The sequence below is a fragment of the Lactuca sativa genome, chromosome 5, assembly GCF_002870075.4.
Source record: "Lactuca sativa cultivar Salinas chromosome 5, Lsat_Salinas_v11, whole genome shotgun sequence".
Classification (NCBI taxonomy): Eukaryota; Viridiplantae; Streptophyta; class Magnoliopsida; order Asterales; family Asteraceae; genus Lactuca; species Lactuca sativa.
The window spans coordinates 137,026,021-137,098,109 of NC_056627.2; the positions used below are offsets into that span (position 1 = coordinate 137,026,021).

A 72,089-nucleotide genomic window follows, 5' to 3' on the forward strand; every position below is an offset into this window, starting at 1 on the left:
AATTTATCCACAAATGTTTATCTGCTTGGATTTATTTGGATTTATAAAATATAATGAGTAACTACTATAATAATAGTGTAACGTAATAAATAAGTTAATGAAATTAGGTATTACAACCAACAATCAAGTTTGATTGGAATACAAAATAGGACCAATTTTCGTATGAGTTTTTATTTTGTATATAAAAAGAAAATATATTGAATAATCCTTATGTATAGACTAAATAACCGTTTTAGTATTTATTTTTGTTTAGTCAATTAAGTTCCAAACCTAAAAAATATATTTATTCTGACCCTTTTATTGGGTCAACAGGTCATTCAACTTTTAAGAATTATATTTTTAGCCTAGAATTTAATTTTTATTACAAACTTGGTCCAAAATCTACACTTTTGGTCCAAATTTTAAATTTTATTACAAACTTTGTCTAAAATTCACACTTTTGGCCCAAATTTTAAATTTTGTTACAAATTTGATCAAAATTTTACACTTTTGGCTTAGTTTTCAAAATTTTGTTAAAAATTCATCCTAAAAATGTATATAAACATGTTTTCTATTGAAAAAATGAATACAAATACATGTTTTATATAAATATATACAAACACGTTTCTATAAAAAAAATGTATACAAACACGATTTTATAAATTAATGTATACAAACACCTATTTTATAGTAAACATATTTGTATATATTTATGTTTTATATGCACAAATAGGTGTTATATACATTTCTTTTATAAAAACATGTTTAAATACATTTTTTTATAAAAGCGTGTTACTTTAAATTTTTTTTTATAAAATTGTGTTTGTATACAATGTATTTATTATAAAATAGGCGTGCATTAAAAATGTATACAAATACACTTTTATAAAAACAAAATATATATACAAACACTTAATTCTGTGCACATAAATAAATACAACTATTTTTACTATGAAATAGGTGTCTGTATACATATTTTTAATAAAAACGTGTTTGTGTAATTTTTTTATAAAATATGTGTTTGTGTACATTTTTTTTATAAAAACATGTTTGTATACAACTGCATTTATTATAAAATAGGTGTTTGTATAAATATGATTTTATAAAGCAAAAAAAACATATTCGAAACAAAATTTTGGAAAAGAAAATATGTAAAAAGACTAAGTTTAGGATGAATCTATAACAAAATTTTGAAATCTAGGCAAAAAGTATAAGTTTTGGACCAAATTTCTAATAAAATTGAAAATTTAAGTAAAAAATGTAATTTTTCAAAGTTGACTGACCTGTTCACTAGGTAAAATGGTCAAAATGAATATATTTTTCGGTTTTTTTGACTTAATTGACTAAAAAGGAGAATGACAAAATCCGTTATATATGAGGCCTAAAAATAAAGAGTTCTTTGTAGATTTTTCAATATGTTTAGTATTAAGTTTATTTTAGATATTATTTTAAATATAAACAATAAATTGTTTATTTAAAAATATAGAACTACTTACGCGTAATAAGGACTTATCAAAGCTCAAATAAGAATACAATAAAATATATGTTATTAGTTTTTTTTAGAAAATAACTAGAAGGCTGGAAACATCAGCAACATTCAAAGTTTCACCCAAGTTTAACTGCTGCTGTTCCACATGTTTGGATTTTCATTCCCTTACTTTTAAACATCAGGGGGTTGGATTTTGATTCAATTCCATCAATTACTTCATCCTTCAAAGCAAATATTATGAACATATTCCTGTGACAAAATTTCCAACTGGAAAGCTCCATCTCCATCAAACTTGGTTTACAATGTAACCATATTCCGATGACACAAAGATGTTAAATGCTTATTGTTATCAAGAGGGTGTTTGGGATAATTTATTTAATGTGTTTTCTTTACAAAATTGGCTATTAGCATGTGTGGTATCAAAACACAGTTCATGAAAAAAAAAACGTGAGTTAATTATATGGCACCAAGATATAGAATAAATGTAAAGTTGATGACTAACTCCTATTTATGCTCACCTGTTATAATCACACTAGAATAAGTCAGAAGTGAACAATTTCACATGGATTTGGATTCAGGCAATTTATTCAGTTCAAAACAAAACAAAAAAAAAATAGCTTTTATGTATACAATCGTTTAATGAAGGTTTCTCACAGTTCATAATTCATTTGTTACCTCACGTTTCATAAAAATGAAGCATATACAAATTTAGTGGAGTAATATAGCTGTCTAATTAAAGTGTTAATTATCTAATTATCGAACAGAATACGTTCATACAATACCACCATTTATAACCCCATCATAGTATTTAGGAATTAGGATGATGTTTGTGCAAGTGTTGAGGGCCCACAGAGCATTAGATACAAATAATTGGAATGGAATAGGAAGTAAAATTAGGGAAGAAAGTTCAATTATAATTGTAATTATATTTCCATTTCCAAAATGTGATTTACAAAAAAAAATTATAAGTAAATCAATAACAGTCATAAAAAAAATATTATTTTATGTTTATCATGATTCTAAAAAAGAAAGAAACAGGTAAAAGATAGAAATTAGCTGAATTTCTTGATAAATAAAATAGTGAATGTCAAGATTCAAGATTGATGTTTGTGTTGGCATTTATTTAAAAGAAAAATGACTTTTTTTCATTTAGGTCAAAAAATATTTTGGGTCAAAAACATTTAATGCAATAAATAGCAACATATTTTTTTGTATTTAAGTCATGAAATAGCAAGAAATTCTATTTATTTCGTGCATTTAACTTGAAAATTATCCCCGTGGGATGGGTTTTACATGCAAGAAATGGCAACGTATATTGTTTATCTCTTGCATTTAACTAAAATATTTCGGTAAAAAATCATATTGATAATCCAAGTAACTGCCACCAGGCATGTTCATGAATGTCATTTTAGGTTTAAGTTCATAATCTTACTTCCAGTTTGCTCTTTTATTTAACATAACCCAATTATCTATTGTTCTACAATACAACAACACGTCTAATCCCCTATAAAACAATTTATTACCAAAAATCCACAAAAAATCTAACCTTTAACAAAAATATCCAACCCCATGCCTTCAATGTGACTATGAGCTCCTTCAGCTAGTGTCTGCTAGTCTTTTCTGCCAATGAAACTGACACAATCAACATACATAAAGACGATATTAGATGATTTGATCAATGCATAACATAAGGTAATCCTAAGTACAATAGTAATGAAAAGATAATTCAAGATGAGTGTTCTTACAACTCTTGTAATCAAACTGTTAGTGCTAAAACTCCTGCAACATGGAAAATATATAGATTATAAAATTGTAAACAACAAAGAATTAAATAGAAGAAGTTGTTGCTTAATGGCAGAAAGGTAAATAAAGTAGGAGGAAATATACATAGATCTAAGGTTAGTAAGCTATCCTACCTCTAGTGGAACCTGCCCTGATAACGCATTGATGTCGAAACTCCTATGAAAATAAGTCAAAATTCATCTATATATATCTGAAATTAGCCTAAGGAAGTGAATAGTCTCCAGGAACAGACATAGTACGACCTTGTAAAACAATCCCATAGTAAAAGTAGGAGTCTTTATTTAGAAGGGAAAATGACTTAAAAGCCAACGAAGTTTTTCAAAAAACTCCAATCATGTTTTGTCTGTTCAAAAAAACCCAACAAACTTAACATTTTGTCTAAAAAGCCCAACTAAGTTACACTTTCCTGAAAGTCAAATAAGAGAAACAGATGACATGGCTTATTACCGTATCGGAAAAATGACTTGTTAGGCCAAAGAAGTTTCCAAAACGTTTAAAAAACTCCAATCATGTTTTGACTATTCAAAAAAAACCCAATGAACTTAAACAAAACAAAATTGGGATTTTTTGAACGGTTTGGAACTTTGTTGGACTTTTTAGACAAAAAGTTAAGTTCGTTGGGTTTTTTTGAACAGACAAAACATAATTGGAGTTTTTTAAATGGTTTGAAAACTTCGTTCGGCTTTTAAGTCATTTTCCCTTATTTAGAAATAAATATATAACCAAACATGGAGATATTCCTCACGTCAAAGGATAAAAGCAAAATTATAGCACGGTAGTTACTGACACATACGAGTGGAAGCGAAGGCGGAGGTATAGTCGCTTTCCTCTGGAACTGACTAATCGAAATCGCGATGAGGATCTTACGCCTGTAGTGTGAGTTTTGGGAATAATAGTTATGGAGGATTGAGGCAGTGGTAACATCTGATCGGAAGAGCAGACGAAGAAGATAATGAATGGCCAATCCAAGCTGATCGAGAAAAGCTCCTGGAAATCCCACCTGAGAATAAGCATAGCAGATTAGCCGACCCTGTGGATGACGGCCAAATACGACGGAGGTGATGGGTTGGAGGTCGTTAACAGCAGCTGGTGGTGGCCGATGCAGGGGGAGGTACTTGTTGATGTAGGTTAATTAGTTGAAAGCAGAAATGAAATGTGAAGAGATAAAGTGATAGAGATAAGGGTAAGGTGGTGGATCAGTGGATTAACCCGGGTGATGAAAGTTACCCGATGAACAAGGTATTGTTCATAAGGGAAGCATCTTTTAATATATATATATATATAGGTATTGTTCATAAGGGAAGCATCTTTTAATATATATATATATATATATATATATATATATATATATATATATATATATATTAATGTTAGAGATCAAAATATATTTGTGTCAATAAATACTGCATAGATAAGAAAATATGTTATATTGCAATTTTTCACTCGATTTCATGGAATATAAAAATACACCATTGACTAAAGAATGAAATTAAGAAAACTAAAAAAAATCACAATTTCTTCACGGGTTACATTTATCTTAGCAATTTTTTCATTTATGTAGCACCTGGTTCCTGATACGTATTCTGTTATTGAATCTTCATTTATTTTTGCATTTTTAGCCTTGGACTCGGTGAGTCGAAGGACGGACTCGCCGAGTAAAAGCGGGATGAGATGCGGAGTTTAAGTCGCGGACTCGGCGAGTCGGGTCCCGGACTCGGCGAGTAGCCGCTGTCTGGACAAAAACCCTAATCCAGGGGTTTGCACCCTATTTAAACGACCTTATGTAGCCTCCATCCCCCTTTATGCTCCCAAACACTCCACATAGCAAACCCTAACCGTTGTTGTGAAGATCTAAGGCTTTTTGAGTGATTCTTGTGAGTTTTGATCTCAAGAAAGAAGGAAGAGCAAAGAAGGATCAAGAGGGGACTGAAGGACTCAAGTTTGGTTCATCATTTGCAGTCCTTGGAAGGTATAAAGTCGGAACCTTGCTCATTCATTTGTTAGATCCCTCTAAGGGGTGATTTAGGGATTTTATAAGCCATTTTTGGTGGCCAAACATGTTTGCAAACACGGTTGGGGGTTTGGGCTTCTGCAACATGTCATTTTATGAGCCACAAGTCAGATCTAGGTTGCTTTTGCACCATGTAAGACCCCATGCAACAAAAGAACCATTTTAAACCCTTTTAAGCTCTAATGTCCCATGCATGCACATAAAGTTTGTAACTTTACGTGCTAGATCGAGCTTAGGGGCCTGGATCTGTCGTTTGGTTAAGTGTTGTACATCAGAAATCGAAGTTCTTAGTAAGGAATGTGATACACTCGGCGAGTCCATGTGTTTTGTCCCATATCAGTGAGGGTCAAAAGGACCAGATGAGTGGGGAAAGGTTTTGGGATGTCCCGGGGAGTGACCCAACGTTCTGAACTAAGCAAATTGTTTTGAAAATTCATGGTGCTCGGCGAGTGCATGAACGGACTCGGCGAGTCCAAGGCCATCTTCATAGAACTCGACGAGTAGCTCATACAACTCGGCGAGTCAAGGGCAGGACCTGTTTATCAGTTGAAGATGAACTCGACGAGTTGTTCATGCAACTCGACGAGTCGGATGAAGATTCAGTCGATGCTCATTTAAAAGGGAAACTCGTCGAGTCATCTCCTAACTCGACGAGTAGAGACGGGTATAAGGACAAATAGAAGGGTAGGGACTCGGCGAGTTGGTGAGCCAACTCGGCGAGTCACGTCAACTAGAAGTTGACTTTGACTTTGGCTTTGACTTGGTAGGTGTAAAATGGTCATTTTACCCTAGGGACAGTTAGCAGTGTATGACAATGTGTTTTGTGGGAATTATAGCCGCAGGATTTCCGAAGCAGCAACGGCAGCAGTCAGAAGATTCCCACACAGATCAGCAGCTACTACAAGGTGAGTTCCCTTCCAGTAGCGTTGGGTCTACGGCTACAATGTCGGCCCACCAGTAGGAGATGTGTGTTAGATGATTGTCTTTGTGATATTCATCTATGTCACACCCCAAAACCATGAATGGCGGAAACATTCTGGGGTGGAGGACGTCATGTATAGTATCACAAACAATGAATAATAGTAAACAAGCAACAACATCATCCATTGCATTAACAGAATAATTTCATACATGTGTGTTTTGTCAAAGTTATAGACACCAAAAATATACATATCAAAATATAACAGATGAGTCTTGAAGGAACTCCATCTTCTCAAAAGTCTGGCACCTGTACCTGGCTAGTGGTGACCTGAGAATACAAGTTATTTTGAAAGCGAGTATCAGCTTAATGCTGGTGAGATCATAAGTATATTAATGTCTGTCTTTGTATGAAAGCATTTGTAAAATGTTTTGTACAATGTTTTGTAAAATGTTTGAACTCTCCTAGAAAACCCTATGTTTCCTACTAACTGTAGCCTTCTACCAAGGCATCTAGTGTCTATGTGTATGTCTCTTGTTAGAGTGTGCATGTTTTCCCAATTCGGACTATCATTAACCAAAAATATAGTTACTACATTACCGAGCATCGTGTGAATCTTCACGAACTGAATGTAATGGGAAAATATCAAAGTACCGTAGTATTTGTAATAAGTGACTACCGCTGTACTATCTACCTTAAAAACAAAAGGTATTCAAAGAAACATGTGATCGACCTGTATCCTGCTACCGACTCTAGTAAAACGATGATGTAAGACGCCGTAAGAAATGACATTTGGCACCCGTAGACTTGCAAGTCCCACTGTAGCGAGCAGCAAGGTGTAGGATAGTCAATCCAGTATAGATCTATACACAAACTCATACGCTCCCCAATTAAGGAGATTCGGGATACAAAAACGGGCATGGCAGGAAGTGCCATGCCCCGCTTAACGGTTCACATAACTGCATAAATGTACATGTAATGAATGTGCTAACTGAAAGGTGTACTCTTTCTCTGTCTAGCCTGTATGTACTGACATGTTCTGTGTGTGCTAGCTGTAATGTATGTTCTCTTTATCTAGCATGTATAGTAATGTACTGTATGTATTACTCGTACTGACTCATGAATGAACTGACTCATTGTATGTTTCATTGTTCTAGTAATAGTAAATGTATCCTCCTGTGCTACCGCTATGGTAACTTACTAGTGATGTACTGGTACGTATGAACATGGAAGTATAGCCTTGCTACCCAAGGGTATTGAATGTACTGGAAGAACCTTTATGACTATGTATGTACACATGATATATAACTAATGATTAAACGACCTTCGGACGGATACCCGATATCCCACCAGACCACATCTCAAGCGCGAAAAGGAAATAGGGCGGGCAGGTCTTCCTAAGCTTTTTAAACATTGCTTATATAACTATACATACCTAGACATGCAATTGATAATAAGTAAAACAGAGCTTAAGTAAAGGTATTTGATAAGTATAAGAATTTGTAAAACAGTTTGATAAATAGTTTGAACAGTAAGAAAGATCACTGGTTTTGTAGTTATTAATCACATGTGATTGATGTAATAACTATAAGTATTTGACTTGTATCCCTCCCCCCATAAAAGCATTTAAAACATTTAAACCATTGATTAAGGGGTATGAACTCATCTGTAGTGAGTGGTACGGATGTACTGAAGATGTAGGATTGCTAGGTGTCAAGTGAAGTCTTGAACACACGCTATGATCCTAGTTAACATATAATCACACATATGTGTACCCAATTAGCTTTAAACTACTAATTGAAATTGTTTAGACCTCCTAGAACATGTTAAACACTTATAGTAAGTGTTATTAGCCCTAAGGATTACATCTAAGTTGTTATAGGACCCGGCTAGTGAGTTTAGGGTTCCAAAGGACCCCATATATGAGTTTACTCTCCAATAAACCTCACACAAGGAGTTTACGGTCGTAAACCCTTGAGTTTACGGTCGTGAACTCCTAAACTTAATGACATTTGGTGTTTTGAAGTTCTAAATGATCTCTAGAAGCATTCCTACTTGGTGGATTAATCCTTGGAAGGGTTTAGGGCACTAATACACTCCTTTGAGGAGTTTACGGCCCCAAGGCCATTTCCTTTTGAGTTTACTATCGTAAACTCATATGGGAAGGGGTGTTTTTATGTTTTCATGTCCCATACTCATCTAGGATAGGTTTTAGACAATTATCTAAGGCTAATGAAGGCCTTAGGCACACTTTGGTACCCCCTTTTGATGTTCACGGCCCAAAGACCAAAACCATAAAAGATTACAGCCATAATCTCTCTTTGGGATGGGCATTTGATGATTTAAAGTCCCTAAATAACTAGGAGTAAATCTAGGCTATTGTTCCAAGGATTTAGGAGTGATTAAGGCACTCTTTAGCCCTTGAGTTTGGAGTTCACGGTCCAAGAACTTCTTGGGCCATGAACACCTTACTCTTGGTGTTCATGGGTGATTTCTAGTCTTAAAAACACTAACATACAAGCCTAAGGTAGTTACATATCACGGGGGAAGGACTAGGCATCATTTTACCCTTATAAAAGAGTTTACTCCCCAAGGTGTTCTTGGGCGGTAAACTCTCAAATCTTGTGGTTTTGTTATGATTTCTATGTTATCAAGCACTTAACAAGCTATATAATACAACTAGAGAGAGGTACTCACGATTTGGGATGAAAACCCGAAGATCCGTGAGAGAGAAAATGGCTTTTCTCTAGTTGGAAATGTAACTAATGAAATAATTTGGTTAAGAATCATATATTTAGTCCTGGGATTTTTGGCAGAAAATATTTTTATTCAAGAAATGAACTCTAATATCATAGAGTTCTGAAATAATAGAGTTGCACATAACCCTAGTGCACCCTCTCTCCTGATATCTCTTTAAGTGTAAATCCTGAAATACTCAAACTTATACTGAAAAGTCTGAAAATTTACTGCAACTGATATGACTTCTATTGAAGTACTATTGTTTGTACATAATAGAATTTCGGGTTGTCACAATCTAGGTTTGCTACTACCTGATATGTTATATGCTAGTATGGTATGTTATATGTGATAGTAGTAGAGTCCGGTTGTTAGGACCGAAGGGTAGTCAGCACCCCAAAATGGCTTGACATGGGTAGTCAGCACCCCAGAATGGCTTGACACGGGTATGACGGCACCCCAGAATGGCCGCATGGGTAGGTCGGCACCCTAAAATGGTCGTACGGGGTAGGTCGGGCATCCCAGAATTGTCGGGCAATATGTGTGTTATATGATCGTATGGTATGTGGTACAGTGGAGGAACTCACTAAGCTTTGTGCTTACAGTTTATTGTTTTGGTTTCAGGTACCTCTTCAGCAAAGGGGAAGGAGTTGGCTCGGTAACGACACCTCATACACACATCTTGTTTTCCGCACTATGGGATTATTCTTGGATTTGTTCTCTGACCCTATGATTGATTTCATGTTTTGGTCTTCAAACACGTAATATGTTTTAAGAAAGTGATATGATCGAATGTTGTCTATTTTCAAATGTTTTGCAAAGTGTTTAATTAAATGAAATTTTTGGACTTAAAAATTGGGTCGTTACAAGTTTGTATCAAAGCCCTAGTTTGAGGGATTCGGATACACCAATGGGGGTGTCTGAACTCAAATCGAGGGACTAAAAAAAAATTTTAAAAAAATGTTTTCTACAAGTTAAGTTAAGAGTTTTGAAGAAGAACGAAGTTTGAGATGTGCGCAACCGGCCGAGCTCAAGTAATTTTTCCCCAAAGTACCCATACAATGTTATATTATGTTTATCAGATTCAGTAGCACAGCATGCTAGAATAGAACTAAGGATCTAGGAGTGATGCCTTATGTGCCTATTTCATATGCTTCAGCTTATGAGAGTTGCATGCTAGATTTGAGTAGACAGCAGTAGGATAGCCTATTTAGGTTATGCCTAATAGGATGAGCTTAGCATTGTATGCTAGTACAGTTCTGAGGATAGAGTTGCTTGTGATTGTTCCTTTTGTTCGAATGTTGTTTGCTTTGTGCTTTGTGGGCCTTGAGTGATGGGAGTTAGCTGTCAGGTGAATATGTTAAAGTCACATGTGATCAGGGTTGAATAATCTCAGAGTGTTGGATTTGACCCTATGGCGTAGCTCTTGTTTGAGTCTTAACCGTTTTGGGGATGAGTCCCTTACTCGAAGGATTATCCGAGCCTCGTTGCATGTGATTGTATTCAGGTAATGGCTAATTGGCATTACAAAGAGACCTTCAGCAGCTGAGGACCGGTCCGGGTGGAGTCAGAGGTTTCCTAGGATAAGCCTAGGATAAGAGTAGCAGAGATCAGCAGTGGTAAAAAGGGATCTGGTGGAGTCAAGGCAGTCCTTGAGGAAGGTACGGATAGATGTGGAAGGTAGTATGGGCCCGTACGACTGGAAGCAGAGGATCCGTACCCGACTTAGGGAAGGCTAAGACAAGACCGGGGAACTTGTAGTAGACGTGATCCCTTAGAGTTATCAGTATCACTAATGGTTGCCTGTATGTATTGCAGAATGGTGGTACTATGTCAGAGGCCAGCAGGTGGCAGTTCTGGAGAGGGATTGGGTTCGGGATCAGGTTCCGAGCCAGTAGATGAGAGGCTACGCGAGTTCATTGCGTCAGAGATCACCAGAGGCATCCTTGAGTCGACTCCCATCATTTTCAGGTCGATCAAGTAAGGGATAGTCGAGCTGATGGAGGATTGCCTCCGGGCATTCAGGAGCGACATGGCATCTGGCTAAACGGGATCTCGCACACTGTCCTTTAAGGACTTCAGGGGCAGTGGTGCGCCGGATTTTCACGGGGCGAAGGACCCCATAGCTGCCAGACGATGGATTGCAGACATTGAGTCTGCACAGTTGACTAGCTTCTGCCCTGAGGGGTCGAAGGTGAGGTATGCAGCAGGGTGTTTACGAGACCGAGCCAGAGATTGGTGGGAGTCCGTTGGTGACTCGTTGGGAGCCTCGGCTGTCGAGGCTATGACCTGGTCGGACTTTGTGACCAGGTTCAGGGCAGAGTTTGCACCGGGTGTTGAGCTTCAGCAGCTGGCCAGGGAGTTCCTAGATATGAGGCAGACGACGAAGACTGTGGCGGAAATCACCGCCAAGTTCTGAGAGAGGGCGTTGTTGGTGCCCCAATACACGGGTGATGAGGATATGAGGAGGACCCGCTATCATGACATGCTACGAGCTGATATTCGGGAGCATGTCAGTTTTTCAGCTTGCCCTACCCTGGACTCTATGATTGCCAGGGCAAGGGAGAGGGAGATAGATCTGGAGCATATCCGGAAGAGGAAGGCAGAGGAGGGGTAGGTTACTGGAGGGGCTTCGGGGAAGAAGCCCAAGGGATCAGATGGTAGGCCGAAAGGCCAGTCGGGACCGGGCCGCTGCAGGAAATGCGGCAGGCCACATGAGGGGGCATGCAGATTGGGATCTTCGGGCTGCTATAAGTGCGGCAAGGCAGGGCACTTTAGCAGGGGTTGTACTGCCCCTGCCTCGGTTATTCAGACATCTAAGATGCTATGTTTCCACTACAACCAGAGGGGCCAAAAGAAGGCCAACTGCCCCCAGTTAACAACAGCATCAGCGCCAGTGAAGGCGCCAGCTCCAGCGACCTTGTGGATCACTGATGGCCGGCAGGGCAAGGCGGAAGCTCCAGTGGCGAGGAGCCGGGTATTTCAGCTGACTACCGAGGAGGCACGCGCCGCACCCGATGTGGTGACGGGTATGATTCTTTCCCTCTATTTTATTTTATGATGTTATGAGATTGATATGTGCTCTGTGTATATGCGTTAGGCTCGTTCCATGTGAACGATATCCCAGTTCAGGTGTTGTTTGACTTGGGTGCCACCCGATCGTTTGTTTCTCTTGCGCTTAGCAAGAGGTTTACTGAGTCTTTGGGCATGTTGGATTGCCCTTTGAAGGTAGAGATTGTCGATGATCGATCGGTGCGAGCATCATCAGTGTTCAGAGATTCTGTCCTAAGGTTGTTTGAGGAGCGTTACTTGGTGGATTTGGTTCCCATCCCGTTGCGTGGGAACAAGGTGATTATAGGCATGGACTGGTTGAGCCCTAATGGGGTGGTGATAGATTGCGCACAACAGCTGGTGCGGATCAGGACCCCGAGTGGGGGAGAGTTGGTGATTCATGGCGAGAAGCCACAGCATGGACCCACAGTATGTTCAGCAGCGAGTGCTAGGCGCTACCTTCAGCAGGGTTGTGTCGGATATGTTGTGTATGTTATGGATACCCGGGAGTCAGGTAAGGCGATAGTGAGCAAAGTTCAGGTGGTACGAGACTACGCTGATGTGTTCCCAGAGGATCTTCCTGGAATACCTCCGGAACGACAGGTAGAGTTCAGGATCGACCTAGTCCCTGGTGCGGCTCCGATAGCCAAGGCACCATATCGATTGGCTCCTCTCGAGATGCAGGAGTTGTCTACACAACTGCAGGAGCTGTTAGATAAGGGATTCATTAGACCGAGAAGTTCACCCTAGGGAGCCCCGATTCTGTTTGTGAAGAAGAAGGACGGGTCGCATCAGATGTGCATAGATTATCGGGAGCTGAACAAGGTAACGGTGAAGAACCGTTACCCACTCCCGAGGATTGATGATCTCTTTGACCAGTTACAGGGAGCATCTTGGTTCTCCAAGATCGATTTGCGTTCGGGTTATCATTAGATGAGGGTCAGAGAGGAGGATGTGCTGAAGACCGCGTTTCGGAAGCGCTATGGCGATTATGAGTTCGTGGTGATGACGTTTAGGCTCACCAATGCCCCTCCTGCATTCATGGACCTCATGAACCGTGTGTGCAGACCGATGATGGATCGGTCTGTGATAGTTTTCATTGACGACATCTTGGTTTATTCCAAGACGCAGGAGGAGCACGAGGGGCATCTACGAGAGGTGTTGGAGACCCTGAGGATGGAGAGATTATACGCTAAGTTCTCCAAGTGTGAGTTCTGGTTGCGTGAGGTGCAGTTTCTCAGACACCTTGTCAACCACGACGGGATTTCGGTAGATCCGTCCAAGGTGGAGGACGTGATGAGGTGGGAGGTTCAGAAGTCTCCATACGAGATTCGGAGTTTCCTGGGATTAGCAGGCTACTATCGGAGATTCATTCAGCACTTCTCCAAGATAGTCGTACCTCTGACACGGTTAACCAAGAAAGTCGTGGTCTTTCGATGGGGGCCTGAGCAGCAGGCAGCGTTTGAGGTTCTAAGGCAGAGATTGTGTGAGGCGCCAATCTTAGCCCTGCCAGAGGGCGTAGAGGATTTTGTGGTATACTGTGACGCGTCCATTTTAGGTTTGGGCGCGGTATTGCTGCAGAGAGGGCATGTCATTGCTTATGCCTCAAGGCAGCTGAAGCCTCACGAGCCGAATTACCCGACGTACGATTTAGAGTTGGGGGTGGTGGTCTTCGCCCTCAAGATTTGGCGACATTACCTCTATGGGTTTCGGTGTACCATTTACACGGACCACAAGAGCCTAAGGTATCTCATGGACTAGCCGAATCTGAACATGAGGAAGCATCGGTGGCTTGACGTGGTAAAGGATTATGACAGTGAGATCCTTTATCACCCAGGGAAGGCCAATGTGGTGGCCGATGTGCTTAGCCGCAAGGCAACGCCGATCAGAGACGTGTGTATAAGGATGACGGTGGTGACTCCACTGTTAGAGCAGATTCGGGAGGCTCAGCAAGAGGCTATGAAGGAGGAACATCGAAAGAGCGAGCTTATAGTGGGTCAGGTTTCCTCCTTCGATTATGATAGTCAAGGATTATTGACACTACACTGTAGGGTGTGGGTGCCGTATCACGGAGGCGTGCGCCAGGTCATGATGGAGGAGGCGCCCAAATCCCGATTCTCCATTCATCCCGGGGCAACGAGGATGTATAGGGATCTTCGTTTAGACTATTGGTGGCCCTGCATGAAGTGGGATGTTGCTTGGTATGTGGAGCAGTGTTTGACCTACAGGAAGGTCAAGGCCGAGCATCAGAGACCGCACGACAAGGTGCAGCCGTTGGATATCTCGTTGTGGAAATGGGAAGATATTACGATGGATTTTATCACGAAGCTTCCCAGGACCGCGCGAAGAGTGGATTCGATACGGGTCATCGTGGATCAATTGACCAAGAGCGCCCATTTTATTCCGATTCAGGAGAGCATATCGGCCGAAAAGTTGGCCGACATCTATATCAGGGAGATAGTGGCGCGGCACGGGGTGCCAGTATCAGTGATTTCAGACAGAGATGTGTGTTTTACTTCCAGGTTTTGGGAGAAGTTTCATGATGAGTTGGGCACTCGTTTGCATTTTAGCACCGCCTTTCACCCGCAGACGGATGGTCAGAGTGGGTGGACCATCCAGACTCTTGAGGATATGTTGCGGGCATGCGTGCTAGATTTCGGTGGTAATTGGGATACCTATCTTCCTCTAGCCGAGTTCTCGTACAACAACAGCTACCATGCGAGTATTGACCATCCTCCCTTCGAGATGTTGTACGGGCGGAGGTGCAGGACCTCGATATGTTGGGGTGAAGTTGGCCAGAGAGTCATGGGGAGCACCGAAGTGGTGCTCAAGACGACCGAGAGGATTCAGCAGGTTCGGAGCAGGCTTCAGACTGCACAGATTCGGCAGAAAAGTTATGCCGACAAGCGTCGTTCAGACTTGGAATTCCAAGTCGGGGATATGGTTCTTCTAAAGGTATCACCATGGAAAGGCGTCATCCGATTCAGAAAGCGAGGCAAGTTGGGCCCAAGGTATATCAGGCCTTTCAGGGTTGTAGCCCGAGTGGGCAAGGTGGCATATAGGTTAGATCTGACAGCCGAACTCAGCCAGATTCACAGCACTTTACACGTCTCTCAGTTACGGAAGTGTTTGGTAGACGACTCGGCAGTGGTGCCTTTGGAGGATATTCAGGTCGATGACAGCCTGAATTACATCGAGCGGCCTACGGCAATCCTCGACAGGATGTCGAAGGACCTGAGGAACAAGAGGGTAGAACTCGTGAAGGTGCAATGGCAGCATCGGAAAGGATCGGAGTGGACTTGGGAGCCGGTGGAAGAGATGATGGAGCACTACCCCAAGATGTTTCAGGATCGAGCAGCAGACTTCAAGGACAAAGTCTAAAATAAGTGGGGGAGATTTGTAGCACCTGGTTCCTAGTACGTATTCTGTTATTGAATCTTCATTTATTTTTGCATTTTTAGCCTTGGACTCGGCGAGTCGAAGGACGGACTCGCCGAGTAGAAGCGGGATGAGACGCAGAGTTTAAGTCGCGGACTCGAAGAGGCGGGTCCCGGACTCGGCGAGTAGCCGCTGTTAGGACAAAAACCCTAATCCAGGGGTTTGCACCCTATTTAAACGACCTTATGTACCTTCCATTCCCCCTTTATGCTGCCAAACACTCCTCATAGCAAACCCTAACCGTTGTTGTGAAGATTTAAGGCTTTTTGAGTGATTCTTGTGAGTTTTGATCACAACGAAGAAGGAAGAGCATAGAAGGATCAAGAGGGGACTGAAGGATTCGAGTTTGTTTCATCATTTGCAGTCCTTAGAAGGTATAAGGTCGGAACCTTGCTCATTCATTTGTTAGATCCCTCTAAGGGGTGATTTAGGGCTTTTATAAGCCTTTTTTGGTGGCCAGCCATGTTTGCAAACATGGTTGGGTGTTTGGGCTTCTGCAACATGTCATTTTATGAGCCATAAGTCAGATCTAGGTTGCTTTTGCACCAAGGAAGGACCCATGCAACAAAAGAACCATTTTAAAGCCTTTTAAGCTCTAATGTCCCATGCATACACGTAAAGTTTCTAACTTTACGTGCTAGATCGAGCTTAGGGGCCTGGATCTGTAATTTGGTTAAGTGTTGTACATCAGAAATAGAAGTTCTTAGTAAGGAATGTGATAGACTCGGCGAGTCCATTCTTGGACTCGGCTAGTCCAGGGGTTTTGTCCCATATCAATGAGGTTCAAGAGGACCAAATGAGTGGGGAAGGGTTTTGGGAAGTCCCAGTGAGTGACCCAACGTTCTGAACTAAGAAAAATGTTCTGGAAATTCATGGTGCTCAGCGAGTCCAAGGCCATCTTCATAGAACTCGACGAGTTGCTCATACAACTCGGCGAGTCAAGGGCAGGACCTATTTATCAGTTGAAGATGAACTCGACGAGTTGTTCATGCAACTCGGTGAGTCGGATGAAGATTTAGTCGATGTTCATTTAAAAGGGAAACTCGTCGAGTCATCGCCTAACTCGACGAGTAGAGACGGGTATAAGGACAAATGGAAGGGTAGGGACTTGGCGAGTTGGTGAGCCAACTCGGCGAGTCAGGTCAACTGGAAGTTGACTTTGACTTTGACCTTGACTTGGTAGGGGTAAAATGGTCATTTTACCCTAAGGACAGTTAGCAGTGTATGACTAAGTGTTTTGTGGGAATTATAGCCAGAGGATTTTTGAAGCACCAGCGGCAGCAGTCAGAAGATTCCCACACATATCAGCAGCTACTACGAGGTGAGTTACCTTCCAGTAGCGGTGGGTCTACGACCACAATGTCGGTCCACCAGTAGGAGATGTGTGTTAGATGATTGTCTTTGTGATATTCATCTAGGTTTGCTACTACCTGATATGTTATATGCTAGCATGATATGTTATATGTGATAGTAGTAGAGTTCGGTTGTTAGGACCGAAGGGTAGTCAGCACCCCAGAATGGCTTGACATGGGTAGTCAGCACCCCAGAATGGCTTGACACGGGTAGGACGGCACCCCAGAATGGCAGCATGGGTAGGTCGGCACCCCAGAATGGTCGTACCGGGTAGGTCGGGCACCCCAGAATTCCCGGCCAATATGTATGTTATATGATCGTATGGTATGTGGTACAGTGGGGGAACTCACTAAGCTTCGTGCTTACAGTTTATGGTTTTGGTTTCTAGTACCTCTTCAGCAAAGGGGAAGGAGCTGGCTCGGTAGCGGCACATCATGCACACATCTTGTTTTCCGCACTATGGGATTATTCTAGGATTTGTACTCTGACCCTATGATTGATTTCATGTTTTGGTCTTCAGACACGTAATATGTTTTAAGAAAGTGATATGATTGAATGTTGTCTATTTTCAAATGTTTTGCAAAGTGTTTAATTAAATGAAATTTTTTGACTTAAAAAATGGGTCGTTACAATTTAGGGAAAAACTTAGAAAAAAAACCTAATATATTTTCATCAAATACTTAAAAAAAAACCATTATATTATTTTTATGTACGTTAAAACCCTTATGTTTTTTAAAATGTCTAATTTAAGGCTTCAAATTCAGTAATGTCTAGATAGCCAAAAATGCTAGGTAGACGATTCTCAAAGGGTTGATGATAACAATCCATTAGATTAAAAATTTTTAAAAAAATACAGAGGTTTTGATGTACTAAAAAAATGTAATAATTGTTTTCCTAATGCTTAGATGAAAAATAGATAGTGTTTTTCTAAGATAGAAAGTGTTGAATAAGTTTTTCAGAAAAAGTAAAGGTTTTGGATAACTAAAAAATAATATATTAGTTTTTTTTTTCAGAATTAAATGAAAATATATTGGATTTTTATGAGATTTGCACTTTCATTTAATTTGGTTAAGCATACTATCATAGAAATAACCGACCAAGGTTAATTTGGTCCAATTTGTGAAATTGTTCTTAGATGACTAGTAACTTGTACTCCTTTGTCTTGCTTCTTATTAGATAATGTTCTTTTTAGTATATTGTAGTTCTATAAAACAAAATACAATCTCTTTCAATTCTTTTTTCAACTCACATACCAAACACTAGTTAATGACAAAAATGATTGGGATTTGCTAATAATAACATAAAGGTGTCAAAATTTGAATCGTGTTCACCCAAATAAAATAGTTCCACAAGAAAGAAAGAAAAGAAATGAGATACCAATTTCACAAAAATAATTCTCTAAGGATATGTTAGAGAAGAATAGTAACCAGGATACGAGGAAAAATGCGCGATGGTGGAGATATAGTGTCTAAAAATGTGTCCCTATCGTCGTTGTTGTACCATGCATTTGCATCGTTGGCAAGTCGTAAAGACTCGAGTATTGATATTGTTGTGGTTGCTCATCATGTTAGAGATATGTAAACCTTTTATTTTCGTATTAAAGGTTTATATAAGATGTGATTGAAGGAGTGTTACCTCTTCCAACAAGTATATATGCCTTCCTTCTTTTGTTGTTGATTTGAACTTTTATTCTATGCCCTTCCCACTTAATTGAGAGATTCTTGCTTAATTATAATGTTGTTTTTGTTCTATAAAATCCATGGGGTTCTCTTAATATCAACGATATTTTTCTCTTAAGGATGGTCATGTTGTGTTTAAAAAATGGTTAAATGCCCATTTATGAAAGAATATTCCATTTGTGTTTTAATCGGTTCAACAAAGTGGTTTTTATACGAAATATGTGATGCTTTTTTCGAGGGGTCAAAAGGGCCACACCGTTAATGGGTTACGATGTGGTTATATATAAATTTGTGTCAATTATACGGTGGTGAAAAAAACTGAACAATGTAACGCAAATTGGTAAATGATAAAGCATTGTTACATAAATTGATGAAAAAATAAAGCATTATTGCATAAATAAGTGGTTTAATTAATCTATATCTATATCGTATAATAAGATATGGCACAATTGTTTCTGATTACTGTATTGCATTAGTTGCTCCTAAAATTAAAAGTTTTTGAATATTCTGGTAAATAAAACTTAAATTAGTAAAAAATGAAATGTGTATTTAACCCCATAAAAATTTATTACAAGGTTAAGACGGATACATATTTAAAATTGGTTAAAATAGACTCTCCAATATTGTTTTCTTCATATGAATAATTGATATATTAATGCCAATTACAAACACCATCGTTAATACAATAACTAGGTGTGAAACTCGTCTAATACACGGGGTTTTTTTTAAAAATTAATATAAAGTGGTAACTATTACATATTTTTTAGTAATAATTTTACTATGTTTTTTTTAGTTTTCAACAGCAAAAAACACAATAACATCAAACAAAACAGTAACAATAATGGAAATAATTAAAAGTAAGATGTTATTTTACATGAATGATGACATATAAAACTAACATAGGGGTAAAACAGTAAAAAAAATTGTATAACAAACAACACAAGCATTCACTTAAACACATTCAAACAGATTTCATAAAAACATTCAAAACCAATAAAATAAAGACAATAGACAAATTAGATTTCTAACCTTGTGTTTCTCATTTGGGATGCCTTAAAAAAATCAGAAATCAAATAACAAAACATCCAATAACCACTAAAATCGGGACAACAAATAACGTAAGGGTAAAATAGTTAGAAATGTAATTAAGAGTTTACTTTGTGCTGTGTAACTTGTCTCCTTTACTGGTGGATGGTTATTACATGTAAAATGAACATATATATAGTCATTAAATCAAAATCTTTTCGAAAATTCATAATAGAATTGTATATATGTTTGGTATACTAAGTTATCTACTATACTAATCAACAAATAGTTTAATGTATATCAACAAGTATAAAAAAACAAAATAAGAACAATATAAGGAAGTTAAGGAACACAACGCGTTGTTTGTAAATGGCTTAAATAAAAAAAAATAACATCATATATATATATATATATATATATATATATATATATATATATATATATATATATACATACACACACTAGATTATGACCCGCGTTAAACGCGGGGAACGCATAAATAAAATATAAATTTATATAGATATTATAGAATAATTATAAAAAATTAGGGTTATTGATATTATTGAAATGCGTATAAAATACACTGAGGTTGGTAAATATATATAGTCGTTGAAGGACCCCTTTGTAGACAACATTTTTTGTTTTATTAATTGAACGACCTTCATCACCACAAAGTACCTTCAAACCTTTTTTACTTGTGACACCGGAAACAACTACATATAATTAACCATGCGCAAAAACGGGTCTACGCAAGTATAATCCAACGTTTGACAATGTACTTTCAAAATACATTGTTATTTTATGGTTATATTGCGAAATAGAATTGTTTATTCCATGGTAAGTATGTTCCTATAAATTGTAAAAAAAAATCACATAGGTATTGCAGTTTGTAGAAGTTGTTGAGTATCGAGTCCACGTTAATAGGTTAAGAATTTAATATGAAAAATTATACAATTTTGTTTTGTTTGACTTAATCTAGATTGAATGATGTTAATCGATTTCATGTAAGCTGTGACAAAGAATAGCAAAATATATATGAATACGTATATTTGATATGGGAACAAAAAATAATCGAAAAAAATATAAAAAAGCGAAAGAAGGTACTGACCTTCTAGTATACAACAATGAAGGTTTGAAGCAGATAATGATGATGGAAGTCATAAACAATAAGAATGATGTTGTAGGAGAAGGTTTGAAGAAAAGCAACGACCGAAAATAAGTGTGAGCCGCAAATTCAAGGATGAATCGTATATGTATGTGATAATTTGAATCTGATTTTTCGGTATTAATGGTTTCCTAATAAAAATGGATTTTATATTAATGGTTTGCTAATATAAACGGATTTATATTAATGGTTGATATTTAATGCCTTAATTGAAATGGTTTTCGGTAATATGTTTTTAAAGTTGACTATTTTAAAACCTTTATAAACAAAAATTCAAGATTTAAAATAGGGGGGAAATTTATTAAAATTAAATACATTCTATTTCAATGGATTTAAGTTAATTTTGTTTGACAATTGGAAAGCTTTTATTGGAATTAAATACATTCCATTTGGGAAAGATGATGTCACAAATTTAATCTAAGGGTGGAAAACATAAGATTAAAATGCAATCAATGACCCAGATTGTTTCAAATGATATCATAAGATTTTTGTTTTAATATATATTAAAGATAACATAATTATTTATATGCTTATTTAATGAGTTTTTTAAAAAGAAAAAACTAATCAGGTTTAAATTTTGAAGCTAAAAACTATAAATAATGGAATTAAATTATGAACAATATTAATTAAGGTTAATGATGACATAGATTGTCAAAAGATGTCTTGAAGGAGATGCTTGCTTCAGTTTGTAGAGATTTGTGTGAAGCCAAAACAGAGGTGTGATAATTGGAGATGCAAGGAAAAGACAATACACAAATTCTAAGAATACATGAGAAAAAGGAACCACCTTATGGCGCTACATTCTGTTATGAACACACAAAGCATCAATTGAAGCACAACCATTGACATGAGGAAGAAGAGGATTAGGGAATTTTGGTTTAAGATAAAAAATAGAAGAGAAAGATGGGGGCGGTTATTCATGTTTTTGGGCAGATTTATGGAGAAACCGATGTCTCATATATAAATAGAATGATACGCTTTAATTGATAACAAAATTGCTGATTTTAAAGATTCTATAATTAAATGTAATTATGCCCGAATTGTGAAATATATTTTCGAAAGTATGAATAGATTCTATAATTTAATGTAATTGTGTTTGAAATATAATTGGTAAATTTAAAGATTCTATAATTAAACGTTTGAATTCTATTTTGAGAAGATGATGTCATCAATTTGATCTAATGGTGAAAATCATATGATTGAAATACAATCAAGGGCCTTGATTGCTTCATTGGTGAATTAAGGGTTCTCTTTTAATATATATATATATATATATATATATATATATATATATATAGACAGAGAGAGAGAGAGAGAGAGCTAGGTTCAGGTGTTAAAACTAATTATTGTGTTATTGTATGCATAAATATAGGCCAATTAATATTTAAAAAATAAATAAATAATCAAACAAATAAATAAGGATAATTTAGTAATTTGATAAATAATTTCTACAAATACACTCCTATAATTATGGTAAATACTTTGACCTACCTTTATTCCTTTTTAAAACAATAAACAAATTGTATTCTATCCCATTCGTAACCCTAGCTCTAAAACAGAACAAAGATATGATCGCTGCTTCCGATCAATAGCTGCTTCCAATCGGTGGTTTTGCTATTTTCGCGCACACACATACAATCAACATGTAAATAAAATGTGAATCTAATCCCTTTCCTCCATCGGAATGAGATCGCATTCACCATCAGGTAATCGCCTCTTTTTGTCGATTCAACCCGATTCCTATTTTCCACCTCTTTATTGAATTGTCGATGTGAAGTTGTTGATATTTATTACTAAATGTGGTCAAACTTATCAGATGCCATCGTCTCTTCCTTCAAATGGTCACGTTTGGTTTTGTTATTGATAATTTGTGATTGTGCACCAAACCTGCACTCCAGGTATTCGATGAAAAGCCAGACAAAGTAATTATATGTATGTATCATTAGTGTTTGTGTTTTCACATAGTGATGCAATGTAATCTGTGTGAGCTTCATTGTGAATGGAGTATATATATTTTCTGACTTTAATTCTTTATTCAGGGAGAAATAGTCAAAGAAGCCATGGAAAGTTCCTCATTAACATGATTCATGGTGATATTGATTTCGTCATCACTGCTAATTTGTTGTTCTTGGTCGTAATAATTCTCTTCAAATCTTCTGTGATTACTCATTTTGTATTGGTGTGTGCTAGTTGGGATGGAAAGTTCCTCATTAACAATCGTTGTTGGGAAATTGATTTTATTTGGGACTAATATACATATCAGAATGAGCAGTTTTTTGGCTGCATTTTATGAATTGATTCATATTTCAATTTATTTTTTTTTTTTTTTCTGATTTAACACTTCATTTATGTGGACATTGCAGGATCTTGACAAGGTTGAATTCTGAAAAGGTATCAAGTATGTTTTATGTAGATGATTCAATGGATGATATTGGTGAGATTCCAATTCTATTCGAATGGAATCACGAATTTCAATTCTGTTAGAATGGAATCATGAATTCCAATTCTGTTGGAATCACAAAAGTTGATGCTTGAAGAACGGACCACAAAATTGAAATGGGACACATTATTCTTTTAGAATGTATTAGTCGTTATTAAATTTTTGATGTTTTCATTCCGTTTTGAAAGTTTTTTAGTTTTATTCTTTAACAATAAATGTAATTCTTAACAATTGTTACTCGTATTATATAAGAAATAATGTATTTTTTTTACTCTTCAATTGATTGTTCAAGAATTTGTTATTCTACAAGAAGTTTTAAATTCATGATCAAGAAATAGGTTCAAGAATATTTTTTTTTATTTACGGCTCAAGAATATTTTTATTTTTGAATATACTCATAAACATATTCTGTCAGAATGTCCGAATTAAAAACCTTATAATTATTAAAATTCATATTTTTAAAATTAATAGAATCTATGATCCCTTAAAATATGCAAATTTCCTTTATTAAATATGTATTAATTGACTAAAATATCCTTTTAGTTAAATTGGATAGTATTTTTCAATTATTTTTAATTCAATAATATGAGTTAATCACTTTCTTAAAATAAGTAAAATAATTGGCCCATATTTATGCATACAATAACACAATAATTAGTTTTAATAGAATAACCTAAACCTATATATATATATATATATATATATATATATATATATATATATATATATCTTACTATGTTATTATACAAACCTTACTATTTCTAAAAATAGATTAAGACGTCCAAATATTTAAGCTTTAAGTACAACAGTACATTAATATAATAATATTATATTATAAATATTACAAATGATAATGCAATATGTATAAATATATAATGCATAGTCAGTCAATTCTCAAAACCTTATCCCGTATTGACCTGGCTACTCAACTTTCCCAGTATATATCGCCAAATCCTACTTTTTAGCTCAAAATGAACGATTCTTTGGTCAGAGACTTTTTCAAATTTGAGGAATGGAAAAGTCTAAAGAATTCATTTTTCTTTGTGTATATCTCTAGCAATTCAGTTTTCCCCACCACCCCCATCATTCTTATTTTGAATTTGAACCCCAAGTATGTTCCTCTTCATTCTTTATTTCTTTTACCCTCTCTCCTTCTCTCTTACCTAAGTAGTCGTTTGTCATTCACTAAGGTCGGATAGTCACCACCCTTTTTACAAACCTACACTTGCACCACCACTAAGGTCTCTATCCCTCTCTTTCAACCAAAGTTGTCACATATCCATCATTATGACGGAAAACCAACGTCTGCCAACATCTCTCACCACTGACTTCTCTCTTCCTCCACCTCTGTCTCTCTGAGAAACCCCATACCATCGTACGACCGTTCTCACTATGGTCACACATCGTAAAGAGGAAACCTAGGTAGGTCACGATCTCTCCTCTCTATCTCACTCAATCCACACTCTTGGAAGAAGAACTGCAGCACCACCTCTGCTCATCGCTTATTTGTGTATTGACACATCACAAATATCAGGTAAAGAACTTATGTTATACTTAACAAAATGCAACTAAACTGATATGATCAATTGAGGAGTTTGTATGTGTTTCAAAATTGAAGTTTTAGAAGTTGTGTCTGACATTAATTTTGTTTTTATTTTTTGTATCTGGAGTTTTTTGGCTTCAATTTCAAATTTGCATTGATTACTTTGAATGGCAGGTTTCCAGTACTTGGATTTGCTTCAACTTGTTTTATTTATTTATTTTTGTGTTTTGGGGATTATTGTTTGTAAAATAAGAAAAATGATATTGGTTTGAGTTTTCATGAGCTAAAGCCACAAATAATTTCTTCATAAAGTTACTAAAACTTTTGGGGATTTAAATATAGGTGCTACCCACATTGGTGAAACTTTTTGCCTCCAATGAGCAAGCTATTAGAGTGGGTCTCCTTCAACATATCGATCAATTGGGAAATTTTGGCTGCTTGGTTTTAGTGGTTTGGCTTCCCGTCTGAGCAACTCCAAAGAAGACATTATGAAATCAGGGGAAGTTCACACCACATGTCCTGATTTGTAATGCTTTAAGGTGACTTGAATCTTGATTAGTGTATCCATAGAGATAAATTTTGCTCAACATAAGATTCATGATTTTAATAAAATAAAGATTGTGGTAGGTTGAAAATGGACATACGATGATGGTACGTGCAATGGGTCGAGTATTTGGTGACAATGAGCCCAGGTAGATCTTTTTTCTCTTTGATATAAAGTTTTTAGGTTATGTATGTTATATGTGACATAAAAGATGGGAATGCTCTTCACTTAAGCTTATGTGTTTTCCGTATTTACATAGAAATGGAGAATGCATGTCTGCATGTCATGTTCCAAAATAATTATGGTTGTATCCAAGTGCAATTTGGTGGTAATTGTAAGATGGGGCAATCTGATGTAACATCATATGATGGTGGATGGCTGTCTACATATGTTTTTGATAATACAGCTAACACCCATGCCTTGAAAGTTGTATGTTGTAGTGTTTATACCTTTCTTGGTATTTTGGTTCATGATGGTTTTAGTGGATATAATATATTACCTACAGGTATGTTTTAATTTGGTGTGTTCGATGTTTTTGCTGTGTTTTTTCAATTAAGTATTTAAACTGGTGAAATGATAATAACAATATTTTGTACAGATATGGTCAATATTATAACATTTAAAAACAACATATATGTTTAATTTGTATTTAGTATTCAATTTAAGTTATCTTGTTGTTGTAACAATTTACATGGCTAATAACATCTCGCTTGGGAGATACATCTAAAGATCGCGATAGCTGCTGACCAACGGTTTAATGAAATGCCAACTCCTACAGATGATGAAAGTTAAACCTGAAGGTAACAAGTCACGTTGTCATTAGAACAAATATGACAATAGCATTTTTAGCTCATATAGATAATGTACAGGGGTTTTTGCCAGTCAAGTTGGATACCAGTAATGAATCTGGGTTGGTAAATGTCATCTCATAAGGGTGTAACTCCGAAAACTTGTGCTAAATGGCTTTTTCATAAGCCAAGTAAATAATGATTGTTGTTTTAATGGGTAAGATAACGAACTTTATGTGGAAGATTAACAATTTGATTGTTTGGATAGTTTGGGTTTAGTTACTGAGATGTTTTATTTTCAAGGGCATATTTGTCCAAACAATTAAGTGTAGTTATAGAAATAGAGGAAGTGAAGTACTAAAGTTCAAATATTAATTGGTTTGAAATTTTGTGCAGGAGGAAGTGAAGTTCTTACTATCTAAGGTTTCTTGTGGTCTTGAACTTGAAAGTATGGATGAAAGTAGGTCCGAACTCTGCCCGAATGGACCCGAAAACCAGAATTGAAGTTTTAGAGGACCCGAGAACCAGACCAGTATAAACCGCTTCCGATTCAGTTTCGGGTATCAGACCGGGTAAAGTAAAGTGGGTATGTAACCGGAAATTGATAATTGGAACTGGTTTCGGGTTTTAGACCCGGATAGGCATGTATATTTTTTCTAAGGGCCGGATGCAAGAAATAACAATACACTTTTGTTTTTTTTTTTTGTTTATAATAACCTACTTTTGCTATCTTCCCTTGATGGGTGTAGGCTGTAACAGGTATTGATGGAGGAAAACAAGAGAAGATGGTTTGGGTGAAGCTAGAGGTTTCCGGCAATGAACATAGTTGGAAGCGGTGAAGGTGTATGGTGCTGCCAGAAGTGGGTTGAGGTTCATGGTGATAGGTTGCAGCAGGTATGAAGGTTGCTTGGCAAGCGGTTCTGGAAGGTGGCTGGAATGGAGGTGTTCGGCTGGTGAAGACGATGATGCAACATGTATTTTTGGGTATTGATTCGTTTTTTATGAAGATTTGTTTTTGGGTGATGCAACATGTATTTTTCGGTGATGGTGTCGTGGTGGTTTACAGCTTGTGTTTTTGGTACATGGGAGTTTTACTACAAAAAAAAATACTCCTATCTATCCACTCTACTTTATACTACTTTATTTATATTTGTGTGTCGCTCCGTTGCTGCTGAAAATTTGCATGCAATTCTTTTAGTCATTAACTACTCATTGTATTTGATTTTTTTTCTTTCGTTTAGTATTAGACCTCGGAGACAAGGATCGTTTGGAGACAATGATAATGGATGATGTGGTGTAAAGTGCAAAGCTAGTATGTGTTTTGAGAATCGACAACAACAAATTAATCAACCATTCATTAGCATCTTTTGAGTTGTTAGTATGATAATAAATTGGTGGGATTAAAAATATTATATATCTTATTAATGATCTTAACAAAATAAGTTGGGTTTTAAAAATGGTTTAAATTTAAAAGTATATTTATAAGAAATTGGTTTTAGGTAAAACAAAAAAAATATAGAAATTGAAAATGATGGTGGTTTAGGAAAAACGTTTAAATTTGTGATTTTAGATAAAATAAAATTGGTTTAAAATAAAAATCTAAAATTGGTTTAAATAAAAATAAAAATTGGTTTAAAAATACCCCATAAATTAACACAACAGATGCTTCTAAAACATCTGCAATAAAATACATCAACTATTCAACTAGCTTAAAATAACAATAAAATAAGGCCCAACACTTTTAACGTAAATGTCAATTTTTATGATTAAAAACAATCTAAAAAATAAATCTGAGGATAAATATATGTTTTTAAACATCTTTAGTAATTGTAAAATGAGCACTAAACACATCTCTAAACTTAAAATATTGATTGTCCCAGACAATGATCAAAACTTTATACAAATTTATTAAAAATTTTGTGAAAACTCTAGATAAGTACAAATTATCTTTTATATAAAAACTATAAATTGTATGATTAGTTATGTGTTTGCTAATATATTAAAGAATGCATCGTTTGTTGGAAAAAAATTACAGAATTGAAACTAATGCTTAGTATATTATATCTTTCATAAAGCAAACTAATCGCTGAATTAGGGGTGTTCAAAATTGAAGTCCGAATTCTCAGATATCCGAATTTCGAATATCCGAAAAATGTGGATATTGAATATTGATATTCGAATCCCCATCCGAAATTTCGGATACGGATTCGGATATTTGACCGGATATCCGAAAATGTTGCCTCTTCAAAAATCTCTTTTAAAAATATGCTTAGATTTAAAAAAAAAAAAAAAAAAAAAAACATGTTTCAATTACTTTGTTGCTATTTAACAAATACTTTTTAAATGTCATAATTTTTTTTTACAAAAAGCCTTTTCATCATACTAATTAACACAGGAAATGAAATACATTGATATATTGCTTATGATAAGTAATTATGTTAGCAAAAACAGTTAAGAATCATACAAAAAAATATATAATCGATATGTTTAATACATTAAAAGGTAGACACGGTAACATTAATTATTGCATAAGAATATTCACAAATAAACAATTGTTGCTAATACATTAAATTTAAAATAAAAAATTCAAAAAAACATAGAAATGAAAAACAAAATAAAATATAAATAATATTAAATGAAGTATCAAGTTCAAAAACAAAATACAAAATAAAGGATATATTGTTAGATGAAATTGAAGTGGTAGTTATTATCCGAAAAGGTCACTAATTTTCGATCATAGTTATTATTGTATTCATACATCATCCATGTTTATATAACATCAAAGAAATTTATCTAAGAAGACTCATGAAAATGTAAATTTAGCCCATCCTTTGATCATTAACTAAAGAAATAAAAAATAAAAAGTTATACATTTCGGACATCAGATATCCGAACAATACGACAATTTTCAAAATGATTATCCGTAGCCGAAAAAATGCATATCCGAATTTTCGGATAATTTCAGATCAGATATCAGATTTTTCGGATCGGGTTTTTAGATTCAGTTATTTTTTAGCACCCCTATGCTGAATTTCAACTAATCATTGTCTGGTGAAAATAACCTAAAATGTCGAAACAAACCGTTCATCGCCGCAGCTTTGCGCGGGTAACGACTAGTATATATATATATATATATATATATATATATATATATATATATATATATATATATATATATGTTTTAAATTTATTATGCATTATATTATATAAAAACTTTGTATTACATAATCGGTATCACCTTCTTAATCATGTCCATATTCAAGCTGATAAAACAATGTGTTATTTTGAAATCGGACAAAACCTGTTAAAACAATATACCTAAGGAAACAATTAGCATAACAACTTTGGAAAATCAATAAAGACTTGTTTTTCTGTCAAAACTAACTCCATAATATATGAATAAAAGGGATTTAAGTCCAAATTCAAATTTCAACATACAAATTTTATAAAACAACCAAAATTAAATTACATTACTTAATACCAATAAAGTGACTAAACCAGTTAACGTACAACAAACAAAGTAAAGTTAAACTTTTCTATGAATGATTTTTAAGGAATTTTGATAGATTTTCAAATGTAATGTTTTTTGTAAGCACCAAAATACCAACACATAGATTTACATATTTATAAAGACTAAAGTAACAAAAATACTAATAAAGTGAAATTAGCTTTTTACCCTTGCATTAACTCGCACATACAAAATTCCACCGGTCATATGGGATATGTTATATTGAACATCAAAATGATTAAAAAAAACTGAAAAACACCAATTTGATCATCTGATGGAAGATGAATCACACAAATTCACACATTTTGTAACAATACCAATAAGAGAGTGCACAAATACAGAAGAGTTTAGTCCTACAAATGCAGCCTAAAGGCTAAAGTGACCAAATACTAATAAGAGAGTGACCAATCCAATTAATTTACAACAAAAAGAGACAAGTTAAACTTTTTTGTCAATAGGTATCAATGTAGCCAAAAGATAACCAAATAACCAAATCAAATGAAATAATAGTCAGATTAGATTGTTGAACATAAACGCGGAAGCATAAACTTTGGATCTTTAATCTCCAATCTGATTAAAAGAAAACTTATATATTAGAAACTGATTTATACCTGATTTAATTATGATCTTCGGATCCGAAGAACTAGGGTTGGGTTTTCAGTTGATCTCAAGAGCTCTCTGTAAATTCCCTCAGCAAACCCTAAACGAATTTATATGTATATGTCGTGTATCTTGGTCTGCTCCTAATCTCATGTATATATAGATGAAGATATACCCTAATGTGAGAGATGAAAGGGATCTTGAGGATCTTGAGTCAAACCAGGAACTCAACCCACATGGTAAGTAAATATTCTATAAATCGGTCAAACAACAATTTATATTCTTACTATAATAACTGGATTTAATGATAACATTATATATATATATATATATATATATATATATGTATATATATATATATATATATATATATATATATATATATATATGATGTGGTCTCATAACTATCTACTATCAGGTACTACCGGTTCCAAATGGAAGGGTCCGACATGATTGCATCACCTCCACCAGAGATTTTGCACTTTTGATTTTACCATTACTTTGATGTTGTTTAGAAACACTTTTGGTACTTGAATACCTTTTGGAAGTAATGAATGAATGTCTTGGTTGAATTCAAAAGAAAATTTTTACGTAGTATTTTTCGGATGTTACAACATCAATCAGTTCATCGTCGGATGAAGATGAAGCATATGAATTTTCTTACACTAATATTTTCCAAACATTTGGATTTACTTTCTTGAAATAGTTTAATGAAACTAGAGAGAGAAAATAAATGCAATTGAAGAATGTGTGATTGTTTTAGAAGATGAATGTTGATATTTATATCGGTAAAAAAGTGAATATATATATATATATATATATATATATATATATATATATAGAGAGAGAGAGAGAGAGAGAAAGCTAGGTTCAAATGTTTTTAGCAACTATTGTGTGCATGTATGCACCAATAAGAAATTAACAAATAATTAAATAATTAATTAAATCAAAAAGTGTATTTCTGGTTTTTTGCATTTTTAATTAATGGGATCATTTAATAAAATCCCTGCAATTAAGGAAACAAAATAAATAGGTTTGACCTCTATCTTTTATCTCACGTTAGTTCTTCTTCTTCACTTACAAAAGAAAAGGAAATCAAGGAAGTTGGCCATAACTTCACTCATCCCAACAACCCGTCTCGTCACCTGTCCTCCATCCATCTTTCACTTTCGTTTTTGTTATCGTGCAATTGCGAACATAACTGATCGTGAAATAAAGACCAGCACTTCCTTGAACACTTTTCTAGATGGCTTTCTTAATGTCAAATCTTCGATTTTAGAGATTTTATTCTTAGTTGGTCGCAATCAAGTTCACAATCTAAAGTTTAGATTCATCAGGTTCATTATTTTCTCTTTCTTTGACTTCATATATTTCTATTTTATCCTTCTTTTACTTCATATGTTTCTGTAATCCAGGTAAATCTTGTTTTTTTCTGATATGTTTGATATGATTCTGTCATGGACTCCATGTATTCGATAAATTGTCTCAATGAAAAAAATAGTTAATAATATTTAATTTTGTAATTTCTCTCCAACAAGAAATCTGATGCCTTTTGCTCCAACCAGAACTTCGAAAAATTAACAGTGTAATTTTTATGTACAGAGCAATGGTTTTGATTTGGTAATTACCACAAAATTTTGATTATGAGCATATCTGACAGCAATTCTATCGGAATGGAAGATCAAGATTTAATTCTGTCATAATGGAATCTCGATTTTATGGCATGGAATCTCAAATTACTTGTTAGTATTTGAAGGTATACACTCTTTTTTTGTAAATTTAGTCACATTCATGTATTTAATAATTACATATGTTGTATGTTTCATCAAATGGAGTATAAAGATATGAGCATTTGATTTTGCCCGCCAAATGTTTGTTAAAATGTTTGAATAAGATATTCCATCTAATTTTTTTGTAATCTTTGAACTATCATATCTCTCTCATACTAGCTTGGAATGATCTGAAATTTTTTTTTCTGCATATTCTCCTTTGTGTTAGCTACAAGTTAGGTTCCAATGTCATTTTAATTGGATTAATATTGGCTGAGTTGTAGTCCTTCAAACATGGGATGTTACAATTGTATTTTATGTATTCTATCAGAATGTATTCTACTAGAATAAAATCGATGTATTCTGCCAGAATGTATTATATGTATTCTGTCATATTCTATGTATTATACCAGAATATATTAATTGACAGTTAATTGCAAGTAACATGTTTTTAACAATTATTAGTTTTTGTTGTATTTTTGATAGGAATGGCTGGAAGAATGCATTGAAGACCTAATAGGAATAACTTGAAGAATGAATAAAGTTTGATCATACTCACAATTTAAAAATGTTGTTATTTTTTTAAGAATTTTAATCATTTTTGTTGATATTCTTTTAGAATATGTATAATTATATTAAAATATATAAGGATTTTAGTCTGTAAGAATATGTATGAATTTGTATTTAAGTTCGGATGTATAAGAATATATTAGAATGTTTGTTATTTTTCAAAATCTGATTCAAGAATTTTGTTTTTCTTCAATAATATTCTTTTAGAATAAAATTCTGAAAGAACATCATTCTAACAAAAAAAATTCTGACAGAATAAAATCGGTGATGTTTACAATTTATGTTAGAATTAAAATTGAATTAATTAAAAAATTCAGAATTTTTTAAATCATGAGAATTAATCATCCTTAAAAATCCGAAAATTTCCGTTTATAAATGTAGTTAATTGTCCAAAATACCCTTTTGCTAAAAATTATGTGACTATATGGTACATGTTACCCCATTGTAATATCATACACTCTCAAATCATGTCCATTGATTAATTTCATTCGGTGGTCCAGATCTGTGCATTCTGACACACAATACTTAGTAAAAACAAAATAACCTAAGCCTATATATATATATATATATATATATATATATATATATATATATATATATATATATATATCCCTATACTAATAAAAGAGTAGTCATTTTGCCATGTGTCACTATGTTAGACCTCTTAATTAATATAATGCCACTTGTCATTCTATTAGTTCTCAATTTTAAATTTATTAGACCTCCTAATTAATGTGATTTATTTATCAATCTATTTATTTTCCATTTTAAATTTTAAATTTTTATATCATTGTTTTCATTAATTCACAAATAAAAAATGTCTAATATATATTAAAAATTAATTATATATATTTATTTGAATCAACGATTATAATTTCACAAAACTAATAAAAATATATCGTACTTAATAATTTATTTAAAATAATTAATAATTAATTTTGAGGTTTTACTATAAAATTTCAATTAATTTTATAACCGTGGTTTCCACGGGTTATAAACTAATATATATATATATATATATATATATATATATATATATATATATATATATATATATATATATATATATATATATATATATATATATATATATATATATTAAAGGTCAAAAGGAGTAAAGAATAACATAAAGTGCAGGAAAAATGAGAGGGAAATATGCGGGTTGTCCAACCCGCTTAAATTCAATTTAGGCGGTACCCTTAGTTGTTTAGAATCATCATCTCGATGGTCCTGTCATCCGTCTACCACAACGTTCCATCGTCTACCACAACGTTCCAATGGCTCCGTCCACCTTAAGAGCTCTCAAGTTGAGACACTCTCCCAACATTTCTGTTCATTTCACCTTTCCAGCTAAATTGGTATGGAAGAACTATTGTCCCGCGGGAAATCCTTCTCTTTACAAGTTCTTAAACGAGGTTTTTGAACCAAACCTCGATAGGCGAGTATGTAAGCACTGCAATGTGATGTGAGATCTCTAGCAAGTCTTTTCTTTTGAGAGGACAACTCAATCAACTTGGTCCATCCCCTCTTATGGGAATATTGAAAGCAAGAGTGAAGGATATGTTTCGTTTACATTCTAACTATTTTAGAATTTGTTAGAAGGGGGTGGTCACCCAAAATGTGACTAAAACCGGCATACGCCTAAATTGGCAAGTTTCTCAAAATTTAAGGGGTAAATCCAAAAAAGTTACATGTTTAAAAACACAACAATAACAAGTAGTTCATAATCAAATTATTATTAAAATTTGATGATTCCTCATATTAATTCCACTAATAAAAAAATCCAAGTTAGGTGTGTTATAACAAAATTTTTTTATTAAATTAAAATATATATTACTGTTTTTTTTTTGTTATTCATTATATGATTGTTTCATTCATGACGATTCAATGTCATATAAAAGATAATTACAGTAATACAAAGTTTTTCTTGTAAAATTGATAGGTTCATCATTTGTTGTACACAATAATCATAATCATGATAATGTTATTTTCTGACAACTTTAAATTAATATATTTTCATAACGATAGGAGCGAAGGACCTTATCCATGTCTTTATTTAAATGTACTTAATGTACATCATATACAAGGTACTATTGTGATTACTATTTTTGAAATTACACCATAAATGAACAAATCCTAAAAATTCTTTCACCTTCAAACTTCTCTCAAACACATACCCTGATCGTCGATCTCAAATTTGTTCATGACCATCATAATATAAAGTGTCGGAAACTTCTCAAATTACTACAGGTAAGTTTCATAACCCAATTTAATTTGATTGATTTCAAATGATTTTGCATCGAGACAGTGTTAATTGTCATTTTGGAGTTTGTATGATCTAAGATCTTGTTGATTTAGATCGTTTTCTGTTGTCGAGATGGTGGGCATTTATTTGAATTTGATCTAATCGGTTACATCTTTGTTTCATCAAAAACTTGTTGCATTGTATAATGTCGATTGCATGTAACTGTTTTCCTAACAATGTTAATTCATTTGTTTATATGTAAAGCGAGACTTGCTTTTTTCCTTGCAGATAATAACTGGAATTTACCCTTTTGGGAGGTTTCCAAGAAGTTTTTCTTTTAGGTTAGAATCATTAGGGCTAGAAAAAGATAAAGATGCAGTCGAGGTCATATACTAATCTTCTAGAATTAGCTTCTGGGAATTTCCCTGTAATGGGGCGAGAGAGAGACAAGCGAAAGCTGCCAAGGATTATGACTGTTCCTGGAAGTATCAACGAATTTGACGATGAGCCAACAAGCAGTGTTGCATCTGATAATGCTTCTTCACTTTCGATGGATAGAATCATTATAGTTGCAAATCAATTGCCTCTGAAAGCCAAAAGAAGACCTGATAATAAAAGTTGGAGTTTTACTTGGGATGACGACTCTCTCCTTCTGCGTCTCAAAGATGGTTTTCCTGACGATATGGATGTTCTATATGTTGGCTCCTTAAATGTCGATGTAGATGGAATTGAACAAGATGATGTTGCACAACTCTTGTTGGAAAGATTTAGTTGTGTCCCAACTTTTCTTCCTCCTAGCCTCATTGAAAATTTCTATACTGGTTTTTGCAAGAAACAGTTGTGGCCTCTCTTTCACTACATGTTACCAATTTCAGCTGATCATGGAGGTAGATTTGATCGATCTATGTGGGAAGCCTACGTCTCTGCGAACAAATTGTTTTCCCAGAAAGTAATCGAAATCTTAAATCCCGAAGATGATTTTGTTTGGATCCATGATTATCATCTAATGGTGTTACCTACTTTCTTGAGAAGACGATTTAATCGTTTAAGAATGGGGTTCTTCCTCCATAGCCCATTCCCTTCTTCCGAAATTTACAGAACACTTCCTGTTAGAGAAGAAATCCTAAAAGCTTTACTCAATTCCGACTTAATCGGATTCCACACCTTTGATTACGCCCGTCATTTCCTTTCCTGTTGTAGTCGGATGTTTGGATTGGAATACCAATCAAAAAGAGGGTATATAGGATTAGATTACTACGGAAGAACAGTTGGAATCAAGATAATGCCAGTTGGAATCCACATGGGACAGATAGAGTCTGTGATGAAACTTGCTGACAAAGAATCAAGAACCAAACAACTCAAGAAACAATTTGAAGGAAAAACCATGTTGCTTGGAGTTGATGACATGGACATCTTTAAAGGCATCAATCTAAAGCTTTTAGCAATGGAACAAATGTTAAAACTACATCCATCTTGGCAAGGAACAGCTGTTCTTATCCAAATTGCAAATCCAACTAGAAGTAAAGGTGGCATAGATTTGGATGAAATACAAGCCGAAATACAAGAAAGTTGTAAACGTATAAATGAAGAATTCGGTAAACCCGGGTATCAACCAATTATTTACATGGACAAACCATTATCAGTTGGTGAAAGGGTTGCTTACTACAGCATAGCTGAATGTGTAGTGGTAACAGCTGTAAGAGATGGAATGAATTTAACTCCATATGAATACATCGTATGCCGAGAAGGAATTCCCAATTCCGATTCCGATTCCGGTCCCAAGAAAAGCATGTTAGTGGTATCGGAGTTTGTGGGGTGTTCTCCTTCTTTGAGTGGTGCAATTCGTATCAATCCATGGAATGTTGAAGCAACTGCTGAAGCAATGAGTGAAGCTATATCAATGGGAGAACCTGAGAAACAAATGAGACATGAGAAGCATTATCGTTATGTGAGTACACATGATGTGGCTTATTGGTCTAGAAGCTTCTTGCAAGATATGGAAAGAAGTTGTGCAGATCATTTTAGGAAAAGATGTTGGGGAATCGGTTTAGGGTTTGGGTTTAGAGTTGTGAGTCTTGATCCGAATTTTAGGAAGCTTTCAATAGATGATATTGTATCGGATTACTTAAAGGCTAAACGAAGAGCAATTTTGTTGGATTATGATGGAACTGTAATGCCTCAAAATTCCATCATTAAGACACCAAGTAGAGAAGTTATTTCACTTCTGAATAGGCTTTCGGGTGATCTGAATAATAAAGTTTTTATTGTTAGTGGAAGAGGTAGGGAGAGTTTAAGTAGTGCTTTTTCTCCATGTAGGAAGCTTGGAATTGCAGCTGAACATGGCTATTTCATAAGGTTAGTTTTATCAATTTATCTTCATTTCCTATGTTTTTTTATCAATATCTTTAGTCTGTGAAAAGGACTTAAATACCCCTGGGGTTTTTTTAGGTGGTGTCAAGATGTGGAGTGGGAGACATGTGGTCAGAGTAGTGATTTTGGATGGATGGATATGGCTAAACCTGTGATGAAACTATATACAGAATCAACTGATGGATCTTCTATAGAAACTAAAGAAAGTGCTTTAGTTTGGCAATATAGAGATGCAGATCCAGGGTTTGGATTTGCTCAAGCAAAAGAGATGCTTGATCATCTTGAAAGTGTTTTGGCAAATGAACCTGTTGCTGTTAAAAGTGGTCAATATATTGTTGAAGTTAAACCTCAGGCATCTCCTTTGTCCTAAGTCACTTTCTCCTGTTATCATTTTGAAAGTGTATTGAATATTGATTTTTTTTGTAGGAAGCAAGTAAAGGTCTTGTTGCAGAGAAGATCTTCACATCAATGGCTGAAAATGGGAAACAAGCTGATTTTGTGCTTTGTGTGGGTGATGATCGATCTGATGAAGATATGTTTGAAATAATTGGGAATGCAATTTCAAGAAATATAATTTCTGTTAATACTGTGGTTTTTGCATGCACAGTTGGACAAAAACCAAGTAAAGCAAAATATTATCTTGATGACACAAATGAAGTTATTTTAATGCTTCAAAGTCTGGCTGAAGCTATTGACTCTCCCACTTTATCTGAAGATGAAAATTATGGATCCCATTATCCTTAAAAGAATTTTTTTTTAAAGTAGTACTAGTTATTATTATTCTTTTTTTTTTTCGATTGAATAATTGCTTATTCTGTTTCTATGCACATTCTTTTACATAGATGAGGTTGTAGGTTTAGTGTATTCTATTCAAGAAGTGGTAGTTAGTGTACTTTTCTTTCATTAATTTGTTTATTGTAGCATTATGCTTTCGTTTCCTCCTATTATTTGAATAATTTATAGCAATGTCATCAAAATATAAAGGAATTTTCACTGCTATGATTGGATAGATATTTCGATAGTATTATAATGTCATAATAAGAAAAAGAAAATTAAAGTACAATGTTACTTGGGTTTAAATAAAGAAAAGTTTAAGTATAATTCTATAATTATATAGATTTTTCAAAGTACAATGCTATAATTAGAATTCTACTAAGGGTTATTCAAATCACTCTCTAGTCCTTTTACAAAAAAGAAAACCTACAAACCGGGCATCTACCATGGGTTCTCACCCAAGGCAAGATACACTGCTCATGGAACGTATGATTACATGGTGTTACCATCACCACTTGTTTTGCTTCGAAGTCTTCTAAGCATACGACACATCTTTTATTATCATAATCATCATCTTCTTTGTATACTTCTTTTGTGGTCTTTCCACCATCCTTTTGTGAGTAAAACCTACTCAACCTTTGTATAATCTTCTTTGGAATAGGATTGTAAATCTCTTTCCTAAGCTTCTTTATAGCCGTTGTTTGATTGTTTGAATTATGTGTTTGTGGTTGTGTTTGTGTTTGTGATCGATCCATTTCTCTTGACCTCAAATTCCTATGGTTTGCCAAATTGTTTTGCAACACCTCAAGATGCATTCGAGGTTGTGGAAAACTGTAAAATTTTCATTTAACAATTTGTATGGTAAATACGATTTAAAAATTAAAAACTATATTACTATGTTGATCATATAACTTTTTAGGTAAAACAATCTAAATATAAATATCAGTTCAATATATTTCCATATCAAGTAGTAAGAAGAAGGAAAATGTCATTAAAAGATGAATATAGGAGACTATAAGAATGGGTATGACCTCATTATGGAGAAAGGTAAAGTGAAGATTCTATCCTCGGGCGGCCAAAACCATGGATCAATACCAACTCTCTCATTCTGCAAAATAAAATATTTATGTATAATTCGGGTGATATAAAAGTGACATGCTAAAATAATTTATCTACAAATGTTTATCTACTTGGATTTATTTGGATTTATAAAATATAATGAGTAAGTACTATAATAAATAGTGTACCGTAATAAATAAGTTAATGAAATTAGGTATTACATCCAACAATCAAGTTTGATTGGAATACAAAAATGGGACAAATTTTAGTATGAGTTTTTATTTTGTATATAAAAAGAAAATTTAATTAAAAATCCTTATGTTTAAACTTCATAACCGCTTTAATCTTTATTTTTTTAGTCAATTAAGTTCTAAAAGCGAAAAATATATTCATTTTAACAATTTTATTTGGTCAATAGGTCATCTAACTTTCAAAAATTATTTTTTTGCCTAAAATTTAATTTTTATTACAACCTTGGTCCAAAATTTACACTTTTGGTCAAAATTTTAAATTTTATTACAAATTTGATCCAAAATTTACACTTTTGGCCCAAATTTTAAATTTTATTACAAATTTGGTCAAAATTTTACACTTTTGGTTTAGATTTCAAAATTTTGTTACAAATTCATCCTAAAAATTTATATAAAAATGTTTTTTTTATAAAAAAATGCATACAAATACATGTTTTATATGAATATATACAAACACATTTTTATAAAAAAAAATGTAACAAACACCTATTTTATAGTAAACAAATTTGTATATATTTATGTTTTATATGCGCAAATAGATGTTATATACATTTCTTTTATGAAAACGTGTTTCGATACATTTTTTTATAAAAGCGTGTTAGTATACATTTTTTTATAAAATCGTGTTTGTATACAATGTATTTATTATAAAATAGGTGTGCATAAAAAATGTATACAAATACACTTTTATAAAAACAAAATATATACAAACACCTATTTCTATGCACATAAATAAATACAACTATTTTTACTATGAAATAGGTGTCTGTATAAATAATTTTAACAAATACGTGTTTGTATAATTTATTATAAAGTATGTGTTTGTATATATTTTTTTTTATCAAAACATGTTTGTATACAATTGCATTTATTATAAAATAGGTATTTGTATAAATATGATTTTATAAAGCAAAAAAAACATATTCGAAATAAAATTTTGAAAAAGAAAAGATGTAAAGTATCTAAATTTAGGATGAATTTGTAACAAAATTTTGAAATCTAGGTAAATAGTAAAAAATTTGGACCAAATTTGTAATAAAATTTAAAATTTAAGTCAAAAGTATAATTTTTGAAAGTTGAATGACCTAGAAAAAATGGTCAAAATGAATATATTTTTCAGTTTTTTGACTTAATTGACTAAAAAAAATATAATGACAAAATCGGTTATGAGACATAAACATAAAAAGTTCTTAGTTGATTTTTCAATATGTTTAGTATTAAGTTTATTTTAGATATTATTTTAAATATAAACAATAAATTGTTTATTTAAAAATATAGAACTACTTACACGTAATAAAGACTTATCAAAACTCAAATAAAAATACAATAAAATATATGTTATTAGTTTTTTTTAGAAAATAATATGTTAATTAATTTTAGAGATGAAATTATATTTGTGTCAATAAATACTGCATAGATAAGAAAATATGTTATATTGCAATTTTTCATTCTATCTCATGGAATATAAAAATACACCATTGGCTAAAGAATGAATTTAAGAAAACTAAAAAAATCACAATTTCTTTATTGGTTACGATTATAAATAAAAGCAATTTTTTTATTTAGGGAAAAACTTAGAAAAAAAACCAACATATTTTCATCAAATACTTACAAAATTAAAACCATTATATTATTTTGTGTACGTTAAAACCTTTATATTTTTTAAAATGTCTAATTTAAGGCTTCAAATTCAATAATACCTAGATAGCCAAAAATGCTAGATAGACGATTCTCAAAGGGTTGATGATAACAATCCATTAGATTAATAGATTTCAAAAACTATAAGGGTTTTGATGTACTAAAAAAATATAATAATAGCTTTTTTAAATGCTTAGATGAAAATAGATAGAGTTTTTCTAAGATCAGAAAGACTTAAATAGGATTTTCATAAAAAAATAAAGGTTTTAGTGGACTAAAAAATAATATATTGGTTTTATTTCAAAATTAAATTAAAAATGAAAATATATTATATTTTTATGAGGTTTTCCCTTTCATTTAATTGGGTCAAGCATACTAGCATAGAAATAACAAACCAAGGTTAATTTGGTCTAATTTGTGAAATTCTTCTTAGATGACTTGTAATCTGTAACTTGTACTTTTTTGTCTAGCTTCTTATTAGATAATGTTTTTTTTTAATATATCGTGGTTTTAAAAAACAAAATACAAACAATCTCTTTCAATTCTCTTTTCAACTCACATACCAAACATTAATTCGTGACAAAAATGATTGGGATTTGCTAATAATAACATAGAGGTGTCAAAATTTGAATCGTGTTCTCCCAAATAAAATATTTCCACAAGAAAGAAAGAAAAAAAATGAGATACCAATTTCACTAAAATATTTCTCTAAGGATATGCTAGAGAAGAATAGTAACCCGGATATGAGGAAAAAGGAGCGATTGTGGAGATACAATGTCTAAAAATGAGTCCCTATCGTCGTTGTACCATGCATTTGCATCGTTGGCAAGTTGCAAAGGTTGCTGAGTATTGATATTGTTGTGGTTGCTCATTATGTTATAGGCATGTAGATCTCTTATTTTCCTATTAAAGGTTTATATAAGATGTGTTTGAAGGAGTGTTACCTCTTCCAAGTATATATGCCTTCATTCTTTTGTTGTTGATTTGAACTTTTATTCTATGCCCTTCCCACTTAATTGAGAGATTCTTGCTTAATTATAATGTTGTTTTTGTTCTATAGAATCTATGGGGTTCTCTTAATATCATAAATATTTTTCTTTTAAGGATGATCATTTTGTGTTTAAAAAATGGTTAAATTCACATTTTGAAACAATATTTCATTTTTGTTTTAACCGGTTCAACAAAGTGGTTTTTGTGCAAAATATGTGATGCTTTTTTTGAGGGCTCAGAAGGGCCACATCGGTAATGGGTTACGATGTGGTTATATATAAATTTGTTCAGTTACAAAGTGGTGAAAAAACTGAATAATGGAACGCAAATTGTTAAATGATAAAGCATTGTTACACAAATTGATAAAAAAAAAATAAAGCATTATTATATAAACAAGTGGTTTAATTAATCTATATCTATATCTATATCCTATAATATGATATGAGACAATAGTTTATTATTACAGTATGGCATTAGTTGCTCCTAAATTTAAACGTCTTTGAATATTCTTGTAAATAAAACTTAAATTAGAAAAATATGAAATGTCTATTTAACCCCGTCATAAATTTATTACAAGATTAAAACGGATACATATTTAAAATTGATTAAAATAGACTCTCCAATATAGTTTTTTTCATATGAATAATTGATACATTAATAATGATTACAAATGATTACAAACATCATCGCTAATACAATGACTAGATGTGAGACCTCTACAATACACATGTTTTTTTAAAAAAATACTATAAAGTGGTAAGTATTACATATTTTTTAGTAATAATTTTAATATGTTTTTTTTTTAGTTTCAAACAGCAAAAAACACAATAAAAACAAACAAAACAGTAATAATAATGGAAATAACTAAAAGTAAGATGTTATTTTACATGAATGGATGACATATAAAACTAACATAAAGGGTAAAACAGTAAAAAATGTATAACAAACATCACAGGCATTCAGTTAAACACATTCAAACAGATTTCATAAACACATTTAAAACAAGTAAAATAAAGACAATAGACAAATTAGATTGCTAACCTTGTGTTTGTCATTTGGGATGCCTTAAAAAAATTAGAATTCCAGTAACATAACATCCAATAACCACTAAAATTGGGACAACAAATACGTAAGGGTAAAATAGTCAAAAATGTAATTAGGAGTTTACTTTGTGTTGTGTAACTTGTCTTCTTTACTTGTAAGTGGATGGTTATTACATGTAATATATATATATATATATATATATATATATATATATATATATATATATATATATATATATATATATATATAGTCATTATACAAAAATCTTTTCCAAAAGTTATAACAGAATTGTATATCTGATTGGTATACTAAGTTATCTACTATACTAATCAACAAATAGTTCAATGTATATCAAAAAGTATAGAAAACGGAATAATTACTAGAAATATGACCTTTAGCCACGGAATCAGTGACGGATTTTGTCTGTAGCTAATCAATGACGGCTTAGCGAGGGATCAATGTCACACCCCAAAACCGGAACGGCGGAAACGTTCTGGGGTGGATGACGTCATGTCAAGTATCACAACATATGCGGTATAGTAATCAAAGTACAACAATCATTGCATTAATAGTAATAGTTTTACATCGGTTTACATTACATAGAACATCAAAGTAATACAAGTAATAATAAAGGTGCAACTTGGTACTAAACGGTCTTCATCAAAAGCTCCGGGGATGTACCTGTCTATTGCTGACCTGAGAATACAAGTTATTTGAAAAGCGAGTATCAGCATTTTTACAAATGCTGGTGAGTTCATAAGTATTTAGTGTCATTTTATCTAAATAACTTTATAAAAGTAGTAGTTTAGAATCAACAGTGTATTAGAGTCCTTCCCAGAAAATCATATATTTTCTTAAATAAAAGTAGTCTTCTACCAAGACTGGACAGAGTTAGGTTGTAAAAAAGTAGTTTTCCCTTAAACACTATCATTATCAAAATACGGGATTTGATTTTTAAAGAAAGTAGGAGAATATCAGGGAAAATAACATATGCCTTAGTAGTGAGGATTGCTGACTAAGGCAAAAGGAATCAAAGACTCCAGGAGAGTATCGACTGAACGACACGCCTGGCTCAGTGTAACAAAAGGAGACACAGACCCCAGACGGTATCAAATGAAAGATACGTCTAGTAAGGTCCAAAAACAGTGAAATACAGACCCCAGACAGTATCAAATGAATGAAATGTCTAGCAAGGTCTAAAAACAGTGAACACAGACCCCAGACAGTATCAAATGAATGATATGTCTAGCAAGGTCTAAAAACAGTGAAATACAGACTCCAGACAGTATCAAATGAATGATATGTCTATAAGCGTATCGTGAAGTATAAGCGTATTGTGAAGTAGGAGCATTAAGAAGTATAAGTGAAGTAGAAGCGTTAACAAGTATAAGCGTATCATGAAGTGAAAGCATTATCAAGTAGGAGTTTAAACTAAGTAGAAGTGAAGCAGTAGTATCTAACAAATAGGAGTATCAAAACATGGAAGAAATCCTTGATGTAAACTTTGGAAAAACCTTTATACTTAAGAAATCGCGACTTGGTATTCTTTTGTAAAATGAGTTTGAAAACCGTTAGAAATTCTTTGGAAACCTTTCATAAATAAGTTTTAAACGAAACTTTGATAAAACACTATAAGTAAAAGGCTTGAACAAGTGAAAACATTTTAGAAAACCATTTATAGTATCATACTTGGTAAAACAGTTGACAGTGTGATAAATTCTTGTGCATGCGGGTTATCAATCACATGTGATTGATATGATGACTGGCATGTTTAACTTGTATTCCCCCCATAAAACATGTAAAAACATTTAAAAAGGTTCATTCAGGGGTACGAACTCACCTGATGTAAGTGGATCCGACGAAGGTGCCGGTTGGGTGCTCGGTGTCAAATAAAGACTTGAACACGCTTAGTGACCTATTAACATATGATAACATATGTTTACATACAATTAGTACATATAATACTAATTAAACAAGTATACACATCCTAAAGTGCGAAAAACACTTTGATTAAGTGCTTGGAGTGTCTCGGGTAACGTTTAAGGACGTGTATGACTTAAATAGGGAGTTACTCTCCAAGAGTAAACACTTTATAGAGTTCACGGCCCTGGGACTAACTCCCATGAGTTTACGGCCGTAAACTCATGGTGAGGGTGTTCTAGGATGCCAAAGTGTCTTATATTACTTGTGGAATTATGCTAGGCTCAAATCTAGGAGTTATAAAAGGATTAAGGCCTCAAATGCACCATTTTAGGGAGCTTGCGGCCCTAAACAAGGAGTTTATGGCCGTAAGCTCTCATGTGTTCATTTCTTTTGTGTTTTAAGGTCTTAAATGGTAGAGAATAAAATCCTATGCATTTTTCCAAGTCGAAAGGGGAGTTTAGGGTATCGTTTGGGTGCCTTTTAAGAGTTTACGGCCCATGGACCTTTCCTAGGGGGGCTTACGGCTGCAAACTCCCATTCCTTGGTTTCTTTAATGTTTAAAGCATTTACATCTATGGGATTTGCTTCTAGACATTTTTCCAAGGCCATAGAGGTGTTTGGGGCATTTCTAACACATAAACTTAAGTTTACTCCCCATGAAAAGGAGTTTACGGACCAAGCATGATCTTGGGTAGTAAACTCAATTTTACTCCCCAAAATGTTAGTTCAAGGTGTTCTAAGTCCGATTCCATAAGCCATTTATCCATATCTAAGCCTTAGGGGTAGTTTAGAGGGGTTTTGGGGCTTAAAAACCCCATTTAATGGTGTTCACGGTCCAAGAATGTGCTTGGGCCATAAACACATGAATGTACCCCTATTTGGTGTTTTAAACATGAATTTGCATGATAGTTAAGCTATACAACAAGTTAGGGTAGATGGCTTACTTGTTTGGGGCTCGAAACGGACGATTTTGGCTCGAAAACTAAGTTGTAGAGAGAGAGTATAGAGAGAGGGTGAAAAGGGTGGAATTGAAGTCCACTCCCCCTTATATAGGCGTTTGAGTTAAGGCTCAGTGGAAATCTACCCGATATTGCCGTTAAACGGGGCTTTTGGTCGCACCCGATTTAGTGGTTGATTTTGACTTGGTTGAAACTAAAAAATTTTAAGGGCATTTGTGGGTGTTTCTAATTTTATTTCAACCCTTACCAAGTCATTATAAAAATCCCAAATTAATTAACCTCTTCCAAAAGGTTAACGGAAAAATACATAAAGCGAGGCTTATTAACGGAAGGAGGTTAAAAATGACGGAATAAATTTCGGGTTGTCACATCATCCCCCCGTTAGAGGGAATTTCGTCCCGAAATTCAGGTTTAGGCAAGGAAGTAGGTATGAATGACCGAGTAGAGGCAGGAGGGTACTTCCTATTCTGTTTGCCTTGCACTCCCAAGTGATCTCTAGCCTGTGTCTGTCATTCCAACAAAGCATCACTTACGGGATGCGGATTCCGTCTCGTGCAGTTAGCGATTTCCTACAGGTATGTCTACGAAGTTAGGGTTCTCAATGGTTTCTATCAAGATGAGTGGGATACAAAGTGTGACGTCGGACAAGCATTTGTCAAGTCTAAGGAGTGGATTGATTTGGGGTGAAGCTTGTGGAATTTCTGAAGGTAGTAGTGGTTTGACGAGGGTTGGACCAATCTCCGTGAGGATTCTCAGATGGTCCTAAGCTCTCAGAAGGTTAGAGCTTTTCAGTACTTAGAACATAGTGTACTTCTATGGCAAGATCATCACTGGTGTGATCGCCACTCCAAAGTTCCTAACGTTCTCTCTCATACTGGAAGTGTAGTCCTTCAGGTTGGTTCTTAGGAAGCTCGGGTTGTCCTTCGTTTTGCGTTTCCTGTCAATTGGCTTTTAGAGACTTTCTAGATCATCGGATGGGTTGCGTGTCTACGGGTACTTGTTTGTTGCAGAGGGTCTATCTCAATCTTGTGCAAAATGAACCTGCACTTCTGATTCTTGAGATATTTCCAACGGAAACCCTCAGGGTCGGGGAGATAGGGTTTCACCAGACGAGTGTTGGACTATCTCAGGAGGTGGTTCTACTATTTATGTGTGAGATAGTATTCGTGGAACACCTGATAGTCCAATGAATCTTGTAAGACATGCCCTAATTTCCAAGGTGTTGGTTTATTTTAGGGCGGAACGTGCGTGCCCCTATATAATCCCATCGACTAACACCTAGACTTGTGTCAAGTCTATAATCTCTTCGGGATCTGGGTTATAAGGCTTAACGCAACTACTTTCGCACTTTGATCAAGTATTCTTGGATGAGAAGGTTATCCTGTGGTTCTCGATATTCTAGTGTTCGCTTTGGAGTATGCACTCTATCGCCTACAAGGCGGCGGCGACTTCCTCCATGAGAGAGGGTGGAGGGTCCTAGGCACTACTCGTCTGTAACGGGGGAAACAAAGTGCCTGAGTAGTGCGAACATCTTCGACAACTACTCTCTTGAAGGTTCTGAGTTTTTTTTTCTCGGTCTAGGTCAACTCTAGTGAGTATAGGGTTCCATTACTCGGAACTTTAATCTCCTCATCCACTCTTCTCAGAGTTTAACATCATCGCAGCTTTCGGATTTCCAGGATATCCGCTGAGATGCTTAATTCGGGGGATTAAGCGTGAATAGATGGTCATAGTCAATGTTCTTGAATCTTATGACTCAGATTTCATTACTAACCGAGGGTGTTAGCTACTATGTTGGCTTAACTGGGATGACGACAAACTTCGGATCTGTGGTCATTATAGTAGCTCAACCCGCAAGGGGTTCTCTTGACTCTAGCTCCCGTTCCATGGGATAGGATGAAGGGTCTTTCTGAGGGATCTATGAGGTATGCTTCGGGTGGTTATCGTCTTCTGGTATACCTGCAGTTTCTTTTGCTTCAGTCTCTATCTGTCTAAGGAGGGTTGGTTAACAGCGTGCGGTACTCCTTTCCTGGGTACTTCGGAAGGTTTGAGATAAGAGTAACGACTGACGGATCGCATTAGTTTTTATCATTCTTATTTTGTTTAGATTCAGAAGAACCTTTATTTGCCGAATGGCTACGGAGAAAGTTCTTTTTACACAACACTAAGGATTTACACATGGTTGCATGAAGTCAAACCATGATCGATAGAGGCGTCGAAGTTGGCATACATCGACATGACATAGAATGAAGATCGATAGGGTCATGTGCCAAATAGGCACAGAAGTTCTAGGCGTCTCGGGTTTCGTCCTGAGTATCACTGTCGCGGATACTTGGACCGATAGAGTCGACGCGGAACTATAGAGGGTCCTGAACGTTTCTGAGTAGAGTAGCTTTTCATGAATGGATTCTCACGAGGCATTTCTATAATCGCCTAACATATACTAGTCATGTATAATTTGAGGTGGGGAGGACTGTTGACTGAGGCACTTGGTGATTTCAATAATCTAGACCCAATTCATTTATTTCCAACTGAAAATATTCTTAATGAACCTCTTCGGGGTCTTAACTCAACTCTTCTGCCGAGTACTGAAGTGGATAGGGTTTTCTACAGGGTTCGTACGAGAATGGAAATGTCTAAAGAATGTTAAGAGATTATTAACATTTCACTAGGTGATCCATATCGAGTCTTGCTATGATTACACAGGGTATACAAATCATATATAGCTTAGATCTGATAGGCCTTCGAATATGTGATACTACTCTATATCCACATCCCCTCGAGGAAAAGGAAGTAGGGCGAAACCACACATTCTGAGCCTATGGGATCCTTATTATATATAACCTTGGGAGTATACTCTCTGTAATTGTAGGTATATCAATAAGGATCTTTTTAGTTCTTCACACAGGGTTATCTATGGATCCTAAAATACCCTTATGGTATTTTAATTTCTTGTTTGATTCTTATCTTTTGAATATGATTCTGGGATTAATGTGAGTCTTTTAGTATTCCAAAATACTCCTATAGTATTTTAAACTTTATGTTTGGCTATAGCATTCCTAGTTGGTATGTTTCAGACCTGTTGCAACACCACTATCACTCCCAAGCACACGTTCATCGCATCTCGAATAAATGTAGTTGATCAGGTTACATTTATTCCAGCTTACGATTACATAACTGACTAGGTTTGACGGTAATGCTCAACATCCGAAGACTTTTATTCTTGTTCTTCTTGTGATACTTGTGTTCGAGTGTTTAGATTCTGGATGTTCTTATACTTTGGTAAAATATGGTTATATTTTAAAGTATAATTCTTGGTCAATGTGTTTTATCCCTATGTATTTATAGGCTGTATATCTTTTATGAATTGATATACTTAGCTCACTATAAACAATGCTCTGATACCAATCTGTCACACCCCAAAACCGGAACGGCGGAAACGTTCTGGGATGGATGACGTCATGTCAAGTATCCAAACATATGCAGTATAGTAATCAAAGTACAACAATCATTGCATTAATAGTAATAGTTTTACATTGGTTTACATTACATAGAACATCAAAGTAATACAAGTAATAATAAAGGTGCAGCTTGGTACTAAACGGTCTTCATCAAAAGCTCCGGGGATGTACCTGTCTATTGCTGACCTGAGAATACAAGTTATTTGAAAAGCGAGTATCAACATTTTTACAAATGCTGGTGAGTTCATAAGTATTTAGTGTCATTTTATCCAAATAACTTTATAAAAGTAGTAGTTTCGAATAACCAGTGTATTAGAGTCCTTCCCAGAAAATCCTATATTTTCTTAAATAAAAGTAGTCTTCTACCAAGACCGGACAAAGTTAGGTTGTAAAAAAAAAGTAGTTTTCCCTTAAACAGTATCATTATCAAAATATGGGATTTGGTTTTTAAAGAAAGTAGGAGAATATCAGGGAAAATAACATATGCCTAAGCAGTGAGGACTACTGACTAAGGCAAAAGGAATCATAGACTCCAGGAGAGTATCGACTGAACAATACGTCTGGCTCAGTCTAACAAAAGGAGACACAGACCCTAAACGGTATCAAATGAAAGATATGTCTAGTAAGGTCCAAAAATAGTGAAATATAGACCCCAAACAGTATCAAATGAATGAAATGTCTAGCAAGGTCCAAAAACAGTGAACACAGACCCCAGACAGTATCAAATGAATTATATGTCTAACAAGGTCTAAAAACAATGAAATACAGACCCCAGACAGTATCAAATGAATGATATGTCTAGCAAGGTCTAAAAACAACGAATATAGACCCCAGACAATATCAAATGAATGATATGTCTAGCAAGGTCTAAAAACAGTGAATACAGTGATTATAGTGAATACAATGAATACATTGTTAAAACCCGTTACCTTAAGAACATGAATTATAAGGTAACCCCGAGATACTTGTAACCATACTGATAGACATTAGAGAACTAGATGCCCTACAAGCGTCTGTGTAAGTATGACATTTGTCACCCCTTGGCTTGGTAGGCTGTAGACTGTAGCTACCAGTCACGGTGCGGGGGTGTCAATCCCGTATAGATCTATACACACAATGTCCGCTCTCCTTACAAGAGACTCTGGTTACCAACTTGACAACGGAGAAGGCCGTGTACTGAAGATGTATCTCATATAGTGAGATCTGATGTAAAATACTGGATGATGATAAAGACTCACAACTAAACTGACTAATGTAAACCTATATGTCTATGCTTGTATACATAATATATAACTAATGATCAGATGACCTTCGGATGGACATCCGATCCCATCAGACCACATCTCAAAGAAGAAAAGGAAATAGGGCGAACAAGCCTTCCTAAGTCCTTTAAACATTACTTATATATATCTATACAAGCACATGCATACATTTAACTAAGTGGAAGCATTTAACGAGGTTTAAGTGTTTAACAAGTAGGAGCTTATCGTGAAGTATAAGCGTATCGTGAAGTATAAGCGTATCGTGAAGTATAAGCGTATTGTGAAGTAGGAGCATTAACAAGTATAAGTGAATTAGAAGCGTTAACAAGTATAAGCGTATCACGAAGTGAAAGCGTTATCAAGTAGGAGTTTAAACTAAGTAGAAGTGAAGCAGTAGTATCTAACAAATAGGACTATCAAAACATGGAAGAAAACCTTGATGTAAACTTTGGAAAAACCTTTATACTTAAGAAATCACGACTTGGTATTCTTTTGTAAAATGAGTTTGAAAACCGTTAGAAATTCTTTGGAAACCTTTTATAAATAAGTTTTAAACGAAACTTTGATAAAACAATATAAGTAAGAGGCTTGAACAAGTGAAAACATTTTCGAAAACCATTTATAGTATCATACTTGGTAAAACAGTTGACAGTGTGATAAATTCATGTGCATGCGGGTTATCAATCACATGTGATTGATATGATAACTGGCATGTTTAACTTGTATTCCCCCCTCCCCCCATAAAACATGTAAAAATATTTAAAAAGGTTCATTCAGGGGTATGAACTCACCTGATGTAAGTGGATCCGACGAAGGTGCCGGTTGGGTGCTCGGTGTCAAATAAAGACTTGAACATGCTTAGTGACCTATTAACATATGATAACATATGTTTACATACAATTAGTACATATAATACTAATTAAACAAGTATACGCATCCTAAAGTGTGAAAAACACTTTGATTAAGTGCTTGGAGTGTCCCGGGTAACGTTTAAGGACGTGTATGACTTAAATAGGGAGTTACTCTCCAAGAGTAAACACTTTAAAGAGTTCACGGCCCTGGGACTAACTCCCATGAGTTTACGGCCGTAAACTCATGGTGAGGGTGTTCTAGGATGCCAAAGTGTCTTATATTACTTGTGGAATTATGCTAGGATCAAATCTAGGAGTTATAAAAGGATTAAGGCCTCAAATGCACCATTTTAGGGAGCTTACGACCCTAAACAAGGAGTTTACGGCCGTAAGCTCTCACGTGCTCATTTCTTTTGTGTTTTAAGGTCTTAAATGGTAGAGAATAAAATCCTATGCATTTTTCCAAGTCGAAAGGGGAGTTTAGGGTATCATTTGGGTGCCTTTTAGGAGTTTACGGCCCATGGACCTTTCCTAGGGGGGTTTACGGCCGCAAACTCCCATTCCTTGGTTTCTTTAATGTTTAAAGCATTTACATCTATGGGATTTGCTTCTAGACATTTTTCCAAGGCCATAGGAGGTGTTTGGGGGCATTTCTAACACATAAACTTGAGTTTACTCCCCATGAAGAGGAGTTTATGGCCTAAGCATGATCTTGGGCAGTAAACTCAAGTTTACTCCCCAAAATGTTAATTCAAGGTGTTCTAAGTCCGATTCCATAAGCCATTTAGCCATATCTAAGCCTTAGGGGTAGTTTAGAGGGGTTTTGGGGCTTAAAAACCCAATTTAATGGTGTTCACGGTCCAAAAGTGTTCTTGGGCCATAAACACATGAATGTACCCCTATTTGGTGTTTTAAACACGAATTTGCATGATAGTTAAGCTATACAACAAGTTAGGGTAGATGGCTTACTCGTTTGGGGCTCGAAACGGACGATTTTGGCTCGAAAACTAACTTGTAGAGAGAGAGTATAGAGAGAGGGTGAAAAGGGTGGAATTGAAGTCCACTGCCCCTTATATAGGGGTTTGAGTTGAGGCTCAATGGAAATCTACCCGATACTGCCGTTAAACGGGGCTTTTGGTCGCACCCGATTTAGTGGTCGTATTTTGACTTGGTTGAAACTAAAATTTTTTAAGGGCATTTGTGGGTGTTTCTAATTTTATTTCAACCCTTACCAAGTCATTATAAAAATCCCAAATTAATTAACCTCTTCCAAAAGGTTAACAGACAAATAAATAAGGTGAGGCTTATTAACGGAAGAAGGTTAAAAATGACGGAATAAATTTTGGGTTGTCACAATCAACGAGGGAACGCACAAAATATTTCAACAAAAATAATTATAGAATTTTAGAGAGGCATTACCGAGAGACCAACAATGGATTTGTAAGAATTTATCGACAAAAAATATCCCCCCACTAGTTTGTCGCAAATTAAAATCTCTTAGCGATGGAAGAACTAGGGATTACAAAAAATCGCATGTCTTTTTTTTCTTTGCCCTCGCCAATTGCTCGCAGAAATCGACGTCTCCATTTTTTTATTCCCCGTTTTTCCTTATTTTTTCCTTCCCTCGTTTTATTTTCATCCCCCACTTTCTTTTCCATTCCCCTATTTTATTTTCATTCCTTCTAATTTCTTGCGAAAGCCCTAAACGATTTCCTCCCAAAATCCTAATCTAACCTTTATCGACTCAAATCCCTCCTCCACCGGAGAATCACCTCCATCACCGTCCACTTGCATCGCCCCTCTTTGAAGCATACATGAAGAGTATTGAAAAACCTTAGAAATCACATTCTCATCGGCTTTCATCTCAGTCCGTTGGCCTACCTCATTGACTCGTCATTTCCCTGCCAACGTCGTTTGAACTGTTGGTTCGTCCTCTTTTATAAGGTAGACCAAATCTAAAGGAGTCTTCATCAGCTTCCAATTCTGTTTTCTAGTAGTGTGTAAGTTCCAATTTCCATGTAGCACTCTTACTTCTATTTGAGTTTTAGCTCAAATCACGACTCTCTTTCTAAGCTCTACCTTCCTTAATTCATAATTTTGGTTTTCCTAGGGTTTCTCGTTGTTTATATACATTTTGTTTTTGCTATTACAGTTTAAAACCCTTGGTCTTTGGATGAATTTTTATGATTTTTTTAATCTTTAGTCAATGAGAATTTTCATATTGATTATCATCTTACTCTAATTTTTACTTCCTGATGATCATAATATTATTGACTATTTAAATTAGCATATGTATTTTTTTTCTAGATTTGAACTGACACGAATTCGTATTGGGTGTATGCATTTAACAAAGTGCTCAATTTCAAAATGACATCAGTCATGTTTTCCATAATGGTTGGGATCATTATCAAAAATTATCTTTGTAGGATCCATGTTTGACTTTTAGGTCAAGGATATAGCTATTGAGTTAGAGCTTTGTTCATGTTGTGTGGTATTTAAAGAGTTAACATCCAATAGTCAATAGAGAGCAATTATCATTTGAGTATCTCACTATTTGAATAATACCTAATGTGACTAGTAGAAGTTTCATTCCTTGTTTCAGGATCCAATTATAAGTGTAATTGTGGACTCAAGCCTTCATGTAGTGGACAATGGGAGGAAATGCATTCAAGGAAAGGTATCAAATAGTTTATGTATTTTAAGCAACCTTTTTAGATAAAGCTATATATATGTTAATTGTCTCCACTTTCACCTACCATTAAGCAACCTTTTTAGATAAAGCTATATATATTTTGTTATAATCTCTTCCTTTTAGTGACATTCAGTCATAATGACACATGTTTATTGTATTTCTAAATTTATCACATGAAATGCAGCCACAAAGTGAATGGATATTTGTGGCAAAGAGTGAACTCCCAAGTCAACTCCTCTAGCCAACTATGTTCTTTAAGAAAAGCTTTGGCTCAAGCACAATCTTCTAGAACTGGAGCTTCAACACAAGCACAATCCTCTAGAACTGGAGCTTCAACAAAAGAACTGAGAGAATCTCTACATCCTGTTTTGAGGCAAAAACCTACAAAAATCAAGGTACTTAATGAGAAATATAATTTTGTTGTTCTTTCTTTCTAGTTTCTTCAAGTAATTTCATTTATGACTATCTTAATCCTTTGAAGGTGGTTATGATCTATTGGGATGAACAAAGGACCAAATAAGAACCATAGAGCAACTAAATTCTGCCATGGCTGCATGCAAGGTATTGAAGTTAAATGTTTTAGTCATTGTATGAAGTATAATGAAACACAGCTATCAACAATAATCTTTTTGTCAGATTATTTATTAACAACACTTGTTTGTTTCTTTAAAACATTAAAGAAATTATCCCTCACAAAGGCTTACTTTTTTTAGGTTAGTGCTACTATTAGTCTCCAAATATTGGAAATAATATTGAAATTCTACAAAGCTGCAACATCACATAGTATTGCAACTGATTCTGGAAAGTTGGAAGTTTACTTTTTTTTTCTTCTAAATTGTAATTATTTAAGCACTTTAAAGTGTCAATTCTTTTATTCTTGCAGATGGGACTTCTATTTTTAGAAAGGTAGTGTGATTTAAAAAGTTGATGTATGTGATCTATGAGAGCTTGTATTAAACGTAAGTTATGATGGATTATTACATCTACAGAAACATTGGTGGTAATTATAACTTTGGAGGGTATGTGATCTCTCCAGTAAATCAGCATAAACAATCAGTTGTAACCTATAAGACACTTTCATTCTGCTTCTTTACACAACTTTTTTTTTTTTTTTAAATTTTATTTCACTTTCATTTTTTCATATAGTGAATTGGTCTATGCATATGTAGATTTGAGAGAACTTCATATACAGAATCAGTTTATGGTCAGAGTTTAGGGTTTTGTGGAACACTATCAAATCCTTCCTATATTTTGAACTAAAAGAGAATTCCATTTACATGTAAAAAAATGGTTGAGTTGACTAGTTGATAACATTTACGTGTAATCTACTAACCAAAAATTATGTCATATTTTTGAACAACAAAAGAATGCAAAACAATTAATTATTGTCCTATTTTTTTAGGACCTGAAAGCTTTGATATTTTGCATATACATTCAAAAGCTACCATGCTTTTGATAATAAACAATGCAGGGCAAGGAGTTTTATGGTCATCTTCCTTCAAATATGCAAGTAAAATAAGTAAATTATATTTCTTGTACAAAACCTCAAAATATTACTTATTTATTTTAGTGATAATACTATTTGTTTGAGTAATGCAGATACCATTTTAAAAAAATATTCATCAATTGTTGCCACAATCTTCAAAGGCTTTACATATGCTGCTTTGTTTGGTCATACTTTGACTATAAATTCCATGCACCAGGTAAATGGTTTGTGGATTCCGATGGAGTTTGAATTGGAGATTCCAATTCCTTTGATAGATTCCATTTCTTTCATAAACATTCTACCAACTTTTGCTTCTTTTTCTATATCCAGTTCATTTCCCCTCTTTCAAAAGTTAAGGAAGAAGAAAATAGAGTGTTGGAATTGGAACCTATTAAAAGCAAAAACAGGTATTACTATTAAGTTAACAATATTTTAAAATTATATTTAATTCTATAAAGTATTTAATCTATATATACTGATTTTTGAGAACTTATGAATAATCTATGACAGGTCAAGAGACTCGAATTTCACTAATATGACAACAGGAGCTAACAAGGAGGTGAAGATGCTTGTTTTTTTTTTTTAATAAATAATTTTGAGTACTTATATATAGAATCTATAATAATTGTTTTTAATTTTTTTTTTCAGGCTGTCATTGTATGGATTCTGATGCAAGACAACCACTTCCTACTTAAGTCAACAATTAACTTTTGAAATGAAAGAAGATAATTTGAATAAAAATGAATTATTTTTCACTTATAATGTTCATGAGGTTTAATGTATTTCTAACTCCTCGAAATGATTGATGGTAGGTACTTTTTTTAGTTTTATAAAATAATCTTTCATGGATATAAAGTTTAAATAATGTGTGCATTTTTTTTCCTATTTGTGAGGAATCAATTTTCAGAGTTTCCGGTCGTATAAAATTGTGCTGATAAAGGCAGTTGTATGCAATTAGAGAAGGGCACATGGCAAGACCTAGAGACCACGAAGGTTAGTTTTGTAATTTCCTTCCTAATTAAAAATATTGCATCCTTTTCTTTATAAATGCTAAATGTGTTGTTAATTTAGGTATGGTAGATGGTCTGTAATATTCAACAAAAATGTTCAAAGAATCAAATTTGAAGACCAATCGGAAAACACTGTATTTCCTTCCTCATCTACTTTTTGGTCAGAATCGGAATTCAATTCCATTCCTGTCCCGCATTTGGTTTAAAATGAATAAACACCAATCTCATTTTCATCAACATAAAAGCTTTGCTTCCAACAAAGATCCCTAAGATCCCTGATCCAGAAAAAAGCAGCAAGACATCAAAGTAAGTAGCACATGGTCCTATTTCCATGGGACTAAACTGGAATCAGAATCCAATTCCATTCCAATCCTTCTTTTGGACGCAATATATCAATAAATGGAGAAGATGTATGTGGAAATGCAAAATATGAGATGAAATTAAGAATTATGGTACCTTATAATTTGAAATCAAATATTAATCAATGTTAAACTTTGACAGATGCTTTTTGTATTTTGATATTAATGTTTTGGACTGTATAATTATTGGATGTTGGATGTGTTTTGTATTTAAATGTTAATGTTTGATTTGAGATTTTATAACTATTTGATATTTTTGTTATTTTTGTTTTACATTAATAACCAAAATAAAATCTGATATTATATCAGCGAGGGATTAGCCAGGGAAAGAAAAAAAATCACATCTTAAATTTGCGAGAGATCAGCTACAAAAAGAAAAAAAAAATTCACATCTTATGTTTGTGACGGATTAGCGAAAAAAAATAGAACTTTGCAAGGGATTAGTGACATAATATTGTACTACGTTTTGTCGTTAGTGTTCCAAATAACAATATTAAGTGACCAATTTGCGATGGACATTCCGTCGCTATGGCCGTCGCAAGAAAAAACTGATCCGTCGCTAAACCCCTCGTTAAGTCATTAGCCACACTTAAATTGGCTATAGAGTAAATCTGTCGCTGATCCATCACAAACGCTCTTTAGCAACGGAATAGCGAAAGACTCGTCCGTCTCTAAAACCTATGTTTCTAGTAGTGTTATAAGAACAGTACAAGGAAGTTAAGGAACTCAATGCGCTTTCTGTAAATGGCTTAAAAAAAATAATAATAGCATATATATATATATATATATATATATATATATATATATATATATATATATATATATATATATATATATATATATAATTTATTATGCATTATATTATATACTAACTTTGTATCACATAATCGGTATCACCTTCTTAATCATGTCCAAATTCAAGCTGATAAAACAATGTGTCGTTTTGAAATTGGACAAAACCAGCTGTTAAAACAATATACCTAAGGAAACAATTAACATAACAACTTTGGAAAATCAATAAAGAATTTGTTTTCAATCAAAACTAACTCAATAATATATGAACAAAAGGGATTTAATTCCAAATACAAATTTCAACATACATATTTTTTAAAACAATCAAAATTAAATTACATTACTTAATTCCAATAAAGTGACCAAACTAGTTAATGTGCAACAAAGGGAGTAAAGTTAAACTTTTTCTATGAATGATTTTTAAGGAATTTTGACACATTTTTCAAATGGAACATCTTTTGTAAGCACCAATATACCAACACACAGATTTGCATATTTATAAAGACTAAAGTAACAAAAATACCAATAAAGTGAAATTAGCTTTTTACCCTTGCATTAACTTGCACATACAAAATTCCACCGGTCATACGAGATATGTTATATTGAGCATCAGAAGGATTAAAAAAACTGAAAAACACCGATTTGATCCTCTAATGGAAGATGAATCACACAAATTCATACATTTTGTAACAATACCAATAAGAAAGTGCACAAATAGAGAAAAGTTTAGTCCTACAAATGCGGCCAAAATACTAAAGTGACCAAATACCAATAAGAGAGTGACCAATCTAGTTAACGTACAAAAAAAAGAGTCAAGTTAAACTTTTCTGTCAATAAGTATCAATGCAGCCAAAAGATAACCAAATAACCAAATCAAATCAAACAATAGACAAATCAGATTGCTAATCTTTTATTGGTCACTAGATGTGAAACCCATGTATTATATGGGTTTATTTAAAAAAAAATTAAATATAAATTTTAACTATTTGAAAAGTTTGAATTTATAAGAAAAATGAGGAATCTTTTGAATTATTAAAATTAAAGAGGCTTTAATGTATTAGATACATTACATATATAAACCATTTCTAATAAATACTTTACATATATATTACCTTACATATTAAATGTGGAATTTTAATTTAATAAAATGAAAAATACAATAAAATGACAAGTGGAAAATAGAAAATCTAAAAATATTAGAAAATGTCATGTGTCCAAATGAAGGAGAAAATGACATGTGACAAAAATACCTTCATTTATTATAGTAGATTTGGGACGCCTTAAAAAAATCAGAAATCCCATAATTCGAAACATTGATAAGGTAGGATTCCATTCCATATTAGTGTTATAAGTAAAAGGAATGCAAATAAACAATAACCAGTAAAGTAGATGCATTCCATGTGAAAAAGTATTTCTTTGAGGCATTTAAACGAAAACTCTACATGCATTACAACATCAACAAGTTTCGAATGTTATAGTACATGAGAATTCGACCAATGCATGGAAAATATAGTTGCATATAATAAATTAGTCAGCAAAGCAAAATGAGATGTTTTACATAATAAATTAATCCGCAAATCAAAATGTTTACGCTAACCTTATGAAGATGGTATTGTATTCGACATTGAAGATGCAAAGTAAAGCTTTCAATAAACTATGATAACAACCGAATAAGATTTTAAAAAACAATTTTGGAAAGGATATCAATAAATTAATATTATGATCGATATGACATCATGTTGAATTCATTGGTTTGAGATTCTTATGAAATCTTATACAACATTAACTGTGAATCTGTAGGTTAGAAGACGAAAGTGTGGTGGTGGTTCGCCTGAGGAGGAATGTAAGAAGGGGTGAGGTGGGGGTAGGGGTGGGGGTGGGGATGGGAGCATATGGAAGGTGGGAGGTGAGACTTGTAACATCCCCAAAATCAGAGTAAAATTTTCATTTTTCAAAAACACCCAGAACACCATAATTGCTTATAAAACATTGTTTCAAAAGTATAAGTCATAAATCAAAGTATCCCAAAATCCAATAACATAAAATTTTGAAGGAATGTGCACGATCATGCCTTTGTTTTCCCCCGGTCCTCTGAAGTACCTGAAACAACAAACTGGAATTGTAAGCCAACGGTTAATGAGTTCCCCCAAGATATCACCACACAACATAACATACAACAACATGCATACATGAGCCTTCAACATGACTAGGCCGCTCTTCGGGTATTCGACTGACTGGACTCCCTCGCAAGCCTTCAGTCTATTCGGGCCAACTTGGGTGTCTTGGACTTCAGCATTAGTTGGTCCGCCTCAACCCATGAAGCCACATTATCTCGACATATATAATAACAACAATAATTAGAAGAATGTGGTCCATTGAAGATTTTTGAGGATTTATTTGGGATTTGTGTGGAATTTTAGTGGATTTTAAGGATATCTTTTAAAGCTCCAAATCCGTATTTCCACTTTCTAATAAATAAAAGTCTACTTTGTCCATTTCAAATAAAACCACCATTCAAGGTGCGTAAAATACAACCATGAGTCATAAATACTTTTGTGCTGGCTTTCTTCTGTGTTGCTAGTTGTCTCGATCCCGCTCTTCCCCGATGTTCTTTCCACTTCCTGATATGATTCATCTATTCTCCATTCTCTCTTTTATTTTCTCTCTTAAACTATAAACCAAAAATCGAAACCCACAATTACTTGGAACTAGTGTAGGTGCCCATGCTTTGCATGGGTTGGAATGGTGTTTGTTTTTTTATTAAGTGTGTATAAGTAAGGTAGTAATCAGCCATGTTTCACTAAATAAATAAACAAAACACACACATATGGGATTTACCTCTTATTTCTAATAGTGGTTAAGTAGTCAATAGACCAAAAAAATTCTCAATTCAGGGCCAGAAAATCTTTACATTTCCAATTGTTTTACAACAACATTACTCCAATCCTATAAAAAAAATAAGGTAATTTAATAGTATATGGACGTTCAGAATCCATAGTAATTTAATATCAAGTGTTGTCATTTTCCACCGAAATACTTGAAGTATTGTCCGAAAGTAATTAAAGGGTTGTAATTGTGATAATCCCCAAACCAACGATAAATTATCAGCACAATGGTATAATTAGAAAAAAACTCATTAATAAGAAATAAGATTTGTAACAAAAAGAGAAAGAGAGATGAGATGCAACTTCTGCACAATTCACCTTACAATAATGTGTCTGAGTAGCTTTCGATTGAGACCACCTTTTGAAAAACTGGAGTCTCAATTCCAACAATTCCGATTAAAGTATACCCCTCAAGCTGAATCTCATCTTAATGACGAGGATGAGCAATGGAAGAATCCAATGCAACAGTAATGAATGTAAATGAATAATGAATAACAATACTAGGGAAGATTCCCCTCTCTCGTTAAGCACTAAGCTAAGAGCCAGTGAATTTTTTTTTTTGTTGTTATTTGAATAAATTATATAGAACTAATAAAAAGGACAAATTTGACTAAAGAGAAATAAAAACCAAAAATAGAACAAAATAGGAATACAAAAAATAATAAAGGGTAAATATAGATTGACAAAGGGATAAAACTTTAGACAAATTATAACTTTTATTGTTGCTTTTGATGCATACAGAGAGAAAGACACAAAGATGAGAGTGTACATAACGTATAGTACTATACCCTTGGGTTTGATCTAAATGCTCAAAATACCACTTTTGACTTTTCCCCTATGTACAATAAAGGTCCCTAAACTTAAGCATGATTGTCATATTCGACTCACATCATTAGGGACTGGAATGAGCGAAGATTAATAAAACAATGAGGGATATTAATTAATTATTACAAAGTCTTTTTGTAGAGTTAGAAACATCTTTTGGAAGCCATTATACACATTGTATAGAGGAGTTTTAAGGTCGTTTTGGAAACCCTTTGCAAAAATAAGTTTGTTGTAAAACCTTTTATAAAAATACGGTTTTTTAAATAGGATTCAATCATTTCAGCTATTTTTATTTTTATTTTTGATTTTAACCTTTAATTTTTTTTAAACTATTTTAGAAGTCATTATAGACATTGTAAAAAGGTTACAGACATCTATTTTACCATATCATACCAATCCTACTAAGTCGATATATAATCACCAACTCAAATAAACTATAGATTAGCAAACAATTAAGAGGTCATACCTTCAATGGATATTTTCTTTGAGAAAATACAAAACGTAGTCAAGTGCTTCTTATAAAAGAGAACCAAGGACCTAACCTTTCATAACCGCATCAGATCTTCTCCACAGGTTGTAACTGTTATCACCTTGTTTTGCAGTGTAGGAAATGAAACCTCTGTTGATGAAACCAAGCTTATCATGCCTCTTTAAAAGACACCTCATCAATGCTTCCCACATATGGTACTTGTCCCTGCCACTTAGCTTCATAGTAATAAAGTTTGATGTAGAAAGATTTGTGGGCTCAAAATAAACCCTATATAACCAAAATCGGATAGGAAAAATGTTTAGCAATCACCTTTTTAGTACCGGCATTCTAAAATTCCGATGGTATCGAAGAAACATTATGTTATTGATTGATCATCACCTAAGGTGAGAAACAAGATGTTTAAATACTGAAATCAGAAAACAACGAACTAGACCTAAACAATAGGAAAAGATAAATACATCCCAATCAACAATTATCCATCAATATATAATAATATCTAATACTCCCACTCAAGATGGAGCATGTAAGTTAACAATGCCCATCTTGCCAAGTAGAGACCGGAGTTGATTGGCACTAAGAGCTTTGGTGAGCAAATCAGCCACCTGTAGTTTGCTGTCGATCTTCAACAAGGCAATCTCGCGAGAAGTAACTCGTTCATGAACGAAAAAACAATCCATTTCAACATGTTTTGTACGCTTGTGGAAAACTAGATTGCTTGCAATATGGCGAGCTGTCTGGTTATCACAGAAAAGACTCGTGGGTTTATCAACTACAACTTGTAGATCTTTGAGAAGCCACCTCACCCATAGAACTTCACTAATCGTCGACACCATTGCCCGATACTCAGCTTCAACTAAGGAACGAGAGACCACATATTGCTTTTTGGTTTTCCAGAAAATGGGGGCACCAGCAAGTAAGAGTAAGTATCCTGTATGTGAATGTCTTGTGTATGGACAGCCAAGCCAATCAGAATCACATAAGGCTGTCAAAATAGGTTCACCTTCATGAGGTAAAAGAATCCCATGACTTGCGGTTCCCTTCAACTATCGGAGTATCCGTGTAACTCCATGCATGTGACTTTCACAAGGATCGGATACAAACTGACTCAATAAGTTAACGACATACGTAATATCTGGTCGGGTGGCTTGGAGATATAGGAGATGACCAATGATTATGCGATATTGGCTAGCGTCGACTGAAGCTTCTTCCTCTCGATGATCAAGCTTTAGGTTTTGTTCTATAGGAAAAGCACTGGGTTTGCAACCCAACCGACCACTGTCCTTGAGGATGTTGAGAATGTATTTCCATTGGCTCAAAACTAGGCCATCTGAAGTTTTTGCAACTTCAATACCAAGGAAATATTTTAATTGCCCAAGATCTTTAATACTAAAACCTTTGTCAAGTTGCCCCTTGATCTTTTGGATTTGATCGATGTTATCACCAACTATAATCACATCATCGACATAAATCAGGGTGGTTGTGTAAATTCCATCCTGATTTTGCAAAAAAAAGCGACTGATCGTCTTTGGACTGGCGAAATTTTATGCTGAGGAGAAACTTGGAGAGCTTGTGGTACCAGTTATGAGAGGCATGCTTCAAGCCATAAAGAGAATTTTGTAGACGGCAGACTCGAGAATCATTTTTTTTTTGGAAAAACCTTGGGGAACCTTCATGTACACCTCTTCATCTAGATCTCCATGCAAGAAAGCATTGTTGGCATCAAGCTATTGTATAAACCAGTTCTTCTTAGCAGCAACCGTTAATAGAGTACGCATGGTGACTAATTTGGCAACTGGAGCAAAAGTGTCATGATAATCAACGCCTTCCATCTGTGTAAAGCCTTTTGCAATGAGTCGGGCTTTAAACCGTTCCACCTCTCCGGTTGTCTTGTACTTGATCTTGTACACCCATTTTGAATCGATAGCTCGCTTTCCTTTAGGAAGGTCAGTAAGAGTCCACGTCCCATTGTTTTGGAGTGCACGGTTTTCTTGCTGCATGGCTTGCCTCCATCGTTCATCCTTTGAAGCTTGTTCAAAAGTTTTTGGCTCAATATTTAAAGTAATGGCCTTCAGATAAGGTTTATGATTCTTAGAAAAACTATCATAAGAAACAAAATTAGAAATTGGGTGTACCGATGAGGCAGCTTGAGTGGAGTTGGGTTGCTGGTGATTGATCGAATGGGGCAGCTTTACATAATAATCTTAGAGTCGTTGAGGCTGAGATTTGGTTCTAACACTTCTTGAACCGTTATGATTCTCTGTCTTATCAACGATTTCATCTTTGTTTGTGAAACCAGTGGACTCAACCTGTGATTGTGGGCAGTTGTTATCGAGTTGGACTTCCTCATGTTGATTTTCGTCTTGAAGGTCAGCACATGACCAGAATTATCTTGATCGTCCTGGGTCGGATCTATGGTAGGAGGTTGTTCAAGGAGCTGATCGTGATGATGGCTCTCATGACAAGCATCATCATAATATTTAGTTGGTTCGTCACCCGTGTTGTAGTGTTCAGCCTTATTGTTTTTGAGAGGAAGGATGTTTTCACAAAATATTACGTCCCTGCTAACGACCATTTTCTTATCTTCAATATCATACACTTTGTATCATTTAGTTCCTTGAGGATATCCTAAGAAAATCCCAGGTTTTCCACTTTTCTCGAATTTTTCTCCATTTGCGTTGTGGTTTTTATAATACACGTGACAACCAAACACTTTCATATGGTCGTATTAAGATTTTTGGTTCCAAATGACTTCATAAGGAGTCTTGTTCTTAATGACTTTAGAAGGAAGTGGTTTATGATGTAGGCAGCTGTGAGAATACATTCTCCCCAAAATCTTTTGGGAAGATTGTTTTCAAATTGTATGGCTCCAGCTGTCTCAAGAAAGTGTCTATGGTTTCTTTCAACAAAACTGTTTTGCTACGGTGTGAAAGGACATGTTGTTTCTAATAAAATCCCCCCCCCCCCCCCCCCCCCCGCCCCCTTTTTTTTATAAAATTGCAACATAAGATTAGAAGTGAACTCTCCACCGTTATCACACCTAATTCATTTTATATTCATCCCAAATTGGACTTGTATCCTTTTATGAAAATCAGTGAGACAATTGCTAGCATCACTCTTATGTTTGATAAGAAAGACCCACACAGCCCTACTAAAATCATCAATTATAGTAAGAAAGTAATTAGCTTTCATGTAGGATGGTATGCGATATCCACCCCATATGTCACAATGAACTAAATCAAAGACTTCTTTTGATTTAATAAAACTAATTGGAAAAGGTGTTCGAGTAAGTTTAGCTTTAGCACACGAATCACAAACTTCATTACTAAGAACAACGGAATTATCTTTAACTAACTCAATTCTAGATAGCTTTTCGTTGGAGGTGTGCCCCAGTCTTTTATGCCAAGTGTCTGCAACAGTTACCATGCTTTCCTTTCTTTGATCATCCCCATTCGATACAATCCACCATCACATCTCCCCGCACCAATCAAGCTCCTCATTTGTAACCCCTGCATCACATAAAAATCAGGAAAGAATGTTACAACACATTGAAGATCTTTGCTAATGCGACCGACAGAAAGTAGGTTGCATTTGGAATTGGGGACACACAAGACACCATTAACTTTTGCTCCCCCTGGGAGAGTACAATCTCCCTTCCTGTCAATAGGAATAGACTCCCCATTGGGTATAACAACCGGAGACTCAAAAAAGGTTATTTTCTTATTTTCCAATAAATCTCAAAAATAAGTTATGTGATCGGTACAACCTGAATCAATGATCCAGTCACCTTTATATGTTTCTTTACCTGCCATCTTAGCAACACGCCCTTTTACCTCATCGTTGCTTGTACCAGAAAAATGTTTCATGAACATCTGATATTGTTCGTTGGTGAGTTCCGGTATTGGGCTAGGACAAGGTTCCGTACATGCAGCTGTCTTGGGTTTTCCTTTCTCTTTTCTCCCAGGCCACCAATATGGGTATCCAACAAATTGAAAACACCCTTCCTTCTTGTGACCATTCCTCCCACAGAAAGTGCAAGTTTCATTTTCCTTCGTCTCTCTATTATCTTTGGCATTCTTTTGATAGTTACTATCTTTATTGAAGCTTCCCTCTCTTCTTTGAAAGGCCTTGATGTCACACCCCAAAACCAAGAACGGCGGAAATGTTCTGGGGCGAAGGACGTCATGTACAATATCACAACAATGAAAAGTAGTAAACAAGCAACAACATCATCCATTGCATTAATAATATAATTATTATACAAGTGTTCTGTCAAATTTTGATAAACACTAAAGCATAAATCAAAATGAAAGATAAGTCTTGAACAAGCTCCATCTTCCTTTCTCCTTGCATCGGTACCTGTCTAAATTGGTATGTAAATACTTGTATGTATTTGAAATGTAAGTATTTGTATGTAAACGAATTGTAAGTATTGAAAAAGTAAATGAACTGTAAGTATGAAAATGTTTGTAAAACAACTGTAAACGTTTGAAAAACCCTAGAAATCCCTATGATTCCTACTATTATAACAGGGAGTCTTCTACCAAGACTTAACTGATCTCGATGTAACCTTCTACCAAGGCATCTAGTGTCTGTGTGTGTCTCTAGTAAGAGTGTGTATTTTCCTAAGTCCGACTATTATTAGGCAAAATATAGTTTTCTACATTATCGTACGTCGTGTGAAAATATTCACGAAGTGAATGTAATGGGAAAATGAAATAGTACTATGGTGTAGTACCGAACTACAACCGTACCAATTACCTTAAGTCTAGGGTAATACTTCCAAGTACTGTAGTATTTGATATAAATAACTACATCGGTACTCAACTGCCTTATTTGAGGGATAAGGTATCATGTGATGTCTAGATCCCAGACTATACACTCCCCTATCAAAGGGATTTTGGGACCTACCCATGACACCTGCATGTATGCAAGCCATGAGCATCCACATTACTATGATTATGTATACTCGATATAACGATCACAAATGCGTTGTGATTCATCAGTATAATTAGATCCTGAACTCGTTCCATGCTATAGCACCTAGTGATGTCTGTCCTATGTATATGTAAGCGTACTCATGCAAGTGTGATCATGTAATTGTACTTATGTAAGTGTGATCATGTAATAGTATAGTAGTGTACTGTAATGTTCCACGTGTGCTAGCTATAATGTGTGTTCTCTCTATCTAGCAAGTATAGTAATGTAATGTAATGTTATAGCTGTCATGTACGTGCTCTTTACCTAGCAAGTATAGTAATGTACAGTAATGATCTGGAAAGTATTGACTCATGAATGAACTGACTCATTGTATGATATTGCGTTCTAGTAATAGTTCTAGTATTTTCCTAGACTACCCATATGGTAGTTTACTAGTAATCTAACTGATACATATGGACGTGGATGTATACCCTTGCTACCCAAGGGGATGGGATGAACTGGAAGGGCCTTTATGACTATATATGTACACATGATATATAACTAATATTTAAACGACCTTCGGACGAGTACCCGATATCCCACCAGACCACATCTCAAGCGCGAAAAGGAAATAAGGTGGATAGCCTTCCTAAGTCTTTTAAACATTTCTTATATAACTATACATATAGAGGCATGCAATTTATAATATAAAAGCATAAATAAGTTTTGTAAAACATTTGAACATAATTATTATCATCATAAAAGATCGACTTGATGTCAATCTATAAAACAGTTTGAAGGCATGGGTTTGATAAAACAGTTTGAGTATAAGGACACATTTGTTTGAAACACAATTGTAAATAAGTTTGAAATGTGATATACAGAGTAAAATGTACAGTGTAATAAAGAGTTTAAAACATATAAAATGCTTATAAAAATCATTTGAAGGAAACTGTTTGGTAAAACGGCTAATGTGTAGTAAATCATTTGAATGTTGCATATTAATCACATGTGATTGATATAATAACTAGCATAATTCTACTTATTAATCACATGTGATTAATATAATAACTAGCATGATTCTACTTGTATCCCCCCCCCAATAAAACATTTAAAAATAGTTTAAAACATTATTTAAGGGGTATGAACTCACCTGCAGTAAGTGACTGGAATTGAACGGACTGTTATCGTAAGGAAGGATCAGACAAGTGCTTGGTGTCAAGTGAAGACTTTAGACACACACAATGATCCTAATTACATATGAAGACATATGTATATAAATAATTAGTGATTAAATGTCACACCCCCAAACCAGAACGGCGGAAACGTTCGGGGGCGGAGGACATCATATTCAGTATCATAACAGTTCATAGAAAGGAAAGTACACACCACCATATATGTTAAAGTTTCCAAAATGTTTACATAGTTGTATTCGTTGCATGATCAAAAGATAAATACATAAACATCTTTCAAAAGAAGTAATTAATGTCAGCACGTTAATCCCCAAAAGTTGATTTCCAAACCTGCTTAGCGGTTCCCTGAGAATACAAGTTATTTCAAAGAAAAAGTGTCAACAATTAAGTTGGTGACTTCATAAGTAGTGTTTTGAGAAAATGTACGCCATTCGAAAGTTCGTGTATGTTTTCCAAAAAACGCAGTGTTTCAAATGTAAAGAGTTATGATTTGTTGTGTTGAAAATGAATGTATTAGATCCAGAAAATCCCATATTTTCCCTAATAGTTGAGATATGATTTGCCGTGTTTTCAAAGAAAAACCCTTATTTTCTTATAAAAGTATGAAATGCATATGGATGTTCGTGTTATAAGTTGTAAGTAGTTGGACCAGGAAAATCCCTTATTTTCCTATTAGTTGTTTGGTTTGTGTACAGGAAAAACCCTTATTTTCCTAACATAACTGGCAGTCTCTAAGACCGAAAATCGCAAGCAACCGGCGTGCTTAAAAGTTGTGTCATAGTTTTATATAATAAAGCTATACGAAGATCGCACTTGTTAAATGAAGAATAGATATAATAGCTACTCGTTCATAAAAGCATAATACCATAATAATTGTATATCCGATGAGTTTTATAACCATAATAAACATAATATGCCTGTAGCGACGTTCTTCTAGCGTCATAGCGTTATGACAAACTGTCACCCCAAAGGAAGGACTGTAGCTAACAGTGAGGGCGTGAGATCATGACTTCCCGTATAAATCTATACACATTTGACACGTTCTCCGAACGGGAGAATCTGGTTATAGACAGGACTTGAAGCGGTACCTTTTAGCAAAAAGGCAGTATTTGAAGATGTACACGTCTCACGGATTCTCAACTAAGTCTATATTAAAGTAGTAGTTTTGTATGCAAAGTTTATCCTTTTCACAATGTTTGACAAAGCATAAATCATAAGTTCTTTGAATGCATAAAACGATTTATTAAAGAATGTTACCCTTGATATGATGTATTTGTATGTAAACGTATAAATAAAACATTATTTCTATTTATAAAACATATTGTATCCCAAGAGGGTAAAGCTGTGTTGTGAGGTGTTTTGCATGATAATAACTTCATAAGATAGTTAAAACAACAGTATGAAAAGTATAGTAAAAGATCGATGTTTCACACGATTATAGTTGTGTGTTTACTTGTATCCCCCCCTAAAAGAGTATAAAAAGCATTTAAAAACGTATTTAAAGTGTGTTTGTAGGGGTATGAACTCACTTGAAAGTTTGAAGATAGTGAGATGGAAAACCGGACAGAGTTTCGTCTCGGGAAACGGATTTTTCTCGGGATTCTCGGGAATCTCGGAAGTAAAATCGACCTTCGGGACTTGAGCAAAATGACCAGGGCTTTGGGTTTGAACGGGCACGGAAAACGAGGCAAAACGCAAGAGAAACAAGAGAAAATGAGCAAGTTTCCCCAGAACCCTCGCACTCCTTTTATAGGGGTGTTGAACCGCCTCGGTACGCTGGGCGTACGAGGGTACGCAGCGCGTACTGGGGCGTCATCGCTTACGCACTTCGGATGGGAGGGCATAGAGGAGTAGGGGCGACGTGGACGAACCGAGGCCCTTGATTCGAGTACGCGGGGCGTACGAGGGTACGCAGGGCGTACTCCGGTCCTATCTGCTGACTCCTCTTCGGATATTACCAAGAGTTTATATTTAAATTTATATTTATTTTAAATAAACTTCTAAAATTCATATCTCCTTCATACGAACTCCGTTTTCGACGTTCTTTATATCCACGCGTAGGTGAGACTAAAATCTACAACTTTCGTTTAGATTCCGTTGGCAAATTATGAAATTATTTTTATTATTTATTTATTAAAATGACGTGATTAAGGAATTTCTTTAAAAATTCATAACTTCTTTATCTGACGTCGGTTTTTGCCAGACTTTTTACCGCTGAAACAGCATTGTCGAGACCTTCGATTCTCGTTTAGGTCATTCCGGCCAAAAGTCGCTCGATCTTCGATTCGAGTTTTTACGTAACTTCGTATTGCCGGTTTTTGTCGGAAAACTTAGAATGGTCATAACTTCTTCGTTATAACTCGGATTTTAGTGTTCTTTAAATGCTTGGAAACCTTAAGACGATATCTATTACATAGCATACTCCAAACAGAGCCTTTGAATACTTCATTTTTCGATGATATTCTAATTACTTTTTCAAAGAGGTTACAAGACTCGAACTTCAAGGACCTGAAATGACGGGTTGTTACATCATCCCCCCGTTAGAGGGAATTTCGTCCCGAAATTAGAGTTCATGCTACGGATAGAAGTTTTATTTGCTCCTCATGTTCTTAATTGAACTCGGTTCCTCGCTTGGCTTTCCAGCGAACCTTTCACTATCGGGATATGACTTTGCTTCCTTCGTTTGACTTCACTGTCATGATAACCCTTCTTGGTCGAACGTATGTTGAATGTTTTTGTGGACTGTGAGAGTAGTACATTTTGTACCCTACAAGTAGTGTCTCCAGATCTTCGAAATAATTACCGATGCTCCTGACTCAAGATCATGTGTTGTATAGTTAACTTCCTGTGTCTTAAGGTGTCTTGAGGTATAGGCAGTGAGCTTTCCTTTTGCATGAGAACACAACCAATTCATACTGATTATGATGCCAAAATCTTGGAGGTGTATTAGATGTCATGAAGATCTAAAAGAAAGTATGATTACTCCCGAATTAAGGAAAGAAGATGGGTATTTTTGTTTTATCTGTCTCTCTTGTACCAATCGACAGAAAGGGGCATGTGTTGCGCTTCTATGTTTATTTGTATGGTAGCACGATCACTCGTAGTCTTAGGCAGTCTCTGTCCTGAAGTTCATATTAGAAATTCATACATGGTTCAACGATCATAATCTCATGTATACGAGTTGTATATAATTAAGATTGAAAAGGTAGTCGAATAACTGATTCTTCTTTAAGCTCCCATCCCATCGAGGAAAAAGAAGTTAAAGTGGAATCGTCAATTCTAAACCTGTAGAACCTTGATTATATATCATCCCTACGTATACATTCATCAATGACAGATCAATAGTATGGATCTTTGGATTTGAACTTGACGTATTGTACGAGTGGCACTTCAGGGGCTTCTTCGGAAAGGAAAAGAATTATGAGGTACTCCATTCATGAGTAATTGGTGTTCTGATATGACGGTTTCGCTGGAAAGGCGATTTCGAAGAAAGAGATGTACGTATGAAACTGTTTTGTGAGAATCAAATTGAATCAAGTCATATGATAATGTTGGAATCATAAGGAAACTTAAAGACATTAGATTTGAACATAAGACGTTTATCGACAAAACACAACCGTGCAACCATCAATAGAGTTATAGTACTTTAGACTACTACAAGACTATTGCTGCGAATAAGGTATACTACAAAGGCAAGCATACGCAACAAGAGTATCCCTATACTGACGGGATCCTGCAAAAGACAAGGCTCTGGTTGCGCTAGTTTTGAATGGTTTATTAGTCTGTTACAACGAAACGTCTAAATTACATTAATGTGGGTTCAGAGTAGGTCCTCCTGCAACCGTGGTCCTGAGAATCCTACCGTCTATGCCAGAATTCTTTGTGATAGGGAAATCCTTCTTGAGGTGCCCTTATCTCCTCGCCTTGGCGGCATGACTGGCTAGTGCTAGCCTTTGTGGTGGGAGTGAGGTGTTTAGCCAGTGTTAAGTGGACACGAGTGCCTTTCTCAATACCCCACCTTGGAAATTGCTTCCTAAGGCATTTTGCAGGAGTTGCCACTTGTTTCTTTATGAATCTAGATCCTAATGTGCGTGTTTCAGCGGACCTTTATTACTCCTCCTATCACTTCGATTGATCGGGATCGTGTGGTTTTGTGTTTAATTACTTACGTTCTTCTAAATGTTAGCATATTCACTCGATGC

General features: G+C 34.6%; 2 protein-coding genes and 2 long non-coding RNA genes across 11 annotated transcripts; 2 read left to right on the forward strand and 2 right to left on the reverse strand.

Annotated features, from left to right (window-relative positions):
• Positions 1-6,365: 6,365 nt before the first annotated feature.
• Positions 6,366-18,404, reverse strand: LOC128126433 (uncharacterized). The gene is made up of 2 exons (XR_008224355.1): positions 18,207-18,404; positions 6,366-6,531 (listed from the first exon to the last, which is right to left on the reverse strand). It is a non-coding gene; the product is annotated as an uncharacterized LOC128126433 (long non-coding RNA).
• A 5,654-nt stretch (positions 18,405-24,058) lies between these two features.
• LOC111884104 (uncharacterized) lies at positions 24,059-27,272 on the forward strand. Of its 8 annotated transcripts, XR_006192412.2 has the most exons (7): positions 24,059-24,623; positions 24,975-25,171; positions 25,260-25,324; positions 25,436-25,681; positions 25,906-25,976; positions 26,046-26,181; positions 26,361-27,272. It is a non-coding gene; the product is annotated as an uncharacterized LOC111884104 (long non-coding RNA). The 8 variants fall into 8 exon arrangements; XR_006192410.2 differs by having other exon boundaries at positions 25,436-25,976; XR_006192409.2 differs by lacking the exon at positions 26,046-26,181 and having other exon boundaries at positions 24,060-24,623; positions 25,436-25,976; positions 26,361-26,550; positions 26,714-27,272.
• Positions 27,273-34,489: 7,217 nt separating this feature from the next.
• LOC111884102 (probable alpha,alpha-trehalose-phosphate synthase [UDP-forming] 7) lies at positions 34,490-38,013 on the forward strand. Its single transcript, XM_023880421.3, has 4 exons — positions 34,490-34,661; positions 34,945-37,011; positions 37,105-37,378; positions 37,453-38,013. The coding sequence occupies exons 2-4, from the start codon at positions 35,030-35,032 to the stop codon at positions 37,768-37,770; spliced, it is 2,574 nt and encodes an 857-aa protein (XP_023736189.1). The 5' UTR covers positions 34,490-34,661; positions 34,945-35,029; the 3' UTR covers positions 37,771-38,013.
• Positions 38,014-38,100: 87 nt separating this feature from the next.
• On the reverse strand, positions 38,101-41,654 carry LOC111884103 (uncharacterized). Its single transcript, XM_023880422.2, has 3 exons — positions 41,486-41,654; positions 38,832-38,908; positions 38,101-38,631 (listed from the first exon to the last, which is right to left on the reverse strand). Exons 1-3 carry the CDS (start codon positions 41,618-41,620, stop codon positions 38,211-38,213), a joined length of 633 nt encoding a protein of 210 aa, XP_023736190.1. The 5' UTR covers positions 41,621-41,654; the 3' UTR covers positions 38,101-38,210.
• Between the last annotated feature and the right edge of the window lie 30,435 nt (positions 41,655-72,089).

Bases quoted from the DNA above. Each gene is read 5' to 3' on its own strand.
- LOC111884102 (XM_023880421.3), top strand. From the start codon at position 35,030: ATGCAGTCGAGGTCATATACTAATCTTCTAGAATTAGCTTCTGGGAAT. The intron at 37,012-37,104 runs GTTAGTTTTATC...GGGTTTTTTTAG, and splicing joins GAACATGGCTATTTCATAAG to GTGGTGTCAAGATGTGGAGT. The intron at 37,379-37,452 runs GCATCTCCTTTG...TTTTTTTTGTAG, and splicing joins TTGTTGAAGTTAAACCTCAG to GAAGCAAGTAAAGGTCTTGT.
- LOC111884103 (XM_023880422.2), bottom strand. From the start codon at position 41,620: ATGAGCAACCACAACAATATCAATACTCAGCAACCTTTGCAACTTGCC. The intron at 38,909-41,485 runs GTTACTATTCTT...TTTATTTTGCAG, and splicing joins TCCTTTTTCCTCATATCCGG to AATGAGAGAGTTGGTATTGA. The intron at 38,632-38,831 runs GTCATACCCATT...AAAATTTTACAG, and splicing joins TTACCTTTCTCCATAATGAG to TTTTCCACAACCTCGAATGC.